Source organism: Coffea arabica, chromosome 2c, assembly GCF_036785885.1.
Source record: "Coffea arabica cultivar ET-39 chromosome 2c, Coffea Arabica ET-39 HiFi, whole genome shotgun sequence".
Classification (NCBI taxonomy): domain Eukaryota; kingdom Viridiplantae; phylum Streptophyta; class Magnoliopsida; order Gentianales; family Rubiaceae; genus Coffea; species Coffea arabica.
In genome coordinates this window covers 24143430-24204377 of record NC_092312.1, presented here as the reverse complement: position 1 = coordinate 24204377, position 60948 = coordinate 24143430, and the positions used below count along the sequence as shown (strand labels likewise).

At 33.0% G+C, this 60948-nt stretch overlaps 2 protein-coding genes across 4 annotated transcripts; both read right to left on the bottom strand.

The window, feature by feature from the left end:
* Positions 1-20939: 20939 nt before the first annotated feature.
* Positions 20940-29126, bottom strand: LOC113727007 (ent-kaurenoic acid oxidase 1-like). Of its 3 annotated transcripts, none has more exons than XM_072075425.1 (10): positions 28946-29126; positions 28466-28585; positions 24038-24344; positions 23373-23850; positions 22918-23181; positions 22611-22700; positions 22440-22518; positions 22073-22197; positions 21719-21840; positions 20940-21430 (listed from the first exon to the last, which is right to left on the bottom strand). In XM_072075425.1, exons 3-10 carry the CDS (start codon positions 24271-24273, stop codon positions 21313-21315), a joined length of 1512 nt encoding a protein of 503 aa, XP_071931526.1. In that variant the 5' UTR covers positions 24274-24344; positions 28466-28585; positions 28946-29126; the 3' UTR covers positions 20940-21312. The 3 variants fall into 3 exon arrangements, with proteins under 3 accessions (XP_071931526.1, XP_071931525.1, XP_027106755.1); XM_072075424.1 differs by having other exon boundaries at positions 28481-28585; XM_027250954.2 differs by having other exon boundaries at positions 22073-22179; positions 28481-28585.
* A 1440-nt stretch (positions 29127-30566) lies between these two features.
* Positions 30567-35709, bottom strand: LOC113727005 (ent-kaurenoic acid oxidase 1). Its single transcript, XM_027250952.2, has 8 exons — positions 34960-35709; positions 32810-33287; positions 32356-32619; positions 32083-32172; positions 31912-31990; positions 31543-31649; positions 31240-31361; positions 30567-30952 (listed from the first exon to the last, which is right to left on the bottom strand). Exons 1-8 carry the CDS (start codon positions 35193-35195, stop codon positions 30832-30834), a joined length of 1497 nt encoding a protein of 498 aa, XP_027106753.2. The 5' UTR covers positions 35196-35709; the 3' UTR covers positions 30567-30831.
* Between the last annotated feature and the right edge of the window lie 25239 nt (positions 35710-60948).

The window sequence follows — 60948 nt, the reverse complement described above, 5'->3', positions numbered from 1 at the left end:
AAGTCATTGGAGCAAGAATTAGAGACAGAACGTCGATGTGTGATAGATGATAAGGAGAGGTCAAGCTAGAAGCATCCCATCTCAAGACACAACACTTGTTGGCTTCAGGTGTTTCAGAGGCTGGAAGCTCACAAAACTTGGCTCAAGCAATGCTCATTCCTGATCACAGGCGTTGTATTGTCTGTTGCAAAAAAGAAGTTTCTGTTCTTTTCATGCCTTGTTCCCATCAAGTTGTATGCTTCGACTGTAGTTTGATTGTGGGAGAATATTGCCCTTCTTGTCAAGTGCAAATCGTTGAAAAATATAAGATTTACGGTGGTACCTCCTAAGCTATGGTAAGACAAGTTGCCTAGTTCTATTTCTTAATTTTGATGCCTATTCTTATAATACTTTTAGCATGAGTCCACCTTCTGCAATGTAATGCAATCTTTTTTGGCTTTTTTCCCTCTTGTTTTGTGTTTGATGGAATCATTGTTAGTGCCTTGAGATGGTATAGATGTTGGTTATATATTTCTGGAATTAATTGACACGGTTTTTTGTATCTTATAATATATTCAGGCTATTGGCTTGGTTTTGCTAGTGAATATGAAGTGCATGTCATATTTTAAGTCCAAGGATATAGATATGCTTGGTGGAGAGAAGTATTTGTAATACGTTAGTGTTTACAGTTTAGTGACTTTTCTCAAATTATGTGATGTTGTGAGGAAATGTTTAAAACTCTGGATGATGTGTTAGAATTGTTTAAACTCCTGTTTTCCATATGGTACAATTTTGACAGTGTTTTAGGTCAAACGGTTGCAATTGCTATGCTATGTATTTGAACAGAAAGAATGGTAAGAGTTGTATGCAATCATACAACCCTACCGTAAGCGTAGTCTTCTACCAAGTATGTAGTCTTATACGAGACCAGACATCTGAAATACAAGGAGAGATCAAGGTCAAAGACCTTGAGCTACAGAATGATGTGGAAACAAGCCTCTTCCGAGTTAGCGTAAGGAACTTGGCTTTATTCCCTAATACCTTAATGTTGACAAAGCTTAGGCACCTGGTTAGCATAGAGTTCATGGAGACTACGTAGCTAAGAGGCTAATCTGTTGACTTCCCTTTTTCTTTTGAATTCTGTTAAAAGTTAAAGTTCTAAGGGTCTTACTATATGACCTCTCCCTCTATACCCAGTGCAGTTTCCTCTGCCAATATTTGCATAGAGCAACTAATTCTCTTATAGTGAGCTATGTTCTCTCAAGGTCATGGGATGGTATATATGTACATCTTTTCTATCATAAGAGTTCAAAAATGGAAACATCCATGTATGATTCTTGGTTGCTATTGATGCACAGTAAGCAAGATGGACAAGCATTGATAATTCCTATTTGATAGAATATTTTGGGATGAGCAGCTCACTCGCCCTGTAAAAGTCATGAAATTTGATCACTTATTGGATCCATCTTACAAGCCATTGGTGACCCTTCATTTCTCGGTATTCAACAAATTTAGCAATGCTTTTTGAATATTTGCATACCAAGTCGATCCTCAACTAATCTGTAGCAAGGTTAGTTGGAGAAGACACTGGCCTTTCTTTCTTGTCACCCATCTCACTGTGTCAAGGCAAAGTGGAGAACACAGTAGTCTTGCCTTTTGTCAATCTATGCAAACATAATTCCATTTCCCTCCCGCTTGCTTCTGCCAGCATGTCTCAGCGACCTAAAGCCTATGATTCTCACCCTCAACCGCAGTGATGAAGCCAGGACTTTTGTTCAAGGGTGTAACACTAATATTAGCTTAAATTTAAAGTATGTTTGTTTAGAAATTTTTACTATAATTAAATATTTACTATAAGTACACCAATCAATTTACTTAATATTACAAATTTTTTTAAAAAAAGGTATTTGCTATTTGTGATTAACCATTAGTAAAAGTTATCATGTTATGTTATTTTATAATTGCATAGAACTTTAAAATGTGCAAAATACTGCAAAATGTAAAAGTCTATTATATAAACTAGGCTAGTAACTTTTACAGAATTGGAATGTCAATAAAATATTTATTTCGCTTGTAATTCGTATTATTGAACATAAAAAAGTTCAATGTTTCGTAAAACAAAACATTAGAAAGAAAAATTGAGGGGCTGCAATTGGACCCCAGAGATGAACATGGCTCCGCCACTACTCAACCGTCCCTGGATCATCCTATGTTAGACACTTCTTCAGGAATTCTAAAGTGAATGTATTAATACATGCAACAAAAAAAAATGTCAGCAGCACATAACACCTTGTAGCAATTATCTTTTGAGAAGGTTAGTTGATCATCCAGTTATAATTATTCTTTTTTCAGTTATGTTAAAAAATGAAGAAATTGCTATTAAAATTTCTTTTATATCATTTCAATCTTCAATTGCCTAAAACATGGATACAATATACTTTTTTTTTGTTTTTAAGAAAACATGATTTGAGTGCCACGAAAACACTATGCATGTTGACTTTTAAGAAAAAGAAACATAAAAAATGTAAGCAATACCTAGGTAGCCTCAAGAAATCCTCATTTAATAATTTTTTTTACGTATATATTTTCTTGTGAGAGTTTTTTTTAATTATTATTTGTAGTATTTGACATAAAAATCAATTACAGTTGTAATCTTTTTTTTTTGTTTTTCCAAGTTTATATTTGTTATATATTGGTCTTACATTGCAGTGCATTCAATATTTGTGTTCCATGAAATTTTTGATGGAACAAAAGTCGAGACTATTGGCCCAAAACAGCCTATCCTAGCAAATTAGCTAGTATCTTTTCATGGCCGAAAAGCTGAAGAATAACTATTGTGATTTCAGCTATGGTTGCAGAGTTTAGTTTATACTAATGGTTGTTGAGGCTTTGAGCTAATAACAAACAATAATGATCAATTTTGAGAAAACCAATGGATGATGCTTTTTTGGTTAATATTGAAAAATGCTATTAGGTTCATATTTGTAACACATGAGCATTGACGTATAAAGATTGTTTGGTAATACAAAAAGTTTAGTATTTAATACATTAGTTCACTTACTTTTGTAAGATCATTCAAATAATGACATATTAACAATGAGTAATAATGCATTATTTTCTTTGTATATCTGTCTTTCCAATCTTAGTTTCATACAAACTAGCCATGGCAAGTTTTCTTAAGTATCAAGGGGCATTGACAAATTTCATAAGCAAAATTGGATCGCCAAAGTTTGTACTGCTAGGTGGAATCATGTGTGCACTGACTGAATAAATGTCAACTTAATCCTTCAAGGAAACTAATCTAAAACTTCCAATAATCAAACTATCTTCAGTCCAATTGATCAAGAAATAATTATATCAAGAAAAAATACTCTCAAAATCAACACGGAGAAGCAATGGATGATTCTTAACATGCCACAGAAATTTTTCATTTTTCACCATTTGGAGAACAAGAAGAATAGACCTTAGATGTGATGGGGTTTAGAAAGAATCTACTGGCACTTGCTAGGATCTTAACTTCATTCTTGAGATATTTGTTGTATATAAATTTACTGTGGTACCAAATCAAAAGTTCAAAACTCATGCATTTACATCGAGAAATGGTTATTTGGCAATGGAATATTAGACATAACTCTGAAAGAGAGAGAGATAGAAAGAGAAAGTGTGTGTGTGTGTGTGTTTCACTGCCAATGAGTTGAAGTCTGGGATATGCATTGTGCATATAAGACAGATATGCATCACCGCTTGCACTTATTATTTTTGCATTAGATATCTGATCCAAGTTTGTAGAATTTTTTTAATAAAACTTTGTATTATCTTATTTTAACTGTATTTCTATTGAAATTTGATATTATTGGTTGCATACTAATCTTATCTTTGAACATTTGGCATGATTCTTGTTTCCATGAAAATGTACTGTAAATTTATTGGATTTTTATTGTTCTAACAAAAATAATAAAAGTCTAATGTGCATGTACCTAGGACTCGTCTGCGAAGCAGGGTTGTTTTTGGAGTACTAGACAGGTGATGTCATCACAACTTTATGTACAATTGGACATCCATGCAACCGTAGAAACAAGAGTATTTGTCTTTTTCCTCTAGAAGCTAATCATCAACTTTATGTACAATTGGACATATCTGTTTTAGGTTTATTTCATGCTACTTTGAAGCTATAATGTAATATCTCAGCTTCAGAGAGTGTAAGAAGCTAAACCCTTTTCCTGACGCCATCTTTCGAATCCTGCATAGAGGTTAAATTTTTGTATAGTCTAATTCTATGTATCCGGTGTGGTTCATTAGTCTCTCTTGGCAATTTTGAGTTTGACCTAGTTACTAGTCATGAGATTTTGCAAGGAATATTGTTAATTTATTAAAACAGGCCAAGTGAGATCTCTCTAAGACTAGATGCCTTCATGTAAGCCACTTCTTTGGTAATTTTGTATGGCAGCTAAAAATAAAAAAAAAATTGTATGGCACCTTCTTTAACAATAACTTTGATGTTAGAGTGGCTTTTCCCCAATGTCAGGAGGTAGTAAAAAAAAGGTTCTACTTTAGATGTTTGGATGAGGATTGAATTGTTGACATGTTTAATTAATAACAAATGATAAAGCAACTATTTTAACAAATTTTAATTAGACATATTTGTTTCCAATATCTTATTGTGAGTATTATAGCTGAAATGATCAAAATATATAAACATGATATGTGTGACACCCTAACCCCATATGGTTTTATATTTTACGATATAACCTCCTTATACTTTTCAAAATACACACATAACCCTCCTACGGTAAATAAATAATTTTCAACTTTATATAGAGATATTTTTGACATTTCAGTTGACTTCGCTATGAATTGCAAATTTCGTCACTTTGATACTTTAATTCAAACTATGAGGGGATTATGTATTATTTTTGAACTATATGGGGGTTATATGAAAAAGTACTAAACTACGGGGTAAAGTGTAATTTACCATATTTTATAAAATGGGAGAATTGTAGTTTTGGTTCTCAATTTATCATCTGTGGCGCATTTGATCCTTCATCTATTTCTGAAAGTAAATGTGGTTCTCAATCTATTCAATTGTGTTCAAAAGTGGACTATTGACAGATTTTGTCAAATTTCTAACGGAAGTCACGTGCCATGACTCGCATGCTTTTCGTTTTGGACCTCTCATAATCAACTTCTTGTCTATTCTTGACTATTTTTTCAGAAGAGCAACCATAGTAGCAAAAAAAGGACAGCAACTCCACCTGCAGGGGCTGAACTTCGGTGATAACTGTTTGACGCCCATCGCCTCTACAACTGGCCCCTCTGCTACCACTAACTCAATTTGAGATATTTGTAGTGGGTTTCTCTAATTTAGGACAGTCACATACACTTGGTATAATTTGAGTTATATTCAATTTCTTTCTTTCCTATTTTCTCTTTTGGTGGATTATGGTGTTTCCAATTTGAGGAGAAATAGTGAACTAGGTGATTTTTTGTAGAAAGAGTGGCAGCTGCAACAGCTTAGAGGTGCAGCTGGTGGTGGCGGCGATGGTGCTACCTCTACATATATAACCGAGGTGATGACAGTTTAAGGAAATTCATCAATCAAATGGCCCAAAGATGCCCTCTTTACTAACACTAGCTCAAATGTTGTCTGAATTGGATGTTGTTGCTGACTGTGAACTCCAACCTATTCCACACTGCCATTAACTCTTGAGTTGAGTGTTGGCACCACTGTCATAGTGGCCATTGAAACATGCAAAATGGAGGAGTGGGAGTATTTTCTACCCGAGTCCATGACAATATCCTCAAGCCAAGAGCAATCTATTCTATGCCAGATCATGGGGGATATGGATGACTCTTATATGGCTAATTTAAGCAAGGTTCTCCAACTGGTGGTAGTGGTGGGTCAGTGCCGCCGACTACGAGTTCAAAGATTCATGAATTAAGAACCAAAGTCCCGTAACTCCAAAACCCTTCATCAACCTTGATTTCAAATTTCCTACAATGCTTAGCCATCTAACGGCCTTCGTCAAGCTTTAGACCAGTTTTGCCATTTTGATTTGATGTAGTTCTAGGTTTCTTCTAGGCATATAGTATATTCTATTTTTGGTAAAAAATATAATGTCATCTAGTTTCTAATTTTTTGATTTTTGAGTAAGCATTTCTTTCATTTCAAAAAATGTTTCTCAAAAAATTTGTTTTTCTTTTTTTGTTCAAAGAAGATTTAGACGAATTTTGTGATTTTTTTCAAACGTGTAATTCTCATTTTGGTTCCCTTTTTTAATTTTAATGTATTTCTTTTATTGGACAAAACATATGTGTATTTTTTCTTTTGTGTATAGAATTTTGTTGTGATTGTTTTTTTCTAACTTGTAGTATTTATTGTTTTATTTTTTTGTACAATTTTCTTTTACTATTTTCTACCTTTTCTTTCTAAGGTGGTTTTTGATACACATTTATTCCTTCAAAGATCCGATTGTCATTTGGCCAAATCTGAAGATTGAATTAGTAAATTGGTTAGACCTCAAGAGAGGTAAAAGTAATTAACCCAAAATGAAAACCTTTTAAGTCAAAGCACGTGACTGCACGTGCCATCATTTTTCTTGAAAATTGGACAAAATCCGTCAACTGCACACTCTCAAGCAAACTTAGAAAGATTGGGGACTACATTTACTTTTAGAAATAGATTGTAGACCAAATATGCACACGGATGATTAGATTGGGGACCAAAATAATTGACAAGCGCGGAGTATACATATATAATTAGTTCATCCACAATTAAGTTTTACATTTATAAAATTCTAAATACTCCACACGCGATTTGTTACAAATATACGAATTGTTTATTCAGTATAGGGGTATTAGGTGTCGATCCCACAAGGAAGATTGTCAACTATCAATAATTTTCGGACTCCTTTATTATTTAGACTATCACAAACGTAAAAGATTAAATCTACACTATAAACATGAGATAAAAGTGATAAAAATAACACTAGAAAATTCATAAAAGTATGAAATTCCTTACTACTCTTGTAAATAAATTTATTAGTTAAATGAATGCTATTATCTTAGTTAGTTAAGGCATAATTTCCTAATGTATGTGAAACCTACGCTCATAGTGAATCAACTATACTTATAATTAAATCATACCTACTCTCGTGGTTATGAAATTAACTACAAACTCATTCCTTCTATTAAATTACATGAAACAAGTCACTAAATCCACAAAGGTGCTCCTCTACTCTCGTAAGTGAACTCCGTAGATTTATCACTTCCTTTAACTAGTGTTAAATCTTAATTTTCATTGTAAATTTAACACCTTAAAATTATCATAATTAATAGTCAGTTAATCATGATTAAAAAAGTGAAAATGATAAATAACTTGTTCAAAATAATATCATCAAATAACCAAGCAAACTTCATTAACAAGATATGGTAAGTTCATCCATAACTTTAGGCATAAACTTTAACTAAACATGATAAAAATACAAATCCAAACTTGTATTATAACTAAACATGAAATCAAATACAAGAGAGAAAGTAATAGAAGAGATATCACTCTTATCACATGAAATCAACCTTTCCATCTTTGCTGCTTGATTTTTCATCCAAATCTAACTACAAATACAAGGAGAATAAACTACACTACCTATACTATACTACTCTAGCTAATGAATTAAGGGAATTCTAGTGAAGACTACATTTTTTATGAGTTTCTGTTGTCTTCCAAAGTTATGAAAGTAATCTCCAAAGGCTGCTATTTATAGAGAATTCAAACTCAAGGTGAGTTGTTTCTTAATTGGCAAAGTTGGCTTTTGAACTCACCAAGAGTTGTTCTCTAAGTTTTCACACTCTTCTTGATCAGATACAGCCGAAATTGCTTGCTAGAATTGAGATGAAAAGTTGTGTGAACAAAGAACAAGTTGCAGCTGAAAATAATGAACACACGATCTCAAAAATGCAACCTTAGGTCGCATATTGCACCTCACGTTTTCTCCTTTGCAGGTTTGTACTTTTTGGACAGAATTCATCCTTACTTTGTTTTTGTCCAACTTCAACTGAAAGTTTCTTGATATTAGAGGCTGAAGTAGTTCTTTTACACAACATGAAAATTGTAACTCGTTGAGTTACTTTCCAATCCATAAAAAATCATTCAATTTGAAGCTCTGTGGACCAAGAGACCAAAATACCCTTGACTAGTCAGAACTCTATTTTAGCTTTCAACAATGAAATTGCACTTCTGTATTTTGACTTTTTGACTAGGAAAACGACTAAAATGGATTATGATGTTTTCACACCAATTGTAGATCTATATCTTAGCTTCAAAATGATATAAGAATCACATCAATCCAATTCTTGTAACTCAAGATATAGCCAAAATACCATAAGATATTAAAGTTGAAAAACTTCCTTTAATTGTATTTCATCTCTTGCACTTCATATTCTCTTTTTATCACTTCAAACCATTATAAATCATCCAATTATCTTGTCAATTCATGTCATTTAACGATTGAATCTTTAAACTTACAAAAATATGAAATTTTCACCATTAAAATTCATAGGTATATAATTTTTACACTTTAAACCACAAAATGCATATTTTCATTTGAAACTTAGTTAATTAGCTAAAATCATGACTAAAAAGCACCAAAACTATATAATAAAATACACTTAAAACACATAAAATATGCACTTATCAAATTCTCCACACTTGAACCATTGCTTGTCCTTAAACAATTAAGAATTACAAACCAATAATGATCCAAAATTTTAAAAATAAACACGTGTGCACCATTCAACTTCGTTTCCTCACAACAAAGTAAATAACTATTATGCAATCACTCAACTAAGTTCAAGTACTCATAATATCAAGTAAATAAGAGTCAATTATACCATAATTTTAACTAGTTCAACTCAATTTCTCATTTTTACCTAATTTCACAAGCAAGTAATCCCTATGGTCAATAGTAATACTTTCTAAACCCATGATCATCTTTTTATTCAATTTAAAGAGGAATTTATTCATATAACATAATTAAATATATACTTAAATTATGAAAGTACCTTTTTACATGAAAATCTACATTTTTAGATGAAAATTTTCAATTACTCAACACTTAACATACTCTTAATTCAAGTATCGTTTTACGCGAATGTCGACATTTGAAGATGAAAACTCCCGGTTACTAAGTACAAGAACCATTGGAGTAGAACAAATTTTATTCTTTTTATTCTTTTTTTCTACTTCTTTGTTTTTTTTTTCTCTTTTTTTCTGAAATAAAAAATAATAACATTCCTTCAAAAGAATAATCATAAGAAGAGTATTACACTTACTAACCATATTAATCACTTAACTATGTAAAATCAGATAAAAAGAAAAAATTTCATCAAAATTGCAAAATTTATACATAATTTTCTCTATTTTACACGATATACTTTCCTATAAATGTACAAATTATAATCACATAATAGTTATTTTCAAATTAAATGAGAAAAGAAGTTTTCGAACCACATATATTTATCTCAAAGGAGAAGGAATTTGAATTACTAATGGTTTGGAACTTGTTACCCTTGGATAAAATTGAAAAAATTGAAACTTTGTGGGAAAAATTTGTAATTTTGGACAAAATTTTGAAAAACTTTTGGTAGAGTTTCCTCTTATAAATGGACAAAACTCCTGCCAACAAACCCAATTTTTGAACAAATTAAAGTATAAATCCAATAGTTGCAACCAACAAGTCAATCACATACAATGTATATAATCTCAATTCTCTCCCCCTCACACTTAAAATACACATTATCATCAATGTGTAAAAAGGAAACCAAAATAAAGAAAATAATACTTCCTTATGTTGCGATTGACGCATCATGAAGTGTCACAATCAGTTGTCCGCTTATCTCCAAAATTTCATGAGTTCCATTGTAACCATTAGTAATTAAACTTAAGAAGCGAAAATGAGAAACAAAGATAATAACAAAGATGTTAATAAATATAAAACGGCGATCTGTACCTATAGAAAATGTACAACAAGCTACTCAAGATACAAGAAAATACATGAGAAAAAAAAGAAAAAAAGAATGAACAAGGAACTTGCATTTTTCTTTAAAAATAATCCTAAAAATGCAACAGCAGAAAACAACAACTTGAGGTCACGTTTTCAGTTGAGAAATTGCAAGGTCAAATATGCGGCTCATGAAAACACTACTTGGGGTCGAATTTTTGTAATTGTGTTTTCTGTTGAAAATTTACAGAATGCAAAATGCAACTGGGAAAACACGACATGAAGTTGCATTTTGATACCTTCATTTTCTTAATTCTGTAATTTTTCTGCAAAAATTTCTAACTTTCCAAAAATTATGCCTTTATCCCAATTACTCAAAATGCATTCTAGACATTTTTTTGCCAAAATATTCAATACACGCACATGTAAAATGATCAAAACATGCATTTTAATCCTCTTTAACAAATTAAAAACAACTTTTACTCAAATCAAGGGATGGAGTTCCTTGATCAAATTTCATATTTTCCACCTCATTTGGTCACTTTTGCTTCTATTTCAAATACCTATAAAAGAAAAAGAATAAAATAATTTAAACATAAAATCACACCAAAATAACATAAACTTAAACAAACATTGTGTTGCCTCCCAACAAGTACTTCTTTATAGTCATTAGCTTGACTATTTCACCTCATTTTTTAAAAAGGTTTTGTTAAAAAATAATCCACTATTTTAGGACGTGGTGAATCATTAAAAGATGACTTAATAACAAAAGTCACGTATTCTAATGATGTGAGAGGTGGAAGCGGCTTACCTGTTTCAAGTGATTCATAGATATTATCTTGAATATATATCACTTGAATACTAATCAAAGGAGATGCCATGAGGGTTTCTTAGGCAACAATACATTTAGAACATATACTTTTAACATACTCTTCAAGAGGGGTTATCAATGATTTGTTAAGACTCACCTCTTGAGATTCAAGGTTAGATCCAAAGGTATTATCATGTGAAATGAACATTTCTTCATTGAAACTCAAATTAGATTCATCATTTTGATCAAAATATAATTCATTGTCACATACAACATTCCCACCATTCATAATAGGGTCAACTTGTATATTATTAGAAAATATAACTTCATACAACTCATGCAATTGGCCTTGTATTCTACCAAATTGAGAAGTTAATTCATTTAATTTTTCTTCAACCCTATCAAAACGGTCGGAAGTTGCATTAATTAGTCTTTCTATAATTAAATCAAATTCATTAGAAGAATTTTCTATAACTAACTTCCAAGATGGTTTAGAATCATTAGCTAATGGTTTACTTTCTAGTTGCCAAGGTAAAGATGCATTAACTAACTTTTCTATTGCTAATTCTCAAGACGGTTTTGATTCATATTAGACACATTCGGGTTGAAAATCATAAAAACATGAAAAATCACTATAAGTGCATTGATTATTCCAATCATAAGTAGAAGAATTATCCCAATTGACACCATATTAATCAAAACAAGGATTGTAATGCCCCAATTCATTATAATTATTCACATTTTGTGCTTGCCTACACGTATGAGTAGCATGATAACCGCCACATAAGTCATAAATTACATGATAAGAATTGAAAGTATTGACATTCCTCTTTTGTTCAATCTCATGCATAATGGTATTCAATTGGACTTTTAATATTATAACATCAAATTTAACCTTTAAGTACTTTAAACCATTTTCAAAAGACATACCTTCGATAATTTGTTGATTACCTCTATCCAAGAAATTTTACACATGATAACCATTCATTGTCGATCTTTCATTTCTCAACCATTGTCCATCCATGTATTCTACTCTTCTTGAACCCCAAAACATGTTTTCAAAATAACTCAAAAACAAGTTTAGTCAAAGATAATAGATAACTCGACACATATAAAAACTCGACACTAAACACAAAATAAAAGACTCGACAAGACACTAAACATAACAATTAAGACACTGGACATAACAGATACAAGAAAAACAAGTAAAAATATCTAAATTAATAAATTTGTTCTTAACTCCGATATTGAGCAAATCTTTGCCAGCAACGGCAGCAAAAACTTGACGAGCATAAGGTATACATATGCAATTAACTCATCCACAATCAAATTTTATATTTATAAAATTATAAATACTCCACATACGATTTTTTGCAAGTATACGAATCGTTTATTGAATATAGAGATATTAGGTGTCGATCTCACAGAGAAGATTATCAACTACCAATGATTTTTAAACTCCTTTATTATTTAGACTATCAGAAATGCAAAAGATTAAATCTACACTATAAACATGAGATAAAAATGATAAAAATAACATTAGAAAACTCATAGAAATATGGAATTCCTCGCTACTCTTGTAAATGAAATTACGAGTTAAGTAAATGCTATTATCTTGGCTAATTATGGCGTAATTTCCTAATGTATGTGAATTTACTCTTGTAGTGAATCAACTATACTTGTAACTAAGTCATACCTACTCTCGTGGTTATGAAATTAACTACATTCTCATTCCTTCTATGAAATTACATGAAACAAGTCACTAAAGCCACAAAGGTACTCCTCTACTCTCGTGAGTGAATTCTCTAGATTTATCACTTCCTTGAACTAGTGTTAAATCTCAATTCTCGTTGCAAATTTAACACTTTAAGATTATCATAATTAATAGCCGGTTAATCATGATTAGAAAAGCAAAAGTGATAAATAACTTGTTTAAAATAATATCATCAAATAACCAAGCAAAATTCACCAATAAGATATAGTAAGTTCATCCATAACTCTAAATATAAACTTTAACTAAACATGATAAAAACACAAATCCAAACTTGTATTATAGCTAAACATGAAATTAAATACAAGAGAGAAAGCAGTAGAAGAGATATCACCTTTGTCATATAAGATCAACCTCTTCATTTTTGCTCCTTGATTCTTTATCCAAATCTAACTACAAATATAAGGAGGATAAACTACACTGCCTATACTAGACTACTCTAATTAATGAACTAAGAAAATTCTAATGAAAACTACATTTTTGTTGAGTTTCTCTAACTTTCCAAAGTTATGAAAGTAGTTTCCAAAGGCTGCTATTTATAGAGGATTCAAACTCAAGGTGAGTTGTTTCTTGGTTGATAAAGTTGACTTTTGAACTCACCAAGAGTTGTTCTCCAAGTTTTCAAACTCTTCTTGATTATATACAGTCGAAATTGCTTACTAGAATTAATTTGGAAAGTTGTGTGAACAAAGAACAAGTTGCAGAGCAATTTGTAGCTGAAAATAATGAATATGCGACCTCAAAAATGAGACCTTCGGTCGCGTATTGTACCCCATATTTTCTCCTTTGCAGGTTTGCACTTTTTGGGCAGAATTCATTGTTGCTCTATTTTCGATCCAATTTCAACTGAAATTTTCTCGATGTTAGAGGCTGAATAGCTCTTTTATACAACATAAAAGTTGTAGCCCTTTAACTTATCTTTCAAATGCATCAAGAATCATTCAATTCGAAGATTTGTGGATTGATAAATGACTAAAATACTTTTGACTGTCTTAACTCTGTTTCAACTTTCGACAATAAAATTGCACTTTTGTATTTAGACTTTTTGCCTAGTAAAATGACTAAATTGGACTTGGATCTCTTCATACCAATTGTAGATCTATCTCTTACTTTAAAATAGTATATGAATCATTTCAATCTAATGCTTGTAATTTAAGATATAGTCAAAATACCACAAGGTATCAAAGTTGGAAAACTTTCTTTAATTGCATTTCATCTCTTGTACTTCATATTCTCTTTTATCACTTCAAAACCATCATCAATCATCCAATTATCTTTCGAATTCATGCCGTTTAATGATTGAATCCTTAAACCTACAAAAACATGAAGTTTTCACCATTAAAATCCATAGAAATGCAATTTTTACACTTTAAATCACAAAATATATATTTTCACTAGAAACTTAGTTAATTAGCTAAAAATATGAAACACACCAAAACTAAATAATAAAAAATATTTAAAACACATAAAATATACACTTATCAACAATAATTCTCTCTTATAAAATTGTATAGGACTTTAAAACATGCAAAAGACTTCAAAATGTAAAAATCTAGTATATAAACTGGGCTAGTCATTTGTACAGAACTGGATTGTCAAAGGAATGTTTATTTCGCTTGTAATTCTTATTATTTAACATCTAAAAAAGTTCAATGTTACATAAAACAAAACATTAGAAAGAAAAAAAAATAGCATTGTGTAATATATTGTTTCAATGTTCCATTAGAACTGGTTAGAGAAATTGCAAAAGGTTTTAACACTTTCGAGAGGCAATTGTTGGATTTAAAGGAATATTATCAAAATTTAGGGGGGACAAGAGAGGATCAATATTAAAAAAATCCAATGTGTGGACTGACTGAATAAATGCTAACTTAATCCTTCAAGGAAACTTCTCTAAAACTTCCAAGATTTATACTATCTTCTATCTAATTGATCAAGAAATATTTATATCAAGAGAATTTTTTGAAAATCAACATAGAGAAGCAATGGAAGATCGATGCTTAACATACCACGGAAAATTTTCATTTGTCTCCATTTGGAGAACAAGAAGAATAGACCTTAGATGTGATAGGGTTTAGAACAGGAAGAATCTACTAGCAGTTGCTAGGATCTTAACTTCATTCTTGAGTCATTTGTTGTATATAAATCTACTGCGGTATCAAATCAAAAGTTAAAAACTCATGCATTTACATCGAGAAATGGTTATTTGGCAATGGAATGTTAGACATAACTCTGAAAGAGAGAGAGAAAAAGTGTGTGTGCATGTGTGTGTGTTTCACTACCAATGAGCTGAAGTTTGGGATATACATTGTGCATATAAGATAGATATGCATCACCTCTTGCACTTGTTATTTTTGCATTAGCTATCAAATCCAAGTTTTTAAAATATTTTTAAAAAAATTTTGCATTCTCTTATTTAAATTTTATTCTGTTGAAGTTTGATATTATTGGTTGCATACTAATCTTATCTTTGAACATTTGACATGATTCTTGTTTCCACGAAAATGTGCTGTAAATTTACTGGATTTTTGTTGTTCTAAAAAATAATAAAAAAAGTCTAACGTGCATATGCCTAGGCCCCGCCAAAGAAGCAAGGTTGTTTTTCGAGTACTAGACAAGTGATGCCATCACAACTTTATGTACAATTGGACATCCATGCAGCCGCAGGAACGATAGTATTTGTCTTCTTCCTCTAGAAGCTGATAATCAGCAAAATTGAGCCTATCTGCTTCAGGTTTATTTCATGGTGCTTTGAAGTTATCAAACAATATCTCGGGTTCAGAGTGGACCTAGTTACTAATTGTGAAATTTTGCAAGAAATATTGTTAATTTATTAAAACATGCCAATTAAGATCTCTTCTAAGACTAGATGCCTTCATGTAAGCTACTTCTTTGATAATTTTGTATAGCAGCTAAAAAGAAAAAAAAAATTGTATGGCATCTTCTTTGACAATAACTTTGATATTACATTGGCTCTTCCCTAATTGCATGAGGTAGTGGAAAAAAGGTTCTACTTTAGTTGTTTGGATGAGGATTGAATTGTTGACTAGTTTAACTAATAATAAATGATAAAGCAACTATTTTAACAAATTTTAATTAGGCATGTTTGTTTCCAATATCTTGTTATGTGTATTATTGTTTTATTATACGATTTAGCAAATTATTTATATTTTGATAGCAAAACTTAGTGAAAAATGATTAAATAATGTAAAACTTATGCAATCTGAAGAAAAAACCAAATGCAGAAGAAATAAATGGGAGTACCTATTTATGTTTATCATTTTCTCATATTGTCAAAATTTATCCTATTCTCAAAGGTGTTGACTAAAAATAAATAATAAATTGATAAATCAATAGATTATCAGTCATTTATTTTTGGAAATATATTTCATAGTTGGGAAAAGGGTATAAAAATTGAAGTCCAATTAGTAGTTCATCATTATCTTCAATACTAAGATTTTTGAATCACATTTATATATAAAAATTCTTTTTCTTCTATGACCTAATACTAATTCTCATCCTCCATCACTTCTTTTGATGCCCAACTTTTACTGAATTTCTTGCTAATCAACCTATTCGCTCACTTTCTCGCTCAACCCCTTTCGCTCAAAGAGAGGCAGCATAGTTATCAATGAAATTGTTCTTGAATGATACTCCCTCTGTCCCGAAAACTTTGTCATGCTTTGGGAACTGAACGTTTTATGCACAGTATTAAGTTTCAGATTTGTTTTCCGATTTTGCCACTAGAATGTGTGGTCATTAGTGGTCAAGAAGACAAAAATGACATGTGGGGCCAAAGCTACTTACAAGAAATGCAATCCGCCAACAGAGAGTGATTCTCACGCATCACTTTAAACCTTGTGTGTATCTCACGGCTGTCTTGCAACTTGAGTTGAGAGCAAATGAAAATCAAGGGGCCCCACTAATAAAAGTAAAGAATGAGGGAATCTTGAAGGGTAAAAATTGAAACAAGAGAATTTTTGTTTTCCATTTTGAGTATGTGACAAATATTTTGGGACAGACCAAAATGGAAAGTATAACAGTTTCAATGGGACAGAGGGAGTATAATATACTTTAGGGCTTATTTTGGTTTATTATTTAACTAGCTTATAGATTTTGATTTTGATGTACCAGTTTTTTTATGCTTTTTATTATGTTTACACTTTCATTTTATATATTTTAATAACCTAAATAGAAAAATCCCTCAAATCAATAAATATAGTTTTAGTTGGTTTTGATTAATCTTTATAATTAGTTCCCATAATTAGCTTTGCAAAATCTAAGTCAAATGAGAATATCTTGTAATTAATTACAAACTAAATTGTGAATTTTCGTAACTACAATTTTGTGTTCTATTATCGTTCACACTTATCCATCAAGATTAAGCATCCTATATTGTTAAACTTTGTATTGCAGGTCAAATAATGACGTGCATTAGTTGGATGCTCATATCTAACAATTGTCCTACCCTCTTTCACACCTATTCAATTTTACTCACCAGTTTCTCTTTCGCTCACTTTTCTTAATATCCAAAAAAATATTTCAATCCTACACATCACTCTCCCTTTCACTCACACTTTTCGATTTCAAAAAGACATTTCAATTCTATTCATTACTTTATATTTCACTCACTCTTCTTGATATCCAAAAAGGCATTTCAAACCTACTCATCACTCTCTCTTTCACTCAATCTTCTCAATTTTCAAAAGGGCACTACTTCTACTTTGTTAACTCAAATTGACTTGAGTCTCTCTCTCTCTCTCTCTCTCTCTCTCTACACATAAATTTTATATAAATATCTTCATCTTTCTTTTGCGATAACCGACAACTGTTCAGTTCTCTCCACATTTTAATGTGAATCATGCGGTGATCATCTTTTCAACATTTCACTGAATTTCAATGTCATTTTTGTATATTGCATTTAGACTCATTTACTAGTTAGATTCTTTCTTGTTTTTATTTTTATTTTTTGGCAATTCTAAATCAAAAGCAACCCAAGGAAAGAAAAATAAGGAAATGAACCAAAATCAAAAGCAAATTAGTTTTTGATTCTTTTTCCTTAAAGAGGGTTTTCGAACTTGTGTTATTATTACTATTTTGAATATTTTTGTTCCTTTGAAGAGCTATATTGACATACATTGATTCTCTACATGTGGGCTTAATAAGTGGACTTACTCAAAATTAGAAAACAAAATATGGTGAAGAATACTAAGGAAATCGTTCTTTTCATTTTCTTGTATTGTCTTCCGCACATAAGATAATCGTTCTTGATTTCTAATATGCGGTAACATTATTGTCATGTTAATTTCCATGCATAATTCTTTCTCTTTTTGCTATTTCCCGATTTTTCAATGACATCTTATATATTATTGCAACTAATGAATGTAGTGGCCCTTTCATTTTTCTTCTTGCAGCTTAATCTGCATTGATGGCTAGCACTAGGAAAGGAAAGCACAAGAAGAAAAAGTAGAAATCTAATCCTTATAAATCCAAAGAAAACAGCAAGCAAACCGATATCTCAGGTATCAAATTTGGATTGGGACATGAGAAAGAAGGGGACAACTGTGATTCTAAGCACTCTAAAGACAAGCTAGTAGAAAAATTCTTTACATGACTAAGAAATTATTCTGAAGAGCAAATAAATGAAATTATTTTCAGCATGGAAGAACTCATACGAAGTCATAAGCAACAACTGGAAGAATAAATTGGGTACTGAATAAAAGAGGGGAAGCGAAAGCGAATATGGTTAGTCATACTCATGAGTTAATTAAGCTAAGTTCGGAGAAAGAAAAGAGTGATCAACTAGCTAAGGAGAAAGAGGAACTCACAACTTCTATGCCTTAAATGATGTTAAAGAAAAAAAAAGGTGGAAGAACCGCAACTGGTCAGCTCAACAGGCTCTATGAAGAATTGGAAAAAGTTCAGGCTAAAAATCTTAGACTTCGAGTTGAGCTCACTAACATTAAATTGAATGAATCAGAATCAAAGAAGAATCTGAAACAGGCTGTGAAAAAGGAAAAGGAAAGCCTTGAAAAGATAGAAAGCTCAGAAAAACACATTTGCAAGACAAAAAGTCTGATTAATCAAGAGAAAGAAAAGATTCTTCAGCAGGAAGTGAGGTTGAAAAATGTTGTTCAAGCCCAAGGAGAGGCCAAGGTACGTGCTTGTTTACTGATGAACTTTGACTTAATTTGACTATGATTTATGTTGCATTGTACTTCCATGATACTTCCTGTTTGGTTCGAATTTGATCAATGGACGCTATCTGCATATGCATGGAATGTTTGAAATTAATGATAAAACAAATCTTTCCTTCAAGTTCTCATTCCTTAAGATGATAGAGTAGAAAGGGTTTGTTGTTCTAGCAGAGAGACATTTTTTCTCCTTTTTTTTACTTTAGTGAACTACAAAACCCTTACATGATTGCTTTACGTTTACCATGTGTCTATATTGTGTATGACAATGAATCTCCCAAAAAAAAAGAAAAAAAAAAGAAGAATGAGCTTTATTTGACTACTTTGTCATCTTAAATATAATTTTATCCCAATATTTAAGCCAAAAAACTAATGAGTTTATACTGTAGTTACAATAAAAGTAAAATCTTGCTACTTTCGAGATTAGTTGAATTATATACCATTTTTCTTAAAAGCCTGCACATACATCTATTTTTTGAATAATAATTGATATGTTTAGCATTGTTAGTGAGCTTTGACTTTTATAGCTCTATTGAGTATTGCACTACATTATCTCAAAGAAAAAATTTAGCACTTGTAACATCACTATATTGAAGAATGTATACAAATTTTGTTGAGTATTGATAACTGAAAAAAAAAATAAGTCACTGGATTTGCTAGTGAATACAATAATTTTATACCTTTTGACAACATAAATAGAAGAAAGGGCAGTGATGAATCTCTATATAGATTTAGGTTCTCAAGATCATCAATATTATTATAGAAGCAATATAAAGTTTGTATAATCGCCAATTGTAAACTCACAAATATTGAAAGTATCAAATAGTGAAATAAAATCACTTCAAGATGTCAATCAGATTTTTTAATCTTTTTTTGTTTCATTCAATAATCTTCATTTCACTGCATAATAGGCTAGTGAAGAAACTTTCTCCTTATTCTTGGTTTAATATGTTGCCAACTATGAGGAACTTAATTAACCTCATTATGAATGGTTATTGATTGTTCAGCTAAACACTCTTGATAATGTAAGATCCAAGTGAGGAGATCTAAAGAAACATCATGAACGACATATAAAAATCATATTTTGTTTGTGGATGCACCACACATATAAATTAATCCCTACATTTTGGCATGTGAGTGACATTTTATGCTCTAATAGTATTAGTTTGTGATAAATAAGTATTAAGTTAGAAGAAAACTTTTATTTTTTCTCGAAACAAAGAGGTTTTGCAGTTTCCTCCTCAAGGAATATGTAGCTAACAGTTTAATTTTGTTTTTCTCTTTCGTGAAATTCCTACATTAGAATATCCTAATTTCTCACCACTTTTTGTACCACAAATCATCTGTGCTGATGTGATGTTAAGATTATCTCGTACAAATCATCTGTGCTGATGTTGTAAGGAAATGTTTAAAGCTCTTGATGATCTATTAGAATTGTTAAAACTCCTGTTGTACAATTTCGACAGCGTTTTAGGTCAAACGGTTGCAATTGCTATGAACGGAAAGGATGGTAAAGAGTTATGCCATCATTCAAGCCTACCGTAAGGGTAGTCTTCTACTGGGTAGGTAGCCTTATCTGAGACTAGACATCTGAAAAACAAAGAGAGGCCAGGGTCAAATGCCTTGAGCTGCAGGATGATACAGATGCAAAAACCTCTTCTGTGTTATCATAGGGAACTTGGCTTTATTCCCTAGTACCTTAATATTGACAAATCTTAGGCACTGACTCGCATATAGTTCGTGGAGACTATGTACATAAGGTGCCCATGGTTGACTTCACTTTTCTTTTGAATTCTATTTAAAGTTCCAGTGAGCTATGTTCTTTTAAGGGTGCCACTATTTCAATCTGCAATTCACTAAAACATTGATACAGTATGTCTTTTTTTTTCTTTTTTTGCGTGCATGATTTGAGCACCACGGAAACATTATACACCTTGGCTTTCAAGAAAAGTGAAAAATAAAAAGTGCAAGAAAAAGATGGCCAGGTTTATATTCTCAGGAAATCCTTGGAATATCATCTAAAACATAATGACCAAGCCTTCCTGTGCGATACAGATCCAATAATTTTTGGTTTTGCTATGTGTACGTTGGTAAATAGTGTATACCATGGTCTTCTTCATGTCGAAATATTTATACGTCAACCTCATATTGTTTTCATCTTCTATAGATTACTTCTGGACAATCATGGCTTACATTGTGAAACTTGATGTCATGCTTTTGATTGCTTTTGTGCTAATACTTATGTACGACAATTGTGCGGAAAGATTGAGTAACACAGAGATTTGTACAAGGGATCACGAAAGCAACTATTCCTGCGCTATCCTTTCACTTAGCCCAACAAAAAAAAAAATATTAAGCCCGAGATCATACAACATAATCGATATCTCCATGGTCCTCTGGCTAAAACAAATAATAAATTGCTAGGCCAATGGCTAAAATTTTATTAAGATTGTATTTTTCTGAATATAGAACTAGTACATTGGGTACAAAGGCCACATAATCTATCTAGATACGTCTTACGAACTTAAGCATGCCAAAGATTTCACTGAAATAGAGGAGAGTTCAGTCCTTTTTCCGCACACTTGAAGGTGAGACCCTTCTGACTCTTCCCAAACAATTATCTATAGGCCTCTGATGAGGTAAATAGATTAATGGGCACGACGGATTCTGCCTTTCTAGCCTGCAAGACAAAGGGACAACACAATCAATAAAAATGTGCCTTATGTATTTTGTTTTCTGAAAACACCAAGGGATTGAATTAGCAATTTCAATCTTTTCTCCATGAAAATGAACGTAATTTCTAATACAGGTTTGATTTATGAATGGTACTAGCAACTACTTAAGAAGCCAGTGTTTATGCGCATGCCTTGTCAATCATACATCTTTTCTGAATGTTATGCTACAGTTTGAAAGCAAATTTTAAGCTAAGAAATGCAAGTCAAGAAGGGATGGAAGACAGGTTGCTCACTCATAGTCAAGGAGAAAATAGTGAAGGAAAATAGAAATTTCGAGCTTTGCAAGATCATTTCCGGGACAAGTTCTGGCTCCTGCCCCGAAAGGAAGAAAAGTTCCTGCTTTAGCTGTAAGACCCTGGAAAATGAATATAGCATCTGTTAATTTTCTTGATTATCTTCTCTCAGTTTCTAGATAAAATCATTATTGCATCACAAGAAAAAGCAGTAATCCGTACTTGAGGAAATAAAAAGTTAAAAGATAATAATTCTTGCTTGATAGAGATAGCCAGGAAGCGAAGAGAAGAAATTATACACTAAAAATAGATACAAGGAGCAGAGCAGAGGACTATAGAACAGTTACAACTTACATCCCATCTGTCAGGATCAAATTTCTTTGGCTCGGGATACAATTCAGGATCAAAATGAACGTTCCTAAACCAGACTAATGCTTTCCACCCTTTTGGAATTGTAAAACCTGAAGGAAACGAGAATCCTGCAGTTAGCACATTTTATAAACATAACAAATAGGTTGCTTCTTGCAGGTTTTTATTTGCAAGATTATCCAATAAGCATAATAGCTAGTTTTCCATCTGCACCATTTGAGCAAAATCATTTTCTGTGAAGAGAAGAAAACACAGAAAAACGTCTTTCAAGAAATTACTTCATGTATATGCTTTTGCATTGGTTTCTGGGATGTCATCCTGATGTATGAAAATCAAGGATTACTGAACTTACCAGAGATATTGATGTCTTTCTGTGCTTCTCTGAATACCACAAATGAGAAGGTAACTACACGTAGTGTTTCATCAATGACCTTCGAGATTTTGGAGCAAGAAATTTTCATCAGCAATCTCGGATGCATGCTTGAAGATTGCAAATTTATGAGATGTTAAGAAATTCAGCTACCTTTGAAAGATAGTCCATTTGTCGAATTTCTTTCAGAGTCAAACCTACTTGGCCCGGTGGCCTGTTCTTCACAATTGCCTCTTGCTCAGCCTGCAAGTAAGTCCAATACTTTAGGCAAATGGTGCTCCTCAAATCCTTGAGAACTCTAATTAGCCAGAATCTTGAACTCTTTGTCCATTTTTTCACTCCCAAGCATCATCACATTTAGTAGACTAAACTCATTCTAAGCTAGTGGCATCCATGAGTAGAAGGTAGATCACATTGATCAAGAAATAAAGAGCAAAGGTGATGAGTATGATTTTCTTACCTTTGCTTTCTGAAGGACTTCAGGGTTCTTCTGCAGAAATAGAGTAGCCCACATTGAAACATGGCCAGATGATTCATGGCCTGCATTTAGATACATTACTAGAACATCAATAATTTCCTCATCATCCAATTTTCTACCTTTATCATCTACAGCATCCATCAGCGCGTCCATCATATCCCTTTTCTCAGCAGTTGAATTTTCCTTTCTCCTTGCCCTTCGCTCAGTCACAACAGATTGAAATATAGCCACAAGCCTTTTCCGTGCCTGAACATTTCAGATCACTTATTTGAGTCACAGTTTATAATCCCAAAAGTATAATCCTGGCAATCAAGGTACTACATTTAAACCCTCAACTTAAAATCAAATGCCATAGCACCGTTAAATGAGTATTGTACCATTTCATTTCCACTGGAATAAGTTGTGAAATGAATATAAGAATGATGAACAAAGCTCACCTTGAGAGCATTATAGTAAGCAAATCCAGGAACGTTAATAGACATTGCTCTAACACCATGGTTGAGTACAGTATACTCCCTTTCTAAGGCTTCCATTACTTGCTCACTCTCTGAACCCAGGAAAATATGTGTAATTATCCTGAATGTAAGTTTTCGAAGTTGAGTTAAAAACTCAATTTGTCCCATTCCTGCCCATTTCTCCAAAGCCTCTATAACATTGTCTTCAATGTACTTCAAGTAAATGGACAATGCCTCATGTCCATTCACTGGTGCTGCTGTTAATTTGCGCAATCTTTTGTGCTCTTGGGCGGATATGCCAATGAAAGATTTTCTCCCCATAAGTGTCAGGGTTGAACTAGGCCATCCAGGCATGAATGCTTCATCATCTGTTAAAACTCTCTTGCAAGCTTCTGGTGTTGTAACAATGATGCTTGGGCTACCAAACATCATAGTCTTGTAAAGTCCCACAGGACCAAATCTGGATCATTCATTGGGTTAATTTTGCATGGCCACCAGAAAAAATAAAGAGCAAAGGGGAAAAAAGAAAAGCTAACAAAGGAACAAATTTGATAAAAACATGAGATCAAAAGAAAATTATGCTACGTTTGATTAGTGTAAGCAAATGTTGCAGACACACAGACACAAACACACACAACTGAGAGAACCTGTTGACAAAACTGGAGATGAAAGAATCAGGATTGCTGGACTTGAAAGCTCTGAGGAAAGCCCACATGGTGCCAATAAAAGGCCATCCCAGATCACCGGGTGGCAGAGAGAATCTCCTATCACCCAACTTAGCTTCAAAGAGCCACCGATTTACGCTCTTCAGCAGGGACGTCAATCCCATAAGACCACCAAAAACAGCCATCATCAGCATGCAGATGAAGCCCCAGTCCTCCATTATGAGATCAGCCGGAGTAAGATTTGTGAATTGGCAATGAGGTTTTTTTTCCGAAAGGGTCCACCAGCAATCTGAAAAGGATACCAAACTTGGGTTTTCAGGGGAATAAGTGAAAGGAAAAAAGAAGTACAGAACTCACAGACACATCCCTCTCATCAGTCTCTCTCTCTCAAGTCTCATGTAAAAGGATGTGGATGCAGAGAAGTAAAAGACAGAAATCACAAAAGATGGCAGGGGTGAAGCATAGGAAAGTAATATGGGTCAAGAGAAGGCTTGGATTTGTATATATATAAGGGAAAGGGCATAGCATAGATTGCTTTGCGGCCTATTTCTATTTGTCTTATCATCTTGTGCATATCCTTTTAAGCCACTTATGATTTCAAAATCTGTGCACTGATGAACAATTATAAGTATCCATTTAAGCCACTTATGATTTCAAAATCTGTGCACTGATGAACAATTATAAGTATCCTTTTAAGCCACTTATGATTTCAAAATCTGTGCACTGATGAACAATTATAAGTATCCTTTGAAACCACCTGTGATTTGGGAAGATGTCCGGCTTTGTTCTAAAAGGCTGTATTGATGAGTAATTATAAATATCCTTTGCATTTATGAGTAATATAAATATCCTTTTAAATTACCTGTGATTTCAAAACTTTCGCATTGACGCGTAATTATAAGTATTCTTTTAAACCACCGATAATTTGGGAACTCATTCAAAAAGGGTGCTTTGACAAGTAAGTATAAGTATCCATTTAAACCGTCTGTGATTTCGGAGCCTACCCTGCTTCATTCTAAAAGGGTGCATTGATGAGTAATTATAAATATTCTTTGCATAAGTCATTATAAGTATCCTTTTAAGTCATCTGTGCATTGATAAGTAATTATTACTATTCTTTTAAGTTACCTGTGATTTGAGAACATGTCCTACTTCGTTTTAAAAGGGTGCATTGATGAGCAATTAAAAGTATTCATTGCATTAATTAGTAATTTTAAGTATCCTTTTAAGTCACCTGTGATTTCAGAGTGGAAGGGTAAATAATGAGTAATGACAAATATCCTTTGCATTGATGAGTAGTTATAAATATCCTTTTAAGCAACCTGTGATTTTGGAACCTGTGCATTGATGAGTAATAAACCACTTGTCATTCAAGCCACCTGTGATTTGGGAACTTGTCCTACTTTGTCTAATAAGGGTACATTGATGAGTAACTATGAGAATCGAATCCTTTTAAACCACCTGTGATTTCAGAACCTATCCTGCTTTGTTCTAAGAGGGTGCATTGGTGAGTAATTATAAGTGTCCTTTGCATTGACAAGTAATTATAAGTGTCCTTTTAAACCACCATTGTGATTTTGAAACCTGTACATTGATGAGTAATTATAATTATCCATTTAATCTAACTGTGATTTGGGAACTTGCTCTGTTTCATTCCAAAAGGATACATTAATGAGTAATTATAAGTATCCTTTATTAATGAGTAATTATAATTGATAAGCATCCTTTTACGTCACCAGTGATTTCAAAACCTGCACTCTGACGAGTAATTATAAGAATCCTTTGCATGGATGAGTAATTATAAGTATCTTTTTAAACCACTTGTGATTTCAAAGTCTATCTTGAATTGGGATGGTCAAACTTTGAAAAAAAAAATATGTGTATATATGTCACATTCATTTGTCGGACAAAGGTGCAGGTGCGCAGGACAAAGATGTAGTCATGATTACTCTTTTAATGAGCCAAAGTTTTCTAGATGAGATACTGGATTAATTGTTCAACATAAATAGCTATACACATGTCTATGTGTATATCTATGTGTATATTAAAATATGATACGTGCACATTCATAGTGTGGAAATGAACCAAAAAAATAGCATTTAATTTTTTTATTGCTATTCATAATTGGTAATTTTTTTGATCATTGATTTCATATCCTCTCAATCCATACATCCTTTCAATCTAGTCAATCTATACCACCAACTTATTGCACCATTCATTGTTCTTGCTTCAATCCAATGATTTTACGCAATCTGACTCTTAATTGTTAGTTGTTCAAAACTGACTTAAATACCCTCAATACAGATTTTCTAATAATTTAATCACCCAAAATTTGTTAACTTTAAATCTATTCCTGTACACTTGTAGAAATTGCATATTGAATATAACATCTTGACATTATATGCCCATAATAAGAAACACGAAAGCCTAATCAAGTATTTTTGTAAATTATGAGACTTCTCTAAATATTAGTCTTAAAATTACTATCGTATTACGCTTTTTCATATATTAATCAAACTTGCCAAAGACTACTTTTTAATTACTTTACCAATTTATTACCAAAATTTTTCTAAATACAAGATGACATGAATATATATTAACTGAGGATCTGCAAATTCACTTGCCAAGCCTAGATCCGAGCTAAGTCACATTCTTTGCATATAACTTGGATTAGAATGCTTTAATTCAATGTTCTCGTGGACCTTAAATGCTTGAACAAAAAAACAGCTCTCTTCTGTAGCTTTTTCATTTTTCAGTCTCATGTCTTCAGGTGAAAATTTATTGTTTTCATGTTATAGTTCACACATCAAAAGGTGAAAACCCATGGCAATTATCATTCATGGATGCATAAATTAAATCCTCTGATATAGCTGTGATAGCTTACAAATCAAATGAATCAAAAAGCCATAAAAATTGTATAAGCCGGTTGCTTGAAAAAGTTTGATTGATTTTAATTTTTTTTTTGTTTGATTGATTTTACTTTACAAAAAAGTCATGTACTATATCCCTCTGACAAATTATGTAATTTTGACTTGAATGTCATCATAACACCTTAATTCAAGCATTGTACTTGGCAAAGAACGATATGTATACAGTATACATATCCTTACCGCCAAGTTGGTGTAATTTTGCCTGCAATGTTCTTAGAACACCTTAATGCATAAAGTGAAATCGTATAAAGCAGGTGGGTTGTCCTTAGAAAATCTATCTGTACTTGTTTTCCTCTCTTTAAGCGCTCACTTTGGGCTTAGTATTTTAAAACTCCTATGAAATAACATTTCTTAGTTTTTGAACAGATCTTCTCTCATCCTACTTATTTACACTTCCATAAGAGTCCCATTCACACCTTGTCACTAGAAACTTTCAAATTAATGCCATAAGTTATTGTATGACAAAACCTTTTGTAACTACAGAGCATATATTAGCTCACATCTAATGTTCCCTTTATGAGTAACTTGGTTTACAATGCCTCACTAATAAATCTTGTGTTGGTTAAAGTACCTACTCCATGCCTGAATGACAGTATGTCAGATGTTTATATGCATATAACTGCCAATATGATGAATCAGACGAACAGGATCAACTAGATAAGTAACCAAAGGCCAAAATTTTCTTCCCATGAAGGAAATCCTACTAAGAGTGATGTATTCGTATTTAGAATCACAAGCATGCTACATGAGTGGAAATGTGATCCCCCAAATCCCATCCTTGCCTAATATATTGAAGGTTGCTATGAGATAAAAATGTCAACCGACAATACCCTTTCTCGTAATATATATTGAAGATGTTGTACTTTGAAGTACTAGTTCTTCAGATGCCACTGCCAACTCATTGTAGCCAACCAAGAAAAAAGTATTAACCAGTCTCAAAAAGTTTCTTCCTGTTGTCCCGAATTACAATCTCCAATTACTTATATAGTCAGTATTACGATCCATGGTAAACATCTCTCATCACCAAGCAATTGAAGCAATCATCAGACCCTAGGATGAACTGTCTTGTAGACAGTTCACCATCTAGTGATTGAGAACTTCTGCCTAACAAAAATTTGATTAGTCATGCCAACTAATCAACTTTCTTACATAAGATATTTCACCAAATATTGTGGAACCATATCATACTGAACTTCAATGAATGCTTCAGTTAGATTAAGTAAAATTAAGCAGCATTCACCATAGACATCAAATTTTCCAGGTTCTATCTAATCTCCTAGAACAACTTCAAGTTGACCACAAATCCATGTTGGTCATTCTTCTATGATAATATATCCTAATAACCGTTATGTTATGCATATGATTAACTTTTATTAAACATACAATGAATCTTTTGATAGCCAAAAGCGTGATGTAAATCTAGCATTCTGCAACAGAGAGTTCAACATTCATAGCTTGCATGATTACCACCAAATTTTACCATTAGGATACTCGCCTTCATATCTGATTGTTTTGCAAGGTCTGTCTTGTTCAACGCTATGACACGCCTCGGAGAAGACAATAAATCACCGAGTTGGCTGCATTCTGATGACAAAGAAATCTAGTAATCGTACAAACCAAAAAAAAAAAATCAGAACCAAAAAGAAAAAAAAAGCAATGAAAAATAAACAAACTAAGCAGAAACATACTTTAAAAATAAATAAATAAAATGAGCATAAGCATACAGACGTTCCTTGATGCATAAATCAACATCAGTATTCTACTATTTACTACGTCAATCAACCAAAAGATGACAACCCAAGCGTTAAAATTCAGAAACTCATAACGTAAGTACAAGGGCAGCGGACAAACAAACCAAAAGAGAAGGAAAAACAAAAGCGACCAGTCATTCAGATATTTCAGCAAACAGTTTGTTTGCAATTAAAAGGACCCAGAAGCCAGATCTTTCCCCCTGCCTTACCCTTGAGTCGCGAAATTCGAGGACGAAATCAACCAAAGGGATACGTTCAGCAATAGCGCGGGAAGCAGCAGCCATGTGGGATGTGTACCACCAGCTTGAGCCTTTGGTTCTGGCCGCTTCTTTAACTGCACTACCTAACTTTTGAAATATACTTCTAGTAGCCGTAGAGACCAGGAGGCCTTTGATGCTAACAAGCAAAATTACTTTGACATCGTGGGGTTTATTTCAACAAGAATCCTGATTCTCATTTTGGTCCCTAAATTCTAAAATGTGATGTTTTTGTCTCTAAATTTTACCGGACCCCTAATTTGGTCCCTAAACTTTTGTTATTTTCTGATTTTTGAGATTTTTTTTTTAAGTTTGTTCTTTAATCTTTCCTTCGACGCCCTTGTTACATGCAATCATGCTGGTCAAGTGAAAAGTATTCTATTAGTTTTGGAGATTCTGTTAATGGTTGTACTTAAGGGACTAAAGAGTCTTAATATATAATTTCAAGACCGAAAATAAAAATTGAAACATAGTTGAAGGTTACAAAATGGAATTAACTCTTTTTTTAAGGCAAATTTATGATTTGACACTAAGCCCTCTAAAGCCAGTAAAGGTTTTCATCTTAGACCACCAAGAAATTTCTCACTTTTACATTTTCATCCCCCAATTTTAATATCAATTTTACATTTTCCAAAGCATGAGACGAAGAAATGATTGCAAAAACATATTTAAGTTTTACCAAAAGTTTGCTAAACATGCCAATGTTTAAAAGATTTATCCCTTCACAACTTTAGGATAGTTATTTAGTCCTAGTGACTGAAATCAAATGCATTACAATAACATTTGCACCTCTTTTCACCATGCTTTTTTAATTATTTTTTGGTGTGTGTGTGTTGGTAGATAGCATATACCATGGTCTTCTTGTTTCTAAAATATTTATATGTCAACCTGGTATTATTTTCATCTTCTAGTCGTCCATTATGGAACTTGATGACATGCTTATGTTTGCTTTTGTGCTGAAATATATGAGAAGCGCCATTTCTTTAGCAATTTCTGAATCTATACAGGCTATTACTCATGGCCTATCAACGGGCCGGATCCGGATCGAAATTCATTATTCCGAACCCCCGTTCCGGCATAACATATCAGACCTGGATCCGATCCATTTATCCGACGGATCTTCTACTCTATGTTCCGGATCAGAATTCGACGGGTCTCAGATTCGGGTCGGGCCTACCCGAAAAATTTATCAGAACTTATAATTTCTAATAAAAATGAGAAAAAAATATATTTGTAAACTAATTTCTAACTAATACCAAAAAAAAATAAGAAAAGAAATCAAATTGACTTTACTCAAATACATCACCCTAATCAAATTATATTGATATATATATATTTTTTAAATTATTAATCCATTTATATTCGGATCCGGATCTAATACGGGCCGAAATACTATATTCCGTATCCGACTCATTTTTTATTTGACAAAACGGATCCGGATCCGGATCCGAGTAACAGAATTAAATCCCTACCCGTACCCACAATAATTTCACGGATCCAGTCCGGGTCCAGGTCGGTTGACAGGCCTAACTCATGTACGACAATTGTGCTGAAAGATTAAGCAACACAAAGATTTGTACAAGGGATCAAGAAAGCAACTATTCGTGTGATATCCTTTTCTTTAGCCAAAAAAAATTGAGCCCGAGATCATAGAACATGAGTGCTATCTGCATGGTCCTCTGGCTAAAACTAACAAAGAATTGTTAGGAAAATGGCTAAAATTTTAATGAGCTTTTTTTTTTTCCTGAATATAGAACTAGTACAATGGATACAAAGGCCACATAAACTATCTAGTTAAGTCTTACTAACTTAAACATTACTGAAAAATAGAGGAGAGTTCAGTCCTCCTTTTTCCGTACACTTGAAGGTGAGACCCTTCTGATTCTTCCCAAGCAATTATCTTTAGGCCTCTGATGAGGTAAATACATTATTGGGCATGAAGGATTCTGCCTTTCTAGCCTGCAAGACAAAAAGCAAACAATCAATAAAATCTGACTCGTGGATTTTGTTTTCTGAAAACACCAAGGAATTTGAATTAGCAACTTTCAATCTTTTCTCCATGAAAATGAACCTAATTTCTAATACGGGTTTGATTTGTGAATGATACCAGCAAGTGGTTAAGAAACCAGTGTTCATGCACAAGCCTCGTCAAATCATACATAGTTTCTGAACGTTATATTACAGTTTGAAAGGAATTTTAAGCTAAGAAGTGCAAGTTAAGAAGGTATGGAAGCCAGGTTGCTCACTCATAATCAAGGAGAAAATAGTGAAGAAAAATAGAAATTTCAAGCTTTGCAAGATCATTTCCCGGACAAGTTCTGGTTCCTGCCCCAAAGGGAAGAAAACTTCCTGCTTTAGCTGTAAGACCCTGGAAAACGAATATAGCATCTGTTAATTTTCTTGATTTTCTTCTATCAGTCTCTAGATTAACTCATAATTGCCGTCACAAGAAAAAGCAGTAATCCGTACTTGAGGAAATAAAAAGATAAAACTCAACAAAAGTAGATACAAGGAGCAGAGCAGAGGAATACAGAACAGTTAAAACTTACATCCCATCTGTCAGGATCAAATCTCTTTGGATCAGGATACAATTCAGGATCAAAATGAACGTTCCTAAACCAGACTAATGCTTTCCACCCTTTTGGGATCGTATAACCTGAAAGAAACGAGAATCCTGCAGTTAGCGCATTTTCATAAACATAACAAATAGACTGCTTCTTGCATGTTTTTATTTGCAAGATTATCCAAAAAGCATTATAGTTGGTTTTTCATTTACACTATTTGAGCGCAGTCATTTTCCTGTGAAGAGAAGAAAACACAGAAAAACTTCTGCTAAGAAATTACTTCATGTATATGCTTTTGCATTGGTTTCTGGGATGTCATCTGGATATATGAAAATCAAGGATCACTGAACTTACCCGTGATATTAATGTCTTTCTTTGCTTCTCTGAATACCACAAATGAGAAGGTAACCACACGTAGTGTTTCATCGATGACCTTCAAGATTTGGGAGCAAGAAAATTTCATCAGCAAACTCAAGTGCATGCTTGAAGTTTGCAAATTTATGAGATGTTAAGAAATTCAGCTACCTTTGAAAGATAGTCCATTTGTCGAATTTCTTTCAGAGTCAAACCTACTTGGCCCGGTGGCCTCTTCTTAACAATTGCCTCTTGCTCAGCCTGCAAGTAAGTCCAGTACTTTAGGCAAAGGGTGGTCCTCAAATCCTTGAGAACTCTAATTAGCCAGAATCTTGAACTCTTAGGCCATTTTTGCACTCCCAAACATCATCACATTTAGTAGACTAAACTCAGTCTTAGCTAGTGGCATCCATGAGTAGAAGGTGATGAGTATGATTTTCTTACCTTTGCTTTCTGAAGGACTTCAGGGTTCTTCTGCAGAAATAGAGTAGCCCACATTGAAACATGGCCAGATGATTCATGGCCTGCATTTAGATACATTACTAGCACATCAATAATTTCCTCATCATCTAATTTTCTACCTTTATCATCTACAGCATCCATCAGCGCGTCCATCATATCCATTTTCTCAGCAGTTGGATTTTCCTGTCTCCTTGCCCTTCGCTCAGTCACAACTGATTGAAATATGGCCACAAGCCTTTTCCGTGCCTGAACATTTCAGATCACTTATTTGAGTTGCAATTCATAATCCCAAAAATATAATCATGGCAATCAAGGTACTATATTTATTCCTCAACTTGAAATCAAATGCCATAGCACCATTAAATGAGTATTGTACCATTTCATTTCCACCGGAATAAGTTGTGAAATGAATATAAGAATGATGAACAAAGCTCACCTTGAGAGCATTATAGTAAGCAAATCCAGGCACGTTGATAGACATTGCTCTAACACCATGGTTGAGTACAGTATACTCCCTTTCTAAGGCTTCCATTACTTGCTCACTCTCAGAACTCAGGAAAATGTGCATAATTATCCTGAATGTAAGTTTTCGAAGTTGAGTTAAAAACTCAATCTGTCCCATTCCTGCCCATTTCTCCAATGCCTCTATAACGTTGTCTTCAATGTACTTCAAGTAAATGGACAATGCCTCGTGTCCATTCACTGGTGCTGCTGTTAATTTGCGCAATCTTTTGTGCTCTTCAGGGGATATGCCAATGAAAGATTTTCTCCCTATAAGTTTCATAGTTGAGCTAGGCCATCCAGGCATGAATGCTTCATCATCTGTTAAAACTCTCCTGCAAGCTTCTGGTGTTGTAACAATGATGCTTGGGTTACCAAACATCACAGTCTTGTAAAGTCCCACAGGACCAAACCTGCATCATTCATTGGGTTGATTTTGCATGCCCACCAGAAGAAATAAAGAACAAGGGGGAAAAATGAAAAGCTAACAAAGGGACAACATGCTATATATACATCTTGATGTGACACCACATAAAATACGTTACTACAAATATACCTTCTCCTTGGCATAATTACTACAAATATTCCTCTGGACTAAAGTTATAAAGGTTCGCATCAAAGTAATCTAGAAAGCATAAAAAAAATACTCAAAAATTTTGAATCACAAATGATGGACAGTAACGCAATGGACCAATAATGATTTTCTTTTAGTCCTTCTGGGGTCTGGCCTAATCTTAGGAGGTGTGACATCAAGGACGGAACTAGGTAGGACCCTCCCCCCCCCCCCCCACCCCTTTCCCCTCCTCCCCAAATTTTTATAAATTATGTTTTCCTCCTCTAGAAATTTAAGAATCTTTAAATAGGTTCTTTATAAAATTAAATCTTTGTCCCCACAAAAATTTGAAAATATTATATGATATCTACATAATTTTAGACATGTTAAAGCTAACTAAATTTTCTGGTTCAGTCGATTTGTGATGTTCAATAGTACCGAAGAAGAAATAAAATGCATCACAAAACATTAACATATCCTTAGTATCTATATTTTGACAGCATAATCATATTAGAGCAGGGGGTTTAATGCAACTGGGAAAGTAGCCAAGCTATCATAGCCAAGCCAACCGAGAAGAAGAAGAATTGAAGGAGACAAGCGGAAGAATGGATGCCACTAAAGTGGAGCAGTTAAATTCTATGATAGCTGATGACATGCCTGCTGACGGACGAAAACAAAAATTTGCCATTATTGAAGATGAAAATGACAGAACTTCTTTTGTATATGACAATGTGATTAATAATAACAATAATAATCTAGATAGATAGATAGCATCCAAGAAAAAATACATATTTCATTAGAATTTTCTGGCCGTTAGACAGTTAAAACCTGCACTGCACAGTCTAGGGAATCTAAAGCAGTAAAACATTTTAACCGCACAGCTATCCAATCAAACAAGTTTATATATAGCAGTCAGTTGCAGGTAGCAGTTTATATGTCCTTATTTACTGCATGTGGTTACGGTGCAAAAAGACAGAAGGATGGCGTTTAATAAAGTGACAAGAATGGCCTGCCGCTCTTTCAGAGTCAGAGTTGAAGTGTCTTGTTATGCATGCAATTCTCCTCTTCTTAGAATGAAATGTTTGGACATAAATGCAATCACTGCTAATTAGTGAACAAGAAGGAAAAGACAAGCTATTGGCTAAGAAGGGGGTCAAGACATGAAAATTCAAGCCTCGTGATCAATTAGACATGGTTGTTTGGAAAGGATCACAATTGCCAAGAAATTTTTTTTACCCGGGAATCGTGACTAATGATAACATGATTGGCTATAATCACGAGGCTTTTTTCAACTCGATCCAGGATAAAAAACATGGACTTCTGAAATCAGAATTGACCAAAATCAAGAACATGTTCGAGTTGTTGAGGCTTATTGTTTCTTGGTTTAGAACAAGGGTTGGACTCTCTGCTCCGACTTCGTCCCTTCTTTGATAAAAAAACATGAAATCAAAAGAAAATTATGGTACATTTGCTTAGTGTAAGCAAATGTTGCAGACACACAGACACACACACACACACACAGCTGAGAGAACCTGTTGACAAAACTGGAGATGAAAGAATCAGGATTGCTGGACTTGAAAGCTCTGAGGAAAGCCCACATGTTGCCAATAAAAGGCCATCCCAGATCACCAGGAGGCAGAGAGAATCTCCTATCACCCAACTTAGCTTCAAAGCGCCACCAATTTACGCTCTTCAGCAGGCACTTCAATGCCATAAAACCACCAAAAACAGCCATTATCAGCATGCAGATGAAGCCCCAGTATTCCATTATGAAATCAGCTGGAGTAAGATTTGTGAGTTGGCAATGAGTTTCTTTTTCTGAAAGGGTCCACCTGCAATCCGAAAGGCTACGAAACTTGGGTCTTCAAGGGGGAAGAAGTGATAAGAAAAAAGAAGTACAGAACTCAGAGACACAGCCCTCTCATCAGTCTCTTTCCCAATTCCCACGTCTTATGATATGTAAACGGATGTGGATGTGGAGAAGGAAATGAAAGAAATTACAACAGATAGTGGGGGTGAATCATAGGAAAGCAATATGGGTCAAGAGAAGGCTTGGATTTGTACATGTATATATAAACAAGGGAAAGGGCACAGCAGAGATTGCCTCGCCGGCCTATTTCTATCTGCCTTGTCGTCTTGTGCGTAGCTGCTTCTCTTTGGATGATAGGCAATGGGCCCAATATTAAATTTATTGCACTATGCCATCCATGCAAGCATTTCACAGCAGGAATTTATATACGTTGCAGTGCGTGTGTGGCCAATATAATGAATGTTTTGCAGTTGACAAAAGGTATGGTATAAGGAAGGATCACTTGCTACGAAAGACCTTGGTGTGTTGGAGCGATGCTCCCAAGCTGTGGCGGAGTTTGGATCCAAGGTTAGGGGCTATGATTAAAGTAAATTCTTTTATTGAAGAACTTTAATGCACAGTGTGACAGCTATATGAATTTTGTTAAAATTGCATAGTATATTATGACAACAACAACAACAACTACATGATAGTTTCTTTTTGTACAATAGACAACAGAATCTTTTACGTTTATTTTTATGTACCAAAAGCATTGAAATTCTCTTTTTATCCTAAATTTTTAGCTAGTACTTGGCTTCATTCCAAACAGGCCATCATTTATAAATTAAGTGATATTTGTAGATTTCAAGAACTTGGAGGAGAAAAGTAACGGAACATTGGAAATACCAGAAACTTTTAGGGGTGCAATTATAGGACAAAATTGAGAATTAAAAAAAATTCAAATCAATCTTGAAAAATCTTCAAAGTTGAGAAGGGCCATACCTCCGGTCCGGTTCAATGAATAATCCAAAAAATCAATTGAATCGATCAAACTCAATCAAGAATTGATTGAACCGGTAAAAATCGAGAGATTCAAATGATTTTTATTAAATTTTTACTTTCTAAAATAAATATTTTAGTTTTATTCAAAGTTTTTAATACTAAAATAAAATTAAAAATTATTAAAACTTTGAACTAGGGTCGAATTGGTACCGTGAACCGGAAGGTTTTTCGGTTCATTCTCCGGTCCAAGTTTAACAACTTTTTTTTTTTTTTTAGGTGTGTCCCGCAGGGAGTGGACCCCGCAGACTATTCACCACCCTCAACAACTTGCTGGCAGCAAGGTTCGAACCAGGGACCTGAGGCTCCATCTTCAGCAACCTCAACCACCAGACCAAACCCCTGAGGGCCAATTTTAACAACATTGCTTCCAAAAACATATTTAACTTGTAGTGATAATAGGATCCCGAAACCACCCGGAATTTTTTTTTAACAGCCTCTACTTTTATAGCAAAAAAATACAGCTAATTACTTCTTCTAAAAGGGCGCATTGATGAGTAAAAATAAGTATCCTTTTAAACCACTTCATTCGAAATGGCTGCATTGATCAATAGTTATAAGTATCCTTTGTATTGATGTGCAATTTTATAAGTATCTTTATAAACCACCTGTGATTTCGAAACTTGTCCTGCGTTGTTCTAAAAGGGTGCACTGATAAGTAATTACTATAGATATTCTTTGCATTGATGGGAAGTTATAAATATCCTTTTAAGCCACTTATGATTTTAGAGCCTATGCATTGATGGATAGTTATAAGCATCGATCCTCTTAAGCCGCCTGTGATTTGGGAAACTATCCTGCTTTGTTCTAAAAGGCGTAATTATTAATATCCTTTGCATTGATGAGTAGTTATAAATATCGGTTTAAGCTACTTGTAATTTTGGAACCCGTGCATTGATGAGTAATTGTAAGTGTTCTTAAAACCACTTGTGATTTGAGCCACCTATGATTTGGAACCTATCCTGCTTCTAAAAGGGTGCACCGTTGAGTAATTATCAGTAGGGTTTGTTTTAATCGATGTCGATTGAATACTCGTTAACACACTCCAAATTTACCTAATTTATTAAGCGTATACACATATAGACAATTATTACCTTACCTTACATTTATATATTTTTTCTATTTAATCTTAGCTACCCTCTCTTGAATTTATTTACTTTTTCTAATTAATTTACATTTTCAAGACATGACATGAAATATATCTTAACAAATGTCCAATAAGTACCCCCGTTAGACTGAAGGGTCCGATAAGTAATTATAAGTGTACTTTTAAACCACCAATGTGAGTTCAAAATGTATCTTGACTTGGGATGGGACGGAAATCAAAACCATCCAAACTTTTAGGAACCAAAAAAAGTACGTGTATATATGTCACATTTGTTTGTGGGACGAAGGTTCATGGACAAAAATTTAGTCACGATTACTGTTTTAATGGCCCAAAGTTTTTTAGATGAGATACTGGATTAATTGTTCAACACAATTAGCTACACACATGTCAATGACTATTTCTATGTGTATATTAAAACATGGATATGTGCACATTTTACAGCGTGGAAATGAACCAAAGAAATAGCATGTAATTTTTATTTTTTGTTATTCATAATTGGTATTTTTTTTTTATCATTGATTTCACATCCTTCCAACCTATGCCATCAACTTCTTGCTCCAATCCAATGATTTTGGCATTTCAAGGTTAGTTTCATGCAATCTGACCTGACCCTTAGTTGTTAGTTGTTCGAAAGTGACTTAAACACCTCAATACAGTTAAAACCCTCATTAACTTTCTAACAAATCCTCCACTAGAAATGACACAACAAAATCTGGAGGATTTCTCTACCAAAAAACATGATCACATGTGAATTTTGCATTCTTACCTAACCCATGAGCAACTTTATCATGATTCCTGCTCACCCATGAAACACTAAATACCTTTAGGGTACGTAGTTAAGCCCCTCATAATGTCCTCAATTAGAGGGTCTAAACTAGATACATAACTCGACATCTACACTTGAATTCTTTATTCGATTTATGACACTTAATAATCTAATCACCCAAAATTTGTTAACTTTAAATCTATTCCTGTATTATAGTCGTAGAAATTGCATATTGAATATAACATCTTGACATTATATATGCACATAATAAGAAATGCGAAAGCCTGATCAAGTTTTTTTTTTTTTTTTTTGTAAATTATTAGACTTCTCTAAATATTAGTCTTAAAATTAATTATCCTATTACGCTTTTTCATGCATTAATCAAAGACTACTTTTTAATTACTTTAGAAATTTATTACCTAAATTTTTCTAAATACCAGATGACATGAATATACATGAACCGAGGCCCTGCGAATTCACTTGCCAAGCCTAGATTCGAGCTAAGTCACACTCTTTCCATATAACTTGGATCAGAATGCCTTAATTTAATGTTCTTGTAGGCCTTGAATGCTTGAACAAAAGAACAGCTCTCTCCTGTAGCCTTTTCATTTTTCAGTCTCATGTCTTCAGGTGAAAATCTATTGTTTTCATGTTGTAGTTCACACGTCAAAGGGTTCAAACCCGTGGTGATTATCATTAATGGATGCATAAAATTAAATCCTCCGATATAGCTGTGATAGTTTACAAATCACATGAATCAAAATGCAATAAAAATTGTATAATCTGGTTGCAAGAAAAAAGTTTGATTGACGAAAAAAAAAAAAGTATGTACTGTATCCCTTACTGACAAATTGTGTAAATTTGACTTGAATGTCATCATAATACCTTAATTCAAGCATTGTACTTGACAAAGAAAGATGCGTATAGAGTGTATATATATATATATATATCCTTACTGCCAAGTTGGCGTAATTTTGCCTGTAATGTTCTTAGAACACCTTAATGCATGAAATGAAATCGTATAAAGTGGGGGTGGGTGGTTGCATCACCGAATATATATCACTTTTTCACTTTGTACTCCAATATTTAATTTTAAACATTTTGTATCCTAAAATTTTAATTTTGAATACTTTGCACCATAGACTCTCAAATTTATCCTATTTAAGTCCATTCAATACCTACATTAGCAAAATTAACGATATAGAGGATCCAACAAATCAATGATGATATACCAAAAGTAGTGGAAAGGTGCCAAGGTATCATAACAAAAGTAAAACAATACATTATCATTAATTTGCACCCTCTTTTATCTCGTTAATTTTACTAACAATATTAGTAATTAAGATATTACAAATCAATGACAATATATTAAAAATGGTCAAAACATTAAGGGATTGCAGTTAAAACAAAACAGTATATTATGATTATTTTTCAATGCTCTTTATATCATTAATTTTGCAAACGCAGCCATTGATTGAGTTTAAATTGGACAAACTTGAGAATTTATGATACAAAGTGTTCAAAATTAAGAGTTTAGGGCACAAAATATTGAAAATTGAAGTTTAGGGTGCAAAATGGGAAAGTGATACAAATTTGGGGACGTAAAGTGGAATTAATACGAAAATCTACCTGTACCTGTTTTCCTCTTTTTATGTGCTCACTTCTGGGCTAGTATTCTACATCTCCTATTAATGACATTTCCTAGTTTTATCCTCAAAAAAAAAAAAAAAAAACATTTCTTAGTTTTCGAACAGATCTTCTCTCCTATTTATGTACGCTTCCATGAGAGTTCCATTGACACTTCGTCACTAGAAACTTTAAAATTAATGCCATTAGGTATTGTATGACAAAAGCTTTTGCATCTATAGAGCACATATTAACTCACATCCATTGTTGCCTTTATGAGTGAACTTGGTTTACGAGGCCTCACTACTCACTACTCACTTCAAGTGTTCGAGTTACCATTACGACATTATATATTTTACTATATATATATATATATAGACATGCGCACACCAACATACACAAAAAACTCTACTCTAACTCTAAGCTATAGAGGCAAATTAAATAATTATCCACTTTCTTAATTTTAGAAATTTTTATATTTGCATTTATCATTTAAACTCTAATTTTAATTACTTTTTGTAGAGTTAATATATATATATTAGCACTCCTCAAAAAATACCTCAAACACTCCTTAAATTTCATCTAATGCAAGAGAAGGGAAGGAGTGCCCTAGGTTTTTTGAGAAATGCTAATATTATTTCCCATTTCTCCAAAAACTTGAAACACTCTTTAAATTTCATCAAATGCAAGAGAAGGGAAGGAGTGCCTCAGATTTTTTGAGAAGTGCTAATATTATTTTCCATATATAAATATATATAGATATATATATATATATATATATATATATATATATATATATAGATACAGACACACCACTGATATTATATTATTATTTAACATCACAGTGATGATTTGGGCGTTTGGTAGATTTTGTGTATGGGCCAAATACACCAATTCCACCCTAGAATTTGGGTGTTGAGTACCTGTATCCTATAGCTAACTAAATACACGTTTACGTGCTGTATGGAATAGCAATATAATAAAAAATGAGACAGAGAATAGCACAGGATATGGGACAGAAGATCCGTTGCGAAATTCGGGTGTTGAATACCTGTATCCTATAGCTAACTAAATACACGTTTACGTGCTATATGTACCACCATTACATGCTTTACTCTCTCTCTCTCTCTCTCGCTCTCTCGTTTTTGTTGACATGCACATATGTAATTCCATTAGCATCTGGAGACAAAGGTGAGATGGAGTTCAAAATTTGACCTTGGCTTTCGTTTATATATATATATATGTTAAGAGTTCTTTGGTGCAGTTTTGGGGGTTTACTCCCCTGCATGAGTTGATGACAGTAACAAGGGATTTTAGCTTTCGGGATCAAGATTGTTTTGAAAAATAAAAGAAAGATGAGTTTCATGACTTTATTTGAATCAGTAGACGCTAAAAGATTGGTAGAGAATTATTCATTTGGATTACCTTATTACTTTTTTCTTGAATGACAGCAAAGGGATGTGATTAGAACTTCCTTCAATGAACCAATACAGTCGAAAGATGCTTGTGCCTCTGTTGTCAGTGGAGGCCTTTACTTGGTCTAAATTGCATTTTTATTTTGCAGATAGATCAAGCGAAAATTGTTGTTAAGATAAAATTAAACAAATCTATACTTTTACAAAAAAAACAAAAAAAAAATCGTTTGAAAGAACACTTCTGCACATCTTTACCAAAAAAAAAAAAAAAAAAAAAAAAAGTGGGCCAAATTAAAACTAGTATAGAAAGAAGAAACAGTCCATCATAGCTGGACCAAGAAATAAAATGTTCGTGCAAACATAGCCAAAATGTTGGTGTAGAATGTTTCGCAAAAACAAATGTTGGTGTAGGACAGTAGGATGAGTAACTACTGCTGTTCCTGATATAAAGCCATTCTGGTTGCCCATTTCTTTGCTTTGATGGATAGCACTGCGGCCAAATTGACTCTGAGGAAAAAGGATTATAAGCTTGTCGACCATCAAAAATTGTTTGAAGGAAGTATCCACTTGGTTTCTTGTTTTCTTCTGGTTAGCAACCGAGTCTCATTTTGTCGTTTATACACCTCCTTTGGAATGATTTGCTTCTTATTTTAGTAACACGACACTACTACTCAATGTAAGGTCTAGCTTCGTTCAGTTGATAGTAAAAAAAATAAAAAAAGGTAAAGAAAAAAGCAATTATGCAGTATTTTTCATATTAACGGTTTAAATTATATACTATTATTGACATTTCAATATCTTCTCAACTTTTTTTTTTTTCTCTTTTCCTCTTGAACAGGAAAAAAGTACTTGTTTGTATGTATCAACATCAAAAAGGCATATGATAGGGAGAAATATTTCAAGAGAGTCCATCAAAGAATCCAATATATAAGTCAGGAATCCAACTCTAATCGAAAAACTTAAGCCATTAGGTCTTAACTCTTATTTACATATTAACCGCTCTTTGTTCATCTCTCGAATCAATGTGGGATCTAATCTTTTACTCATGAACCTAAAAGCATATTACAAACACACATGAACACCGATATGAGATCGAAAGTCACAACTTGGGTTTACCTTTGATTTCATTATTTTGCCTCGAGGGTAGCAGAAAATTTAGTCTAAGTGCCCCATATGGAGACCTAAATATGCAGAAGTACGTACGCAGGCTGGAAAACAACCATATCCTACGTTTTATGCAAGAATATGGTAGTATAATAGGAAATCCATGATGAACTTATCCTGGATTAATTATTGGACTTTGTTCTGCTAACTTGTGTGGAGGTGAATGAGATTAAGCATGGTGTGATTGGAAATCCATGATAAAGCTTTCGGCATTGCTTTTTACTGTTTCTTTCCTTATCTAACAAAGCTCTAAAAGCATCCTCTCAATTTTGTCGTGGCCACTCTGGACAAATTTGTATTAGGATTTGTGAGCAAATTAAATAGTAAATAGTTAGCGACATATCATTTTCATGGACATCATCCTTTCTAGTTGTCATCAATAAGTGCACCTCTTTGTCTCTAAAACATGTTTTCTTGAAATTAATTACAGGGCTTTGCTCATCTTAAATTAATTTGAAACCCCCAACAAATTAATTTAAAAAAAAAAAAAAACACGCATACAAACATTTGACCTTTCTAATCATGTCTGTTTAACCGTTAAGCTTAACTAGCATTTCGAGTCAGTCTAGATCTTTGTTGACTAAAAGGTAAAAAAAATTACTACTTATTTGAAGCTCTTATGAAAAGTTCTACACATGTCTAGCTCAAAAATGGAAAACGCCAAATTGATGAGACAGCCCAAATCAAGAAAAGCAAGATGTTCAATCTTACGAGTTTACATAACTGATAAAGCGTTTGCTGGATTTAATATCTTACAGCTGGATAATTGATGCTGTCTTTAGAATCTTTAGATAGTTCTTTTTCATATTTCATGATGACAAATAGTCATGAACATGCTAAACTATACAAATAGCGAAAGCATATAATTTTGTGGGGATGCCCTTTTTGAATATAAATCTCTTCGATATCATGACAAATCTCTTTCTCCATTATTGAAATATTTTTATCTACACATCAATCTTCAACTTTTTAGACCATTTTTATTAACCAATTATTTGTTTGCGTTACGTGTAAATCGGTCGTGCAATCAAGGCAGCATAATATTAACAATTACAATGTGCAGAGTTATAAGATTACAAGAGTTGCTCCTTTAATCATTTCAGATTTCATATGAATTTGGAAGATATTTAACCATTACCCGCTCCAATTATGAATTGAAAACCTCTATTTTTTTTTTCCCTCTGTTTTTGGTGAATGTAATGAAGAGCCTTTCTTCTTGACGTGACTCCAAGAAGATACATAAAGACAAAGTCATTCGCGTTGGCGGATTGCATTCCCAGCAAAACTTTCACCAAAACTTTCATTACAACATAACAAAGTGCTCCCTAAAGCACTGGCATGGAACAGAGTTTAGGTTAGTTCGGATCCATGGTTGGATCATGTTCTCCAACCCCACCTATGTTGTGAATTTTCCATACATAGAAACCTCCTAATCTTTAACCGTCTTCTCATGGCCATCTTGTGGACACCACTAGCATGACTATCTCTCGGACTACTTGTCAAGGATTTTAAAAAATCTTTATGCAATCCTTTTAGTCTAAAAAGAGAGTTCTATGAGCTGCTTAGCTGCGCGTCATTTGGTGAAATGTTTGTAAAAGGTGATCTTGATCATCAAATTTGACAAGGATGGGTATTGCTAATTGTAGCTGTTTTGCATGTTTGATGCTATTATTTTATAAATTGCAAAAGGGTTTAGAAGTAAGGTTTTGACTCCAAATATTCTTAAAATATTATGGCTAATTATTTGTTGGAAATTCCTTTATGTTTGATGTGATAATAACGTTCAATTCCTAAAATTCTAGAAAGGGAAAAGAAAGAAATAGTTTGACTAGTTAGCGCGGGAAAAAAATTCACCTCTCTCTCTCTCTCTCGACCTATTCTTTTGTAGAGTGTCGTTCTTATGACCGAAAATATACATCTGAACAAGCATTTTAAAAGAATGACACAATTGTTTTACATTCTTGGTGCCAATATCAATCTAAAGCAAGCTTTCTTAACTTCTTTACCTAAGGTTCTTGCAAATGGAGCTGAGATGTATATTCAAAATATATTTGGTTCTATTTTGAATCATACTCCAAGACAGATCAGACAGGCAATATTCCTAGCCTTTGAAGATATATGCAACAAAAGAGGTGTTATTCATGACTATCGCAAAGGAAATGTTTGCATTGATCAAGCATGTAAAAACCCTGAATTGGAGATCAAAGGTTCATGTATAGATTGCAAAAAGAAAAAGAAGAAGAGAAGGTTTAAGAAGTTTAAAGTTTCAGACAAAGTTCAAAGAAGGATCAAGTGGAAATTTTTCAGAAAGAAAAGAAGATTTGGTGCAAAGAAAAAAGGAGACAGGTGTTTTATCTGCAACAAGAAAGGTCATTATGCACCATCCCGAGCCAAAATTCAACTCTCCATGAGATTTATATTTTGTAGTTGTATTGAATCTAATTAAGCAACAGTATGTTTGATCTCATGATAATATTGTGAAATGTTTTTAGAAATTGTCATAGGTGGGTAAGCTTCTAGCAAAATTTCCATTGGTCACAAAGGAACCAGAACTGACCAACATTTATGCTTCACTGATCAAATTTTAACAAATCAAATGACAATAAACTTGTTACTTCCCGATAGTGGTTAGATTATGAAATGAATATGTCATTGGTAGCAAGGCATGGCTGCCACTTAATCCCCCACCCCTTCCCCGTTACTTAAATCCCACCTCTCTCTCTCTCCTGTTAGAAAAAAAATTAAAAGATGTGGTTGGCACATTAAAATGTTGATTACTAAACAGATTGATCTACTTGATTTGTTTTTTTAAGTTGTAAGGGAAAATGTTGAAATAGTGCAACTTCTACTGTAACTCTCAACCTTTAAAATATGTCAATTTGGTGAAATAGTTTATGCTCTGAATTCAAACAAAAGGACATCTGTGCCTGACAAGGAACAAACTTGCAGGCAGAATGATCGATGTTCTTTTTGTCAAACTGTGATCATTAATTTCTTGATGCACACTACTCGCTACTTTAGAAATGTATTTTAGCCAAAAGTGGAGGTCGATGGAAGGCATAATACTGCTCTGGAAAAACCTGATTTTGTGGGACTGCTCCTGTAAACAGATAACATGGGGGATCAATCATAATTTCCCCACATCTAAAGATGTCCTACAAGGGCTATTGGGAGAGCAGTTGTGGCGGTGGCTTTGTTGAAGATAATGATAAGGTCCCAACCCCCAAGCTCAAGCGGTTGGTAGCCATTGGTGATTAAGATTCAGAAGAAAATACAATGGCAAGAAGAGCGTTGACAACCATTAATAATCTTTCCACAAAACCTGGAGCGGTAATTAATATATGTTGCTGGTTGCCCTTTGAGTGTTACAACACATGCATCCCAATTGAATGTTGTGCATGTTTGTATAGTTAATTTGAGGCTGATGAAGAGGTCAATGTGTTCTCTTGCAGGCATTTCTTCCACAAAAAGCAGTTCGAAAAAGTGGTTTTAGTAATTTAGTATAATATTGGTCATCTTTGTTAATTAAAATTTTCTAAGTAGCAAACTTCTGGTGCCAAATCTTGATCTTGTTTTGTTTATGAGTAATTCTTATGACTAGAATTCCTCACTTTGTAGAATCCTAAGCATTAAGTCTAAAATCTCTAGCCATATGTCTTTTAGGTCGTGCTTAAAATTAATTGTGCTATCTTTATCAAACGAAATACTTTCGTGAGGAGTACTTAGCAGTTATCAGTCAAAAGCCTAACAGAAGAGAAGAGCTCGAGTTGCAACGATGTATTGAAAACATTCGAATAATTAATGTAAAAAGAAAGCAAATTATGACAAAAAATATATTGGAACATATTAAAAGGTTTGTCACTTATTTGACTGGAAAAAAAAAAAAAAAAAGAAGGATTGGTTAAAGACAGCCTCAATCAATTATTCGAACTATCTTACAAACCACTAAATCTCGCAATCTATTGATACATTGTTTGTATTGCCAATTTTTTTCATAAAAATTTTCATATCTTTATAAATATATTTTTTAATCACCTTTTTACCTTACATATATCAAGTCGTTACAGTATATTTTTTTTAAAAAAAAACTCAAAAAAATAACAGTTCAAACGGGCGCATGATCCATCAGGCAATTGGAGCTTTAATTAGTTCACAATTATGACCACCATTAGACTAAATAGCACAGTCCAGGGACCAGTCTTTTCAACATATAAAGAAAGCAGCTTCCAATAGCAAATCAGCCAACGGACAACTCCATCAATAATACATCCTTTACAAAATTCATATGGTTCCAAATCCAAAGAAGCAATTAGAAAATACTATCTACAGAATCTTCGGTTGATGGATTCGTCTTGAAATGGAAGTCTTCCCTGGCAATCACTCTTATATAATGCAGTATATATCAACCTCAATCATGTCCATTACAAACAAAATTCCTCATTCAGTACGATAATGGCCATGGTCATAATTATGGTCGGATTTTTTTTGGAAATTTCTATGTTAGTTGTCCTGGTTGAACCACTTTAGACTGATTGGAGTAATGTGAGCGGAAGCAAGAATAAATCATTGAATGGTATCAGCTAATTATTTTTTTTTTTCCTGGTAAAATGCTCTATATATAAATGAGTCCTTAAACTTCCTTTTTTATTGCGCTGGAAGGACAACTCAATAAACCTAAACTTTATATTAAAATATCAGAAAATGCGACAGTTTCTTTTGAATACAGTAACCCAAAAAAATAAGCAACAAAAAGTATACAGGGCGAGAATCTAAACGATAAGGCATAGTGCCCAACTCAAGACAAAATCTATCAGGAATAAATAATACAAGAAAAAACTAAGTTAGGATAAAGATCCTCTGATCAAGATCCCAGGCCATTCTTCGCTGCCAATTGGTCTTGGATCTATCTACTCTCTCTAGGCTGCAGAAATGTCTTGCATATCAGCAATGACTTCCTTCATGACCACTGCAGAAGGTCTGCTTCTTTGTTCATTAATAATGTTATTATTATTCCTTTTTTTTTTTTGGTCTCCCTCGAAAAATGTGATATATGGATGCTGCCAAGTGCCAAGGATTACCTGCAATAAAGAAACTTGCCTTAGTATATAAATTTTTTTTGGGGTTATCTAGCTCTGAGCTCTAGCTAATTAAAGAGGTTTAAGATGCTACATTAATAACTCATAGGTGAACGATATTAACACTCTAAAAAAAGACATCCAACACACCGACCCTTTTTTGTTTTTTTTAAAGGAAGGATGGAGTGTCAGAAACTTTTTTGACACGTACAAGTTTTATATATGTGATGCAAACATTTATATATATCTTGATGGACAGGATCCACATTTCAAAATTTATTGAAACTCTACGTTTATTGTACAAAATTCATATCCTTCTATGAAAATTATTTACTATGAATCTAGCTTATTTGTTGTACCAATACGGAATTTGCAGTCTCATCGCGCAGAAATTAACTAACATTTAATTAACTTTCAAAGGTAGGGGATGTAGCCTATATATAGCTGGTAAGGAGTAGTTAATGAAGCCCTATAACTTAAACTTTTTTTTTTCTTTTCTGGCACTAACAAATTCAGATCCATGCCCTAATGCAATAGGTCAAATGGGAATAATTCTACTCGATATACATACAAAATGAAATAAAATCATTTTGGTGAGGAATTTGGCCGCACAAAACTACTACTTGCATCTAATACAACGGCTGAAAAAAAAAAAAAGAATTCTCTAATACAAATCTTCCTGCCCGACTGCACGCGGTCACGGTATTCAGTATTTAGAACAAATTTACCCCATGGTTTTTTTTTTTCCAAGACAAGAAATAGAGAATATTCCTAGAGGTCAACCCTTTCTAGTATTTGGCTTTATGACAAATCCCCTTTCACTACAATGAGAAAAAATTCAAAAGACAAGACAAAGTTACAAAAATGAACTTCATTTTCTTTCATTCTCCTTGAATCTGACATGAAAGATAGCAAATTACTTTAAGAATTATGATTATTTGTTGGTTAAAGCAGATTAATGGTGGTTCTCTATGATGATGACGCAAAACTTTTATGAGGACTATTAAAGTAGCACATCTGTTGCCTATGGAGAAGGTTAACATTTTTTTTTCTAAACAATTATTGCATTTATGTTAGTGTATCCTTATACTATATAAGAATGAGTTTTGGTCAAAGGGAGTTTTGTATTTCAACCGCAAAGTAAGTGTATTTTGGAAATGTGCAATAATGTGTTGTATTTTTAAAACTTTTGGTACAACTCATGGCAGCATGTGTATGAGTATTTTTACAGAGATACCCTCATGTTTGTACATTTAAAGTTTGTATTGTAGGTACACCACAGAGTACAATTTATGGTGAATTCCTTTGTCATACATTTCCAGAAATGGGGTTGTGTCTTTTTATGGGTATTTTGGAATGTATGATTATTTTGATTGTCTTTTTAGCTATGGATATAAGTGATAATAGCCTTTGTCTGGCTGTAATTACCTAAACGTCCTTAGTCTTTAATTAAATTGGGGAGAATGTAGTTTGGTAGGAAATTACTGAAAGGAATTAATGAGAAAGGGGTATTTTGAAAATGTGAGTTTGTTGTATTGGTCTTTTTAGCAGTTGGTACAACTTATAATGGCTTTTGTCTTAGTGTAATTACATAAAGATGGTGAGTTGCAAATTAAAAGTTGGAGAGCATGGTTTGATGTAACTAATTAGACTTCTCGGCTCGCTAAATTCCATTCACTGTAAAGGTTTATTGCAAATGATTTATTAGACACAATCATTAGGGATAATTGGACAAAGTTGGCTAAATAGGTGTTACTATTCAAACTCTGCTGCTTCAACTTCATGTATTTTGGCTTAAGGTCTAAGTTAAAAGATTGTATTTGTAGCTATCTTTACCGTTTCCAACCATTCTAGAACAGGATGGTTAAGACAAAATTAATGCTAATTATTGAAAAATTTAAAGTGTCAAGTGTTGGCCATCAATTCATCCCCTTTTCTCAATTTTTGGGTTTGTTCAACAAAGGTATTGTTGTCTGGAACCATCTTTCATCCATTTGAAGACAAATCATAACAATCAATTGACCTAGCTTTTTGAATTGTATTTTTTTTCTTTGCTTGTATTTGTGGTAGGAATAGGAATCATAGGAAGAGTGTTATATCTCCTAATCAAAATCTCCAAGCCAAGGTATGTTGAAGCTGTATTTTTTTTACATTGAAATTTGTCATAATTTGCAAATTACTTGTGATATGTGTATAACTGCTTTTTATGCACATGTTAATATATTTAATTAGGTTATACGAATGCATTAAAAATGTCAGCCTCATGTGTGTGTGGAAAAGTTTTGCAGGGAATATTTGGAATAAGGTAAACAAAATTTTATCCTTTTTGCTGAATCTTTTAAATTCTTTTGATATATATGTAGTTAGTTCTGGAATTGATTTTGGTGTTAGTGTATACTTAGTGACATTGAATTGGTTTGGTGATAGAGCTCGTTCACTTATGTATTTGGTTATATATATGATTGTCTGATTTCTGGGAATACTTGATTCATTTAGTGTTAGTTTGACCTTTGTACTGCTAATTTGCTATGGTGATAAAGTTGATTCATTTATGTGATAATGTGATAATTGATTTTGGTAGTTTGATCTTCTGCTGTGAAACTTATGGCTTGTCTTAAACTTATGTTTAATAATATGTTTATTTTCTCTTATAGTTTGCTAAACTTATGGTAATTGAGTAGTCCATAGTGGTTGAATGGAATTCGTTAAAACTTTCATTCTTGACTTCCTTCACAAAGCATTAGAATTCAACCTAAATTTAGATACTTACTTTATCAAAATTGCACCACAAATTATGCTAGATAAACAGTTCCAAAATTCGATTGAAGTTGGAGTTGTTTTATCACCAATTGATTGAAACTATAGCAAATTTAGTACTACCGAAAAATTATACGGACAAACATATTCTTATCTTTTGAAGATCGTTGTAAATACTTTATTACAATTTTAACAAAAACAAAGCTCCCAAAGTAGTTTAAAAAGGATCTTAATTTATACAAGTTAATAACTTCAATTTCTAATAATTTGTAAAATCTTTACCTACTTAATTTATTAGCTATTGCACCAAATGAAATGATTGTTAGATGATATCATATAGTAGCATTTGACAAAATTGGCCAAAACTCATTCTTATATAGTATAAGCACATCTGGGTATTTTTGGAATGAGGGATTATTTTGCAATCGTTAGTGCATTGGGCAAACTTATATAAGCATATGTGTTGGTGTAATTACTGAAATGGTGTCATAATACAATTAAAATAATGAGACGTTGCAGCTATTCATTCAATTGTCTGAAACAACTCATAATAATACCAACACATGAGTTCCCATGTCTGAAGCCCCTGTCTTTGAAATAGCTTCCATACCAGCAATATACTACTATTTACATCTCAATTAAACAGCCAAAACACATAGGTATGCTGATGATTTAATGTCTAAGTATCAGTTATGGTTGTTCTGATGCCTCCTCTTTCACATTCTTTCATTTTCCCTTTTTTGGCTTCCAGGATTAGGCTTAATGCCCTCTAAACTACTCCATTATCCATGCATTTCCTTCTACTCATATTAAGTAGGATTCGGTGAATATGCATTATTATATGCAACAATTTTATTAATATTAATTAATATGCGTTGTTATCCTACTCTTATTTTCATTCACTTGCTCACCTTGCAAAATATTGATGATATATACCGATAGGTTCTTGATCAACAATAACTTCTTGGTCAATATGGAAATAATATTCACTTCAATCACTGAAAAATTCTCTTTAGTCACAGGCACCAAACACCTACGTGATGCACGGGCAGGGACGGAGCCAGAAATTTATTTTTGGGGGGGCTGAAGTGTATTAAAATTTTTTTTGTGACGAAATAAATATATTTAATAAGTAAAATTTAGAATCAATAATTATAAAAATAATAAAAACATATAATTATACATACCCAAAAATTTGTTATTGATTAACACTTGAAGTATTGGTAGTTGTTGCACTCGAATAACGAAGAGGAGGCAATTGCATTCTGCGAGTCTTCATCCGTTGAAAACGCTGCAATATTTGCTCATTTTCAATTGTTGCAAAAATATCCTTCTCGATGTATACAACCAGACAGACATTCATCCACTCGTCTCCCATTTTGTTGCGCAAATCAGTCTTGACAATAAAGCCATATGTTCCCTTGCTAGCACATCCATACATTGCCCGATCAAGTTAAGGTGGTCATAAGAAAAATCATTTAGTATTAAATTACATGATAATGATATGCATCATCACCTGCATAATCAGTCAGTATGTACTAATCTTTTTTATTTTTATTCCTATTTTGTTGGGGGTGCTCAAAAAGGTTATGCAATAATAGTAAATACCTTATTTTGTCCATTTTATTCAATTTCATTGATACGCACGACGGATCTTTTGTGCTACTTTCTGTTTCACTTTTTATCATATTATTTTTTTCTCCTTCATAACATCACATTTTAATTCTTTTTTATTTCCTTAAAATCTAATAACTATTAATTAAATAATACAAAATTTAACACATTTCTATATGTAAATGGCTTAACCGGATGAAGATAATAGATGAAAATGTCTCTGGGTAAGATACCGTATTAAATCTAGGACCTTTTAATCAGTGAGATAAAGGCAGACATTAGACGAATGGGAAAGATGAGGCATCTAAGCTAGGCTAAATGATCAAATCGAATTGGGTAAAAAAAAAAAAATCAAGTGAACAAAATAAGAAATTTTTTCAAAACGTTCAGCGGGTATTAGTATAGTTTGCCCAATTTAGTAAGTCTCCTAACTGGGCCGTTGGCAAGGAGCCCAAACGCCCAAGGGGCCCCTGTGTTATTTACGATGGTTTTCTTGGTCTCAGGACATATAAAAAAAAAAATTCTTGAATCTTGAACCTATATATAGGGGGTTTTCCGGCGGCTTGGGGGGGGGCTTAAGCCCCCACCAGCCCCCCCTTAAATCCGTGCCTGTGCACGGGCACTTGTCCCCTAGTATATATATATGACCAAGTAAATAGAGCTTTTTACTGATGTTTTTTTATTTTTGTACAAAATTATTCATGAGATTCTCAAACTCTCTCTGTACTTTAACGCAGTAGATAAAGCACTATATTGTATCTAATTTTTTCACTTAAAAATTATATATTTGTACTTTCTACCAACAATACAGTTAAGATAAATGCTTTAGCGCTTCACTACAAAGAACTATCTTAAAGTCTTTTTTTTTTAAAGGGGATAAAAATTTAAATCATTATCTAGCCATGCTTTTCTATGTGATGTGCTTGTAACTAATGATTTATATCGTAATAGCGATGCACACAAAATAAATCCTTTACTGTATTACAAAGAATTTTGTCAAAGTTTATTTTTCCTTCTTTAACAAAAAAGGGGAAATAAGCATTTAGTGTCTAGCTCTTGAGTAAATTACAAATGTAGTGAAACCAAAAACAAGCTATAAGTTACTAGATTAAAAAGAATGCTCATAAGAAGGAATGATCATCATGACTTGAATCTGGGCTTAAGTCCGATGTGTAGTCTGCGTTTTCTTTAAAATCTAAAGAACGAATGAAGATTGGATTTTTTTTTTCTCTCCTTTTTTTTTTTGTTTCTTTTTGGGTGGCTGAAGCAAAAGAGGAAACATGGGTATGAGAGGAATAAAACTGTGCATGTTGCTCTTCACGTTAAATAAGTAAAATAAAATAAAGGTTTAATGACAATTTATCCTCTTAAAGTATATCCTAATTTTCGCTTTACACCCTAACCTTTATTTTTTGCCACTTAACATCCTAAGAGACAAAATAGCCTTCTATTATGCCAGGTTTTTATTTTCAAATTTACTTCCTTTAATTATTGAACTTTAACTTGCAATTTGATTTTGACCACTCTAATTGATGGTGGTAAAGTTTTGCATAAGATAAGTATATGTATTAGGGAATACACTAACAATTGATTAATTTTACAAAATGGTTAAAAAAAAGATCCTAAGTAGCAAAAACTCATTATTCAAAAAACAACAAATAAAATCTCCAGTATTGACATGTGAATGTGCGATTGTAAAAATGAGTAGTTGACTGTAAATAGTATAATTATAAGGAAATTGAATAAAATTTTTTATTAATTTCTTAAATTGGAAAATAGATGAATTTGATTTGTAAGAAATATATACATAGTTTTATCAATTTTGTAAATTAGAGAATGGACATCCTAGTTTTATCAGTTTTGTAAATTAGAGAATGGACATCCTAATTTTTTGTTATATAAATATATTACTTTCTTGGAAATAAAAATTTGAAAAAGAAAACTAATTTGGAATAAAAAAAGAGAAAAGAGAAAAATTACATAGTAAAGGGGTATTTTTGTCTCTCAAATGGTTAAGTCATACAAGGTTAGAGAATAAAGTGAAAATTAGGGTATATCTTACCGGGATACATTAAGATTAACCCTAAAATCATTACTATACTAAAGGCGCGAGTTTGATTTGCTACAGTGATAATGGGCCGGTTATACTGTGATTTGTGTGAGTTTGAGGGGCAGTTTGTTCTTTTGTTGTGGGCGGTGGGTCTGTGCTATCGGCTGTCTGGATAGCCTGGCTTTGCTGCTGTCTGCATGGCTTGGACCGGTTATCGTGGACCGGTTATCCGGTAATTTTGAGCAACTTCGGTGACTTTTTCGTAGGCAGATAGACTGGTTGTAAATTTCGACAATTCCAATGGCATTTCATAGGAATTTGTTTGGGCTTGCCCTCTTGCTCCAGAGTTCAGACGCTATAATTCTTTCCCCTCTCCCTCCAGTGGCATTTTTTAGGAAGCATATATGTGCCATGTATAAAGCTTGATGCCCTTTACGGTGTTGTATTGTTAGTTCTTTCTTCTTCTTTTTATTTTTTTTGCCTTTATTATAAAGGATAAAATGGATTTATTCTCTAACAAAATAATAAAACAACAATTTTACTATAATTTCGAATCTTCCCGTAAAATATTATAACCAGTGAACATAACCACGAATCATTGGTTATATAACTACAATGATTGTATATTATAACCACGATGAGTCCTCAGAACCATCACGTGTGACGACCTTTCATTCATCTAACTGATGGCAGTTTCACTTCAACAACTCCAAGAAATTAAACAAATTGGTTCGTCTTCCACCTCATCGTGGTTATAATATACAATCATTGTAGTTTATGATTGAAAATTCTGTAAAATTCCCTTTTTTTTGGGGGGTTCTACTTTAATAATTTTGCCCAATGGTTATATGGAATCAGAATTACTAATTTTAATATGTTAAAAAAAAGACAAATAAATGGGGAAAAATGAAGGAAAAACCTTAAATCTTCGCCTTTGAACTTAATCATTGCGACGAAATTCGGAATTCAACAATGCTAGAGAGTTGCGTGAATGATGAAGATCAAGGTTTACGAACCCTTGATAGAATTGGATGAAGATGAATTGATTTATCGGATTAAGTCAGATTGAATTGACAGTGGAAGTGCCCAGATTTTTGGGATTCTTTGGGTAACAAGGTCCACCTAGATTCTGTGAGGTGCTATAGTAGATTTTAGCGATGAAGATTTTGGATCGAGTAAAGGAAGAAAGGGAAAGGAAGATTTTGCATCTTTGGCCCTTCCCGTCCAAACTTTGGGTCTTCGTTTTGCATCTCTGTCGAAATTTTTCATTTGCAGATCTACAACTATGGTGGGTGCAAGCTTGGAAGAGACATGGAGGACAAAATTGGAATGAAATGAGTTTCTGCTAGACACAAGTTACCATTAAGTCGCGTAAATATCACTCGCTAGCTCCCCAGCCGGTTAGCAGGTAAAATCCAAATAAGTCCAAAGCACAGGGGGGTTAAGTGGGAGTTTCTAAACAATGAGGAGGTTTCGTGTCAATTTCCTTAACCACAGGGGGGTTTTATGTACTTTACCCAAGATAAAAAGGTGATTGGAATTTGTGAAGCAAATTATTTTTTTCAAATCATTTCAATCCAAACACACTCACTATCATTTTTGGATACATGTCATATATACAAAAGTTGATATTAGAATTCAAATTTGGATTAAATAATATGCATTAAAATCTGAAAATGTATACTGTCAATATAAACAAGAGGGTCCTCTTGTTTTGGAAAAAAAAATTAAAAAAAAAATATGAAGGAATCCCGTGGCCATGTAAACATTTTTTCTTTTTTTTGCAAAAGGATAAACTTTCTTCATAAAAAAAATATGCAATTTAAGAAATGGATTATAGTTTTTAAACTTTTACAGTAGTCCCAATTTTTCTTTCGAGCATGAAAAAATGATTCTATAAATACATATTTTCAGATTTTAAACACGAGTTTGTTACTAAAAATATGAAGGTATCCCGTGGCTGTGTAAACCTTTTTTTTTTTTTTTTTTTTGCAAAAGGATAAACTTTCTTCATAAAAAAAAATATGCAATTTAAGAAATGGATTATAATTTTTAAACTTTTACAGTTGTTCCGATTTTTCTTTCGAGCATGAAAAAACGATTCTATAAATACATATTTTTGGATTTTAAACACGAGTTTGTTACCTCATTTGTAAAATAGATCCACCGCCTAAATTATGGGCAACTTCGGTGGCTTTTGCATTCATGCTTCAGTTGTGTGCTTGGTCAACTTTGGTGGCTTTTGTGTTTGTGCTTCAGAGTTCAGACGTGTATTTGTATCTTCATCTTATAGTTGTAGTTGCTTGAGCTCCCCTGGTGAGTGGGCGGTGGGTGGTGTCCGAAGCGGTCTGTGGGAGCTGCACAAAGCTGTATTGCCTATATAATCTTGAGAGAAAGCCATCTGAAAAGCAACATATTGGATGTGTTTCTTTCTCCAATTGAAGACCTGGATTTGGCGGTTTTACAAGGTGAAGTCTTCGCACTCTCACCTAGCTGATCTTGTTTAAACTTATTTCATTCTTGATTAGATACAAATAGTGTGTGCATAATTTTAAAAGTGATCAGCGTCACCATGTTTATGATATATGTATGTACGTGTACATTTTAAATGAATGCATCATTTATTTATAATATCAAGAATTCGCAAAGATCTTAAGCCAAAGACTAACTATCTAAGAGAAAATTACAAATCAAATGAGTAAACGAGTAACAGCAATATTCAATTTACCTAAAGTCAAATTCTCCACATTTATTAACACCTATCATGTATTAAATATATAACCATTTTACATTAATCCACTTGCCTTCATTTGATCTTGATTAACATAGACCCAGGGCATCCTCACGCATTGCGTGAGGCTGAAAAAACTAGTAAAATAAAATAAGAAACTGTGCTGCTGGCCATTGATGTCAGCACATAGGGAATACATAATTGAAGCTGTAAAATTCTCCTTTCCAAGTCAAACTTGTAAATGTCATCGCTTACACGATCTAGAATTGCGACCGCTTCTACTGATTAATACCAAACAAAAGCAAAGAAACACAAGAACTATTATACAAATTGCTGTCTGAAATAGGGATGCAAACAATGTGAGTCAAATCCAACTTTGAGCTAATCGAATTGAATTTCGACTTAATTTTACCGGTCTCAAAATCAAGATCGAGTTCGACGAACTCTCAATATAAAGCTCAAATCTGAACTCGACCTTAAATTTAAGCCGAATCGAGCTCGCTTGAGCTTAAAAAATTAATTATTGTTATTTTATTTTTTAAAAAATAAATATAATAGTAATTTTTCTTAACAAATAATAAAACATTAGAGATATATATGTTATTTAACTATTAATATTTATATATATAATCGACTCTTGAGCTATATATGTATAAATCGAGGCGACTCTTGAGTTAAAGAGATGGGTATCTTTAAACTCGATTTCAAACTCGAACTCGACTTGGTCAACTCAAACTTGACTTGAGTTCGGTGTTAATCGAATTCGAGTTGAATTTTGACTCGAGTTACTCAACTCGTATAGAGCCTTAGTCTGAAATGCCTTAATTAAACATGAGGCGCAAAAAAGGCTAATTAAAGTGCGCTTGATTTGCAATTTGTCAAATGTAACTAGCGGAAAATAATGAAAACTAATCAAATCTCACCAATTTTCAAGCCAATAATTTTGACATTTACCATAATCAGATTTCAATGGTGTTAATAATTCGGAAATGATGAAAACTGATCACATTTCACCAATTTTTAAGCCAATAATTTTGACATTTACCATAATCAGATTTCACTAGTGTTAATAATGCTATTCAAAAACCTAAACAGTTAATCAGATAAGTATATATAATCTGCATAGCTGGCCTCGTTAGCAAAATACCATTAAGAGTTTGACTCGTGGGATTATTTATTTGTAGTTGTCTTGATGTTTGACTTGAACCTCCCACTTACACTCGAAAAACAAAGGTTTGACTTGCCATTTTTGGTACAAAAAATTATGCACGTGAATACATATTTTAATTCACCTTGTTAGCACTAAAAATTAGTGAAGTGTATTTTAAGTTCACTTTTTGGCTGAATGGACTAGGTGTTATGCTGTTTGACTTTGCAGACTTTACTCAACTAGATATTTGTTGTTTATGATAGAACAGAAAATGAGGCAACTCGTTGTTTAACTTAGATAAATGAGTGGGGGTTTCCATGAATTGATGTAACTTAACGTTGACTTAGATCCTGTTTCATAATCCAATTCAGCACTTAAATTTAATGAATTTAAATGTTAACATGTTCGGACGTGTTTGATAACCAAAAATTAAACATTTGAATTAATTAAGTGGTACTGAATTTTCTAGGTAAAATTTGCTCCCAATATTAAGCAATAAACTATTCACTTATCAATGAATGTGATATACTTATTACTGAATGTGATATACACTCAAATATATTCAATTTAATAATTAACAATTCAATAACTTAATGGATTCAAAGTTCAAATTTCATATTTTAATTTTCAATTTTATCAAACGCACTCTTAATAAAAATTTTCTATTCATGAAAAAGACAAAAGAAAGGTCAGATATTTAAAACATACTAAACAAGACTATATATTTCTTTTCTCATAAGATTTTTTCTCATATGTGGAGAGCGAGAGCCCTGTAATAAGCCCTCCTTTCGTAATAGCCAAACCCGGCCCTCTCTGAGGCCTGCAAGTGCCTTGGAATAATCTTTTAACGCTAATTCAAAAAGTTGCTGAGGGCAAGAATCTCCGCATTTCGGGTCAGAGGAGATCCAGTTAAACTAGGGCCAATGGCCTGTCAAGGAGAACCGGAGAGGAATGTTGAACACTTAAAACTATAAAGAGAAGTTTCCAACTCATGAAAGCCACAAAAGAAGGCTTCAATTCCAGGTCAATATATTATCACATATCAACCTTGACCTTCACTCAATTATTGAAACCCACTCGTACTCGTGAGATCTGTTTATTTTTTTATTTTATTTTTTAAAAGAAAAAGTCATCTCTGAAAAATATTAGCTCGAGTCAAAATATATCATATCCTCGTATCTTTTCGCTTATATCATAAATACATATTCCAACATACTTTTTATATTTTCAACTATATTTTTATCTCACATACATCACATTATAAGAAGTGCTATAGTAATTATTTCAAATGATACTTTATCAAAACACAGATATTTCCTGTCCATGGCATTTTGAAAATTTCACGCGATTTAATGTGTTTGGATAGTGGGTTATTTGAGATATTTTTACTGTAACACTTTTTGTGATGTGATGTATGTGAGATAAAAAGGTAATTGGGAAGATAAAAAGCTGTATTGAAAATTGTAATGATGATGTAAGCAAATATATTTGGGAAAATAACCTACTGTCCAAACACACTATGGTCAGTTATTATCCATTCATAAGAAAGAAGGGGCTAAAATAAGGGAGGGAGGGAGGGAGGGATGACCATCTCAACTAAGCAATCACAATTATATTTTTTAATCACTATTTTATCTTCCTAATCATTTTTTTAATCTCACGTACAAAAGGTATTACAATAAATATTTCAAATAATCTCCTGCCGAAACACACCCAGTGTTTTCTGCAGTATGACTCTTCACTTGACTTTCAATTACTACAAATTGGTTCCCAGCTTTATCGTTTATACTAACAAATTATTCATGCAAGACCTTCAACTGAATAACTCCTTGCCCTTCATCCACTTTTAGTGCCAGATCACCTGCTGGAGCTTGGTACATCTTTGCCTTATAGTTTCGCTCTTCCAAGTACTCAAAGGCCAATTTCAGCAGAAAGTTGTGGCGAACCGAAAACGTTTATTCAAGGGGCAATGATATTAATTTGTCACCGAGAATAGTGTAATACTATAGGATTAATGCAATTGATGCATTTTGGGCATCTATTAATCATAATTTTATGCGTAGACAATTGAAAAAGTTTTGAAAGAAGCAAGTAGATAAATACAGCAAAAACAGACAAGGACATTGAATTTGTCGAAGCCAAAAAATGTCTGATTTTGTATGGAATCAGAAAACCAACGGCTGACCACCGCCACATACATGAAATACATCAAAAAAAAAACAAAGAGTGAGGATTGACATGATAGCTCGTGGGTACTATGTAAACAAGGATAACCCGTATGTCTTCTTCTTCATGATGAAGAAGTTGATAAAGCGATGGTTCGACTTTCAACGTCCCACAGATTATCTGCAATAGTACCAAAACAAAAGCCCCAGTCTCTGCACATGGATGCAGCAAAACTGTTAACTGATTGATTGCAGTTTTCTTTCGTTCTTATCACTTCACGTGTTAGAAAATATAGTAAATAACAAAACTAAACTAGACAAATGCAGAGACTTTGAGGCGTGAAAGCACGTTCTTTAATGTGTTATTTACCTCTATTAGACAAATTACCTCTAAGATACAACAAAGTTTAAGAACTATCAATGAAAAGTAAAAAAAGTAATTTAATTCTGCTGAAATCCTTCTATTTAAAAGAATTGAAGCACCTATTCAAAGCACCATCAAAGGATGCAATCCTTATTGAATAGGTGTATAGGTAGTTAACCAATTAACAGACATGTCTGCTAAATGTAACCGTCATTAACTACTTCTAATTGATTAACACCCTATCATAATCAGAAAGCCCCAAGTGCCGAGGTGTCCTTGTCAAGATTTTATATATCTTTTAATTCATATTCAAGTGCACGAGATATAAACTGAAATAACTTTCCCACCAAACTAATATTTTGGAACAAGTTTGTAAAGGAAACAAGACAATAATTCATATATAGACAATGAGCACTCTATCTCCTTTCAACGTGAGATAATAAACTTCAACATTCTCGTTACAAACTATTACCAACATTACGATCAGTGGGCGGTAGGCACGTGATTGTACAACCTTGATACCGTCGTTGTCTGCAAATCAGGCCCTCCTTAAAGCTTGCCCCGATTTTTCTCCAAAGGAGGCTTCTATAAAAGAAGATGCTATACACTAGGGAAAATCACGGAATGTCCTCCTAAGGTTTGTGGTGTTATGTAATTTATAGTTTATACCCTAATATTAATTATCATT

Bases quoted from the DNA above. Each gene is read 5' to 3' on its own strand.
- LOC113727007 (XM_072075425.1), bottom strand. From the start codon at position 24,273: ATGGAGGACTGGGGCTTCATCTGCATGCTGATGATGGCTGTTTTTGGT. The intron at 23,851-24,037 runs GTTCTCTCAGTT...TGAATGATCCAG, and splicing joins ATCTCCAGTTTTGTCAACAG to ATTTGGTCCTGTGGGACTTT. The intron at 22,198-22,439 runs GTAAGTTCAGTA...TGCTAACTGCAG, and splicing joins GAAAGACATCAATATCTCTG to GATTCTCGTTTCCTTCAGGT.
- LOC113727005 (XM_027250952.2), bottom strand. From the start codon at position 35,195: ATGGAATACTGGGGCTTCATCTGCATGCTGATAATGGCTGTTTTTGGT. The intron at 31,650-31,911 runs GTAAGTTCAGTG...CGTTTCTTTCAG, and splicing joins GAAAGACATTAATATCACGG to GTTATACGATCCCAAAAGGG. The intron at 31,362-31,542 runs GTAAGTTTTAAC...TTCGTTTTCCAG, and splicing joins TTGATCCTGACAGATGGGAT to GGTCTTACAGCTAAAGCAGG.